This window comes from Tauraco erythrolophus, chromosome 1, assembly GCF_009769465.1.
Source record: "Tauraco erythrolophus isolate bTauEry1 chromosome 1, bTauEry1.pri, whole genome shotgun sequence".
Lineage (NCBI taxonomy): Eukaryota > Metazoa > Chordata > Aves > Musophagiformes > Musophagidae > Tauraco > Tauraco erythrolophus.
The window spans coordinates 12,316,610-12,388,698 of record NC_141465.1 but is presented as its reverse complement, the minus strand read 5'-3'; the positions used below and the strand labels follow the sequence as shown (position 1 = coordinate 12,388,698).

The 72,089-nt window shown below is 39.3% G+C and overlaps 1 protein-coding gene across 1 annotated transcript; it reads left to right on the top strand.

The window, feature by feature from the left end:
• The first annotated feature begins 30,347 nt into the window (after positions 1-30,347).
• GUCA1C (guanylate cyclase activator 1C) lies at positions 30,348-68,284 on the top strand. Its single transcript, XM_086626980.1, has 4 exons — positions 30,348-30,551; positions 62,119-62,268; positions 65,005-65,092; positions 68,154-68,284. Exons 1-4 carry the CDS (start codon positions 30,348-30,350, stop codon positions 68,282-68,284), a joined length of 573 nt encoding a protein of 190 aa, XP_086483106.1.
• The last annotated feature ends 3,805 nt before the right edge of the window (positions 68,285-72,089 follow it).

Genomic DNA, 72,089 nt, shown 5'->3' with positions numbered 1-72,089 from the left:
CAAGGCTAATGTACACCCAGTGCCTTTCTCTGAGCAGTGTATGCTTCCTAGAGCTAACAGCTAAAATTAGAAATGTCTGTTTTGTCATTTGATGTTAACAGGAATGATACAGAGAGGAGGATCTATTGTATAAAACAAAGCCTTTCTTATAGTCACTCTGGAGAACAACTCTGTATGAGAACAGTGCTGTACTTTAAATCATTAAAGATAACTTCTTACCAGGCAATGCAAGATGATGGCACATAATGTTCCTCTCTTGCTGCTTCTTTCTCATGTATTGATTGGTCCTATACTGTAAGTGTGATAGACCAGGGTGCTTTACCCTCTGTTCATCTGAGCACTTTGAAGAAACTACTACATTTGTCAAACGACAAAAAGAATCACCTTAGAGAGTCAATTGAGAGACATCAAAAACAACTGGAAATCTGCAGTCCCAGGTGAGCTGTTACTTGAAGATTATCCAGCTTTCGAGTCATCTGTGGTTTCTCTTTAAAAAGTTCTGCTGTACTCAGTCTGGATTTGAGAACTAAATACTGAGCGGTTTTGGGTTTGTTTGTTTCCCCTTCCCTCCCTACCTCCTAGGAAGAATAGATAAAAAACTAGCATGGTTAAAGGGATTGTGGGCTACATGGTACTTGTCCTGCGGCAGCTATAGGGTTACCATTGCCTCGTTAAAGATTGATTGTTTTAATCTGCTTTATAAAAAATCATAAAAAACCCAAACCATCAAAAATATCTAAATTGGTCTATTTTTGAAATAAAATATTCTGACTGTAAAAGCATTAAAAGAATCATGCTGCATTTAAGGTATGAGTGTTTTTTCAAGTTTCCCTTGACTCAGAGTTTTTCAGACAAGTATTAGGATTGTGGAATCAGCTGCTGTAACCTCTTATCCAAATGCAGTGTAGAAGCTAGTAACACCTGAAATAATTTAATATTTTTTGCTAAACATCAGGTTTACTGGGAATGAAAAAGAGAGCGATCAGTTTGAAAGATGTAGGCCTTCCTTCTCCTATACCTGGAATATAGAAATCGGTGTTTCCTCTGAAGTAGTAATACGTTTAGGAAATTGTAGGTTGTTAGGAATAGGATATACCAGTAGTTTACAGGCAAGTTGTTTGCTAACAGCTCTTAAGCAATTACCTTCCTTAGTCCACGGAAACAGTTTTCAGAAGGAGTGTAAATGCAAGTGAAGGCTTTTGGGATCTTGAGCCTATGCCAGCATTTGGTTTCCAAGGAGAAATCCTGCATCAAGAATTGTTGCATTAGATCAAGGGTCAGGGGGTAAATAAACATCTGCTGCTCGCAGGAATTTGCATCACAAAACTGTATGCTATAGCGCTTCTTCAGATGACAAAGTGCTTGTTCTCATAAACAAACTTCTAATAGTGTGAACAAGGACATCTGCTTGTTTCTGCCATATTTAAGGAACAGAAAATTACTGTTTGGTCAAGTTAGCACTTCGTGATACATAATATCATTCTTTTCATCCTGATTTCCAATTCTGTCTTGTCTTGAAGGAAAAAGAAATCATAAGACTTTCCCTAAATATATTTAATGTCTAATTACTGTCTTAATTGAAATTTTCCTTATCAACTAGATTTACAGTAGTAGCATAGTTCTAAAAATTACTTAGCATGTTCATTTTTAGACTACCTCCTTCCATCTTCCTGTCACATCATGATCTTTATCAAATTATTCTACTGTTTTCCAAGAAAGGGCTTGATAGAGTTATTATTAATGATCAGAGATGAAGACATAGTGCCTCGCGTGTTGTAATTCCAACCCTTTGCTGCGTAGTGATAAAAGGACAGGAAATTGTTTCATGGGTTTTTTTTGCCATTATGTCACCACAAGTGTATATTCAGCTGATTTCTGTAATTTCCATAAAATCGGATCTCATATGGCCACTGCACTGCTCACTCACAGGCTGTGCAGCATCGCAGCCTGCCGACCCTTCCGCCCCATCCCCAGCAGCTGGAGCACTCTGCGGTGTTTGGGTTCGTGCCATGGGACCACCTGCTCTTCAGCTGTACAGGGCTACACCTCCATGAGTATGGGTCTCTGGCGTCCCAGCATGCTCTGGGACACAAGGCCATCTTTGGAGTTTCCTTCTGAAAGTGGAGCCTCTTCCACCTAAGAGTTTCCAGAGTGGTAAGCACTCTTTTTTCAAGAGCCCTATTCCGTTGCTGGAGCTCCATTGTCCTTTACCTCTTTGGCCATGCGGTAGTTGAATTTTGCACAGGATTTCTACAAGGTTTGCTTTCTTTCCAGATCTTTGATGAAGTGGGAATTAAACAGTGCGCCATCCTGCCTTGGCTCTCTCACTGTTTGCAGGTGTTCTGCAGGATATGGTTTGATGTCTTCTCACACTCATTTTCTTTCCCAACTCCACTCACTCCATTCTATATCACTGCAGAACATCAGGCTTTTCTTCTACATCATGGACTCTCCTCTCTATCTTGCTGTTAATTGCATCTTTGGCTGATCCTGATTCTTCAAAATCTCCCTTCTTCCCTGTCCTCAGTCTCACAGCCAATGTACTTGGAACCTCTGTAGTGACATCTGTTTATCTGTTGCTTCATTGGATTTTCCATTCAAGTCATTACATTCCAGGGAAGTTAGTTTAGTTTGGGGTTTCCACCACTGCACTCTGGGCAATATCTGTTTGGTTTATTAAGGATTTCTGACGACAGTTTATATAAGAATCAGATGCTTACACACATCTCAAGTCTTGCAAAAGCCATCAGACAGAAGCATGGTCACAGAAGGATGGTCAGTAGCTGTGTGGATTTTTTTTCATCTGTTCTTATTAGCAAAACTGGAATCACTTCAACTACAGGAAAGCACATCAATACCACTTCTTGTGATGTTCTTTGCAAGGTTGGTAATACTCTTATTTTTTTTTTCCTTCAGCTTATCTAGTATTTTTGATTTGCTTTCCTTTGTTCTCTAGAGATTTACAAACAAGTTCCTTAATATCAAACATCACATTTTCTTTTCATATGTCTTTCTTTCTAGAACAAATTATGTTTCCCTACATAGTTGATAAATGGATCAAATATTACCACTAAATTAAGTTACAAGTTCTTCGTTATTTAGCATTTCTCCTTTAGTTTGCCAAACACAAGCCTCTTCTGTTCTTGCTACAATTTTCTTAAAATTTCTTCTGGGAATGTTGCTTCTTAGCAAGTTAACCACTCAGATTACTCTTGTCTTCATCTAGTTCTGTTTTCTGAAGATTTTCTATTCCAGTATTGGTTATGCTTGTTTATCTTCTGTAAATCTTCTTTATCTTGGTATTTAATTGCCTGAAAGCATAACCTCTGTGTTCTATTTAGCTTAATGCTTGCAGTTCAAATCCTGCTTCATTTATGCTAAGTTGTTTGTTCTCACAAAAGGAATATGAGACAAGGATTTAGTAAAGTTAAGAGTTGAGAAGATATAGAATATATTCATTCACTTAGTGTTCATAAATGGGGCGAAGATTTCGTAAGTCACCATGCACCAGCTATCATAGAAATGCTGAAATTTTACTCTGAAATTTAATTTAATACACTTGTGTTACTGCCTTATGGACTATTTGTTTCTTATAATGTATCTCATCTATCTAGACTCTTGGCTTTTCATCTGTGGGCAATCTAACTAGCTCCTAGAACTGCCCCTGCAGAGGGCAGAAATAGTGTAGGCATTGGAGTCATCTCTGCCAAACTGAAAAGCTTCCAGCTATGCAGCTTTTCTTTTTGTTCTTCAGAGAGCTTTTTTATCCCATATTCTATTGTACCTTCTGTTTCTTTGATTGAAATCCCTTGCCAAATGCTTTTGAAAAATCTAAATATAACTACATCCTCTGAATTTGCCTTTATCTTAGTGGTAATACCGTCAAAGGACTCTTGCAGGTAAGATAAATGTTTTTCCACTGTCCAAATGAATATGGAATAACATTTCAGTTATGCATGGATCCTACAGAATTTTGAAAAATGCATGCATTTTATTGTGGCAGCTTTATACCACTTCTTTATATTGCAGTCTTTTCAAGTAAAGCATCATTACTATCACCAGAGTCTGTTTTTTCAAAATTTTCACTCAAACTACAGAATCTTTTCAGGATTTTCAGGTGAAGAGGGTTAAGCTCTTTTTGGATGCTTCTTGAACTTGTCACCTATCAAAGAGTAATAAAGGAAGTCCTAAAGTGTGTGTGATAGCACAATGCAGAAAAGGGATGCATAATACATACTTTTCAAAATGCAGTACAAACCTTTATTCTTTTTTTTAAAAAAAAAAAAAAAAAAGAAAGAAAGAATAGTCATTGTTAAACATTAAGTGACAGTAACACTTTTTCCAGGAAGTATAAATGCTTACATATTTCTGAAAATTTGTATTTGTTTTCATGCATAAACATACTTCAGCTATTTATAGAAAATGTATGAAAATTTCATGTGAAAAAATTCATCTAAAACTAGCTGAAAGCTATTACAGAAATATTACATGTGGCTTGCCTAATCCTATTCTCACTCAGCATTTTCATATAGCACTTCTGGGAACAGAATAGGTGGTGAGGTGGGCCCTTGGGCTGAACCAGGTCACAAACTTACGTGTAGTATTTCGGCCTTACATTTATGAAATTGATACATCCATTTATTCCATCAGGAAGGTCTAAACATAATTTTATACTGAGTGACCACTCTTATAAAGCCCGCATTCCTTGAATATTATGTAAATAATTTCCTTGAATATTATGTAAATAATATCTACACATAACATGTTTTATATGTATTGAAAATGTATAGCTCTTAAAGAATCACAAGGTGACCTATAATTTAGATGCTGAACTAATTTTGTCTATGATAATTTATTATGCAAACTGATCATATTAAAACATATTACTATTCCCATTTTGAATATTTTTTTAAAAAAATAAATTTGCATTCTGCTCATCTTGAAGTCTTCTGAAGAGTCTACTTAACACCTAACCTCAAAACCTTTATAAAGTAAAAAATGAAGGGTCATTTCATATTCTCATTTCTTGAGTTTCCTAGAAACAGAAAATACAGAGTTCAGGTGTTTGGTAATACCCATTAATGTTATGCTGATTGTCAACAAGTAGTAGAAATTATATGCCTCAAGTCTGTATGGTTGTCCTGCATGACAGTGGGGGGAGCTGATATGATGTCTCTTGAACATGCCCAGGATGCATCATCTCCGAAGGAGCAGGTGTCCATAGCTGAAGTGACCTTTCTTTTCCACAGGCTGGTAAGGGTAGTTAGAAGTCATTTCGAAAGGGGATTTGCAGCTTGTTTCTGTAGTTGTTTCTTTGTTCCGCCACATCAGGGGGCATACTGAATCTGAGCATTAACTTAAAATGTCAGTTGCTAACCTTTTGAACAGTCATTCAGCGAGCCTTTACCATTTAGTGACAGGCATATATAATTAAGTGCCTAAATTTCATGCACCTTTTTCCTAGAGGCCTTGTTATGAGGACCACAAACAGTTCTTTTTTCTGGAGGCAGCAGAGCTGCAGGTACAAATCTATTTCATTATTTGGTTTCGTGCTTTCTGACAAACATGAAACAGCACCAGAGTAAGAACGAAAATAGTCCATGCACACAGTCAACTTCTGGCTTTACATCATGCAAAACAGAAACTTGCCCCTAGGAAAAAGTCACGTTTCATCTTACAGAGACAGTCTACCTGATTGGAAACCCATGGAGTGTTAGCAGGGAACTAGAAAAGGTCAAACTTTACACTTATTCATGAGTTACACTGTAAAATCAAACATGGACAATTCTTAAATGGACTAACCAAAGCAGGAGAAGGGCAGGTTGTAATACAGCTGGCATCTTCCTTTCTCTAAGCAATGAGTGAATGGTCAAAAAAGAGTGCACCAAAGCTACTTTTCCATGAGGGATCAGTTCTGCCGTTTCTGTGCCTAGATGATGTAGGAAAAAAGGTCACATGCAAAAAGCAGGCTCTAAAAGGTGCTGTACTTCAGGACAGAGACTTCCATCCCCAAAGAAAACTAGATCATGTCAACAGCAGATGTACTCTCTTTCCTTTTCGAACCATGGGGAGCATCTTCGTGCTCCTCAGGGGCAGTGTTGCAATCCCTCATTTCCCTCCTTATGTTAGCTCTGCGTTTGCAGAGTGTGTATTTTGTAACCAAGCAATTTCAAATGTACTTTCAGAAACATTAAAGATTGTGCAAATACCATCAAAAATGATTCACCAGACCCAATCTGAAGTAAAATATTTATCTTTTCTTTGCCAGCCCTGTTACTTTTGTGTGAAGGTCAACACATATGTCCAGTAGGGAGCGTGTGTGTAGATGAGAATCACTCAAGTGTCCACGCAGCAGCCTCAGCTCCCTCCTATGCTGCCATTTGTATGAATTGTGGCTTTACATGGTTGTCTGTGGAGTCTCTATTGACTAGCTGATGTGCCAGCATGGTAGCAACCAGTTTCTTCATTAAAGCTCTGCAGACTAAATACAAAGAGATTAAGGGAAGACATACCTCAAAAAGAGGTTTCTTATATAGCAGAGGCTGATGTGAGGGGACATCATGTACTGGATCTTGCTTACTTTAGACATGTTACGGAATAAGATGTTTGAGAAAGGAATTGTTCTTGATATTTTTAAAAGAGTTCTTGCCCAACAAAACCTGGCCTTAAAATGCTGTTGGAGTGTATATAGTAAATGATTTTGTGTTTCCCTTTCCAACTGATAAATAATCACATCAGAAACCTAACTTCAGGTTTGAGGAGGTTTTTAAATAAGGAAGGAATCAAAGACTTTTCTCATTTGTGTGCACAGGCCACAGTGTCACTGAAACAGAAATTTTCCCCTTGTCATTTGACAGCCAGAAGCATGTGGAAGAGGGGACATGGTAAAAAAAAATATTCTCTTAAATACCAGACAGGGAAGGCTCAAAAAATGAGGCCTAAGGTGCAAGGCAGCTACAGAAAGTTATGTACACCCTAAGTGGCATTTGATGGTACAGGAAGAATTAACACATTTCATGTTAAGCTGATTTGGCTAGGTTTTAATGCATAAATGATAGCATCACTTAGCATTACAATGGGTACTAGCTTCCCTGGAACAATCTCCAAGTCTGCCAGCAATAGGTATGCACTCCTTCTGCTGTTGCTACACACCTATTTTCATGTATCTCTCCATTTGTTTGACTCACATCTACTGCACACCAGAACACAAATGTATGGCTGGCTCTTGCTGGTGATTTTTTCACGGTGGTGATTCAGGGAACCTTTAACATTTTTCTCTCAAGCCTACAGAAGTTGGTGTGCCAATTGAAAAGTTACTCTCCTAAGACCTTTACCCTGCGTGGGTTTTTTAGAATTGTAAATATGCTGATTAAATTTTACCGTGTCTCATTTCTCAGTGAAAAGTTTCCTTGTAATTACAGAGACTAATTACAAGTTTTAACACCTTCATTTTGAAACCAGTGCAGCAGTTCAGACCAAGACGATGTTTTTCAATGTCCTTAACACTAGCTGTGTGAAATACTGGCTTCAAGGAGCACGTGTTTGGTATATACAGTATAAGTATAGTTAGCAAGTGCTTTGGAAAAGGACGTTCGCTTGCCGAACCACAAATATTTCCACTCATCTTTTAGCTCATGAATGATGATGAAGCTCATCTTCTATGTTGGTAATTTTACTACAGTGACTGGATCGACTCATGATTAATGCTTCTTGAATTTGGCAATAGCCTCTTACACTGCGATATTGCAGGTCATGCCTTTGACAAGAGGACTAATTACATTGCTCCTGTGAAGGTTTGTTTATATTTATGTTTTTTCATTAGAATAGCTCCCAAGCCATTTTTCAGGCAGTTAGCTCTCAGTACTTTGCTACGTTTTTTTTATTCAGAACAAAAAAGTAACTTTTCTTGGATCAGATTGTTCTCACATTCCCTCAAGCGTCAAAAAGACAGAACTACTTTTATTTCAGATGGCTGAAAATTCCATCCCCGTATACATCTGCAAAGACTAAGGTGGGGTGGCAGGGAGGAATGAACTAAATGAATGGCTTTGCCTTTCATAGAGACCAGGCCTCTAGCACTACAGATTTCATTCCCAAAAGAAAGGGATCAGAATGTTAATGTATATACAGTTGAGAAAACAACATTGTGGTGTTATAGCTCCTATAATTCAACTTGCCCAACATTTCTGCACTGTGCTGGAAGAAATAGAATGTCAGAGAGCAGTAAATAAAGTTGTATGTTAATATAGTCTAAATTATAAGGCATATCATGAGTAATGCTTGTAGTTAAACTGGCTGGGATAAAAACTCATTGGTGCTGTCAGTCTTCATGCTTCAGGATGTACATTGATCACTCAAAAAGGTCGGGGGAAAAAATTTGTCCCCTGGTAGCCCATTCTTCCTCCTTTCACTGCAAGTTTGTGGAGTATGAGTGTATTGAATGTTTGCATCCTGGTTTATTTGCTTTTCCCTGTTATTGACTCCTGCTAAAGATTACATGAAATATTGGTTTAACCTGATAAAATAATTCCTGGTCATATCTGCAGCAAGCAGTGGTGAGGAATTATGTGGCCATGTGTGAACTGATGAGTATTTTGTTTGTTTCTGATTTCCTGAAAAAGAAGCGTGTCAGATCTCAGTCTTTGGAAGATTAACCTGTCATTTAGCTAAGTGCTATCAGCAAGACAAAGGGTTGTCAGCCAATAAGCTGTTAATTGAAAACCTATTTTTTTTCTATGAGTCAATCAGAGAAAGGTAAAAGCATCCAGTTTCACTCACATTTTTCTACAAAAACTGCAAGCAGGATGTGCACAAGAAAATTGTGTCACTTTCTTGAAAATTTGGCCCTAGATATTTAATTTTTCAGGTATCCCTTCCCAATCTAAGGGAAAACACCTGTTCTGTGAACCCTGGATGTTGTCACAATTGATGTGAAAGACAGTGATCCAGAAATTATCTGTATGAGGAATTTCTTTGAAGCACCAAAGCTGTTGTATGAGAATAAATCATATCAAAATTAAACAAAGGGGTGATCCTAAACCTGCTGCTGCTTAAAAAAAAAAAAAAAACAAACCATGTTTAGAACTGGTGTCTTACAATATTGTACTATCATTGAGGATTGAAAGCACTTGTGTATAAATATGAATTTATCAAGTTTCTTGTAAACCATGATAAAAGACCTTGCTGTGGCAGGAAAAGTGACATGGATGAGGTCTAGCATGGATGGACTTTCAATGTCTTAAAGCCAGTAATACTCTTAACACTGTGACTGAGCACTCTAAATCTCTGGCTCGGGATATCATTTGCCTTAATTACTTGTGGATTATCTGTCTTAAAGTGCTGGCTTGTTCTTGAAAACATAATGCTGATGATGCAGTGAAAATTAACATACAAACCTGCTAGACAAGTTCAATTAATACTATAATCAACCTAGAATAGTATCAAACCCTCTAAATAGTAGATTTATCTTTCCCTCTCCCTCTCTGAAAGAAAGAAAAAATAAAGAAAACCCACTGATATAATAGGTGAAGACATGTATTATGTATTAACTTTGAGAAATAGAAATATGATAGCTAAAAGTTAATTTGCAAAATTATAAAGAAACATAGAAAAGTAATTTCCTGAAAATAGTGTGAATTGAACGCGCCAGGGTCAAGAGGGTAAAGCATAAGCAGAAGATAAGTCAGGCCAAGCTTAGAAGATATTAGTAGGTTATTTTCATTAATTGGTTGTAGCACTTCACTGCAGCACAGAATGGGCCTTTTAGAGTACAAAAAGTGTAAAAGAAATTCCTAATGCCATTTTTCATTGAACAAAAGAAATCTGCACCAATTTGTGACACCTTTGGTGGAGAAAGACAGAGACTTTCAAATGAAGGAGCGGTTTCTGTAATAGCAGTGTGGATGGATAGCAGGCTTGCATTAGGAATTAACAGTCAATTTGAGAGCAGAATATTCCTGAGCTGATTGAAAGCAAAATAGTTTCTTTCCATTAAACTAAATGTCAGTAAAGTTTGGAGTGCTTATAGCGCACAACTGTTTCTCATAAGGGATATGAAATCTGGCACTGAGCAAGGCACTAAAGGTGTGTGTCATTTGTTATCAGACATTGGAATTCATCTATTTTGAGGTGATATCACAGGAAGCTGTTTGGGTTGCAGTCTTTATGGTCAAGATAAACCACAGTTGTGTTGCTTTCACTTCTAGTGTGTTCCATGTTTTTCCTGAAAATAAATACCTGTCTATATGCAAATAAGGTCATTTTTAAGAGGCAGGATGTGTGATAGAACTGTAATATAAGTTAGTATCATCTAGCTTGAGTTTACAGGTCTTTCCAAGTCATGTTACAAATGAAATTGCCTGCTAGCAGTTTCTTCTGTGTAATCGAGGATCTGTGCTGCTGATGTGCAAACAAAAGTTGAGTCCATACACAATACTTAATGCTGCCAAGTCAATTATATCTTGTGAGGGCGCTTTTTTGTGTTATACTGAAATTTTTATTTTATTGATCAAGAATTTGCCATGATACAACTTCTACCCAGTCTGTATCATTTGATCCTAATCTGTTTCTAATTCCTGCTTAGATACTATTCTGTTTGTCCTGTAAATGATGAACAGCTATAAACTCCTTACAAGTGGTTATGCTTGAAACATTAATTTTGCAAAATTACTGCATAATTCTTTCCAGGTATGCTACCCACTACAATGCTTATCTTTTCTGATTCCTTGTGAGTTTCTTTTAGCCCTTATACCACTGTCTCAATTTCTTTAAAACATATGTACATTTATCTTACACTATGACTTGCCTAAGCCACGACTACATGATCACAGCTGACAATCTAGTCTCATATTGTTGGTGAACAATTAGGTCAGCTGATCACTAAACTATGTACCTTTGATTGCTTTTTGAATATGCTGTTCTGTGCTAGAAAATTAACATAAGATTTAATTGTCTTGTGTTCCTTTAGTAGCTTCTGGTACCCTAAAGCTGGTAGTTTTCAATTTGCTTTTTTTCATCTTAACCCCACTTTCTTTGCTTAGCTATCTGCTCACAGTCTTTCTCTCATTTTTGTGTTTCAAACCATGCAAACTCTGGCATTTTGGCAGAATAAAAGAAGATAGTAATTTTCATTACTACTAGGCTCAGGCTCTTTGTTTGTGAAAACTGGCCTGGGTCGTCTTAAGTTGCTGGATCTCTGGCAATTTTACACGCACTGAAGATCAGCCATTTAATCTCTCAGATGGAATAATGTTAAGTTAAGTTTGATGAATAGTTTGCAGAACACATATTATGCGTGTTTCAGAGCTAGGTGAAATGTCTGCTCTTCATGCATTATGCCATGCCTTACCTCATTTTTATGTGTTCAGATAGGTAGTTCATTATTTTTAACACTTCTCATCATGCCTCAATGGTGACAATAATAGCTCCAGTATTACTTTCTATTTGTAGGAATCTGATGGTAAGAACTAGAGTAAGTTACATCTGTCTTGATCCTGTCTTTCCTTGGAAAGCATGATGTCGCTTCCTTTCCTCATCTCTTTAATCATCTGTTGGGCCTTTTTGTTGTTAGCTATGACAACATTCAGAGAAATGGCGTAGCTAAGGCCTGTCTAAACTGTCTTGAGAACTTACTGCGGCCACAAGAGATAAACCAGAGCACTTAGCTTTGTTTTCTTTTCTTACATCATCTTTAATTCTGGGGCAGTTTGGGTGTGGTTTTTTTCCTTTAAGCTAGAAGCTTGCCTATCTCCTTTTGTGAGCTAATAATTCTTGACTTTCCGTGACTTCTATATGGGACAGCTAGACCTGTGATTAATTTTTGTGGCTAGTCTGATTTGATCATAGTTGATGATCAGCTTGCTTTTACCACAAAGAAAGTTACAGTACTTTACACGGACACTTCATAAAACCGTCTTTCCAGGGCATCTGTACTGATAAGTGACAGTGCACATGGATGGAAGATAATCAATGCCAATTACTCTGTAAAAAAGCCTCTACTATTCTCAGACAGTAACTCCGATCACCTCTATAATAAAGGCCTGCTACTAGCTCCGTTACAAATCCCTATTCTTCTGAAATTTATAACAGTTCTCAAAGTACACTCTAAGATAAAGCTTGGTATAATAAACCTAATATCCAAGAGCAAGTGTGAAATTACTCACTTTTCAGTAGGCAATAAACCAAGGTAGTTGAAGCAGTTATGTGCTATATATAAATGACAGGAAATTGTAGGCTAGTACCAATCTATACCTCTGGCCAAACAGGGGATGCTGTTTCTGTCTCTGGTAGCCTGCATCAAGCTCAGCGCTTTCCCTGCAGAACCAGTCTTGCTTCTGCTTCTTCCTTTTGGACTTTGCACATAGCAGGGCAGAATGAGCGAAGAGGCTGACCTGCTGCTGCCTGTGGCTGTGAGGTGGGAGGTTTGAGCTCTTTCACTCAGCTTTTCACAGCAGCTGTTAATGGGGTTCTTCCACTAGCATCAGCTCAACCACTTCTCTCCAAGGTCTGCATATCTGCTTATGATGTTATTTAGTCACTGTCAGGGTACAGACATAGTTAAGATAATTAAGTCAGTCAAAGAGCTTGCAAAAAGCTTAATCTTTTTCACCAACTCTAATAAAATGCTTTGTATGTGAACACATGCTTCTCTATTCTGTATTGTGGCCAGCAACCAGCCACTTGCTCACACCCCCATCCACCTCCATCCCCAGGAGATGAAGGAGAGAATGGGAAAAGCAAAAGTGAGAAAAAATTGTGGTTCGAGATGAAGACAGTTTCATAATCTGTTTCATAATAATGATGAGCTGGCGTCTGAAAATGTATTGGATTGAAGTAGGAAACAACTAGCAAGGAAATATTTATAGCTCGGCTCTGCCATTTTGAACATATTAACATCAGTGGACTTATTTCTGATAAAAATAAAAGCAAAGGTAAAGTTAAATTGCACCTGATGAACCAAGAGCATCTGACTCTTGTTAGCTATATTCATGTTTTTATTAAAAGTTAGGTAGATAACGCATAGAAATTGTGACTTTATTGTAAGTGACGTTTTATAAACTTTGCTTCAAGATGAGACTGAAGACTTACTTCGGCATAAGGAAAGTTAAGAATAGGCTTTATTGATGACAGGGGGGAAAAGATTTCCTGCTCTGAGCTTTAATTTGCATTGTGAGATTTTATTGCTTTTGAGTGATTTTTAACAAAACTATTTATAGGGTGTGTAGTGATAGGACAAGGGGCAATGGATTTAAACTGAAGGAGGGGAGATTTAGATTAGATATAAGGAAGAAATTTTTTACATTGAGGGTGGTTAGGCACTGGAACAGGTTGCCCAGAGAAGTTGTAGATGCCCCATCCCTGGAAGTGTTCAAGGCCAGGTTGGATGAGGCTTTGGGCAACCTGGTGTAGTGGAGGGTTTCCCTGCCCATGGCAGGGGGGTTGGAACTAGATGATCTTTAAGGTCCCTTCCAACCCTAACCATTCTATGATTCTATGATTCTATGATTCTATATAACAGGACTAAAACCTTATTTTGCTAGTATGTCAGGTGGAACTGCAACTAAGCAATCTGAATGCCATCTGCCTGTTATAGATTATTTACCTAAAAGAAAAGTCATCCTGAAGAGCCTCTTGTTCTGCTTGCCCTCAATACAGAGCAATATGACTCTTCTGTGTAAGCTCTTTCAAAGAAATGATTGCTAAAATTTTTTAAATAATAAGTATATACATCCTAACTAAAGGTAGTCATGTTTAAAAATTCTTTAGATACCATTTTCAAATAATTCAGTTGATGTTCTTGGCCAAGTCTGTAGATTTATTTGAGAGCAGTGAAAATGTTATGAGGTACAAACATATATTTATTTGATGGGGAAGAAAAGGGAAGTAGCTTAAACCAGACAGGCAAGAAGGGTAACCATGCTATTTGGAATAGCTGCAGCTAATGATACAAAACATAATGCGATGTATAACTGTCCTGGTTGCAGCTGAGACAGAGTTAGTTTTCTTTTTAGGAGCTGGAATACTGCTTTTTGAATTTAGTATGAGATTTGTTATGAGAAGAATGTTGATAGTGCACTGATGTTTATAGCTGGTGCTGAGGCATGAAGGACCTTTCAGCTTCCCATTTTTTGCTAATGTACAGGATCACGGCAGGCTGGCAGGGAGCATGGTAGGGACAAAGGACCCACAGCTCCTAACTTATGATTTGAGCTTAAACTTGGGATTGAGGTCCACATTGGCCAATTCCATATCATGTAACATCATGCCCAGTATATAGATAGGCATTGGCCAGGAAGCCTGGGGTCTTGATTCTTATGTCCTATCTTTCTCTTACTCTCTTTTTGGACCTCTCACTCTTCTGGGATTGTGGTTTCAAGACTTCTCTCTTTTGGGATCGCTTGCTGGGACAGGACAGGTGGTCGTCACTGTGCATCACTTGTTTGTAGATATTATTATCATTTTACATATTATCACATTAATTTTTCTTATTATTAATTTAAATTTTATTTTATTTCAATTATTAAATTGTTCTTATCTCAACCCATGAGTCTCCTTCCCTGTTGCCCTTTAGTTCTCTTCCCCATTCCCTGGGGCTGGGGGGAGGGTGAGAGAGCAGCTGCATGGTGTTTAGTTGCTGGCTGGGTTAAACCATGACAATAACGTAGACTGTTCTATATGAAAGAGTGAGTGAAAAACTGGGGCTAATGATCCTCCCAGGTTTCAGTGATGAGATTTTTCCCAGAGAGTTATGTCTGATGTCTTGTATTTATGCTTTATTTTTGATGACTGCATAACCATTAAACCTATTTCATTGATCTTATACACTGAACCAACTGCCAAAAATGTCCTGATTTCCAAAAACATTTCAGACTGGAGGCTTTTTTCAGTCAGCAGATACACCAGTAAATTGGGACCATCTTCAGTATGATATTTAATTTACAAAATATAGAGTATTAGTATTAACTGAGGATTACATGACCAGGAGTATCCTCCTAAGACAATTTCCCTCCTCCTCATCCCGAACTCAACCATGCCGCATAACTCTGCTCATAAACAGATTAAGATCCATCTTTTGGTGCAGCAGATGATCATCAGCCTCCCCTTTTACCAAAGTAACACAAGCTGTTCTCTTTGCTATCAAGCTTTTCCTATATTTGAGCTTGATCTTAATTGAGTCTTATGTATGAAATTTTGGCTTCCATACCCGTTGAAATGATCTTCTTACTCTTTTAAAGATTTAAACCATAATTCCAGTCAATTTTGAGAAACTAATAATAATTTTACATGTGACATTTTTCTGTAAATAAATGCCTCTTGATGTAAATTATACCTATAGCATTCTTGTTTACTCTTGTCATTCTTCATTTTCTGGTAATTTATTTGGTAAATATAGGGTTAATACAATAAATCTGACTTTCTTGATGAAAACACAGCTTCAATTATTTTCAGAAAGGCGACTTTAAAAGCAGTGGTTAAACAGCTATTCCCTAAACTGCCAAAAAACAGAAGGAGTTCTTCTAAGACCCTGCTGTTTAGCCAGTATATTAAAGTCAAGGACGTGTCCAAGGTTTCAGATCCCTTAATCATGCTAGCTTAGCTTCAGTTGTACATTTTTAGCATGTAGTTAGACCAATGTAATTGCTACTTTACGCAGCTGTGAGAAAATATATGTACCACTGTAGCTGCTTAGCTCCAGTGTGCCAAACACAACACGTAGTCTTGCAAGGCTTGGAGCAACATCTGCTCTCATAAATTTGCTGTAATAAGACTCCCTAGGCTGAGGTTGTTGGATGCCTGACCCTAGTCTTGTCAGGATGGTTAAATGCAATGTAGCATTCAGCCAACTGTCTTGGCTTTGTTGGATGAATGAGTTTAAAGGCATGTAAAGTGTTGCCGTGCAGAGGTAAGATAAATGGAAAAGGCATTTCAGTTACACTATTGCAGGTATTAAAATCATGCTGTATCAGAATAAGGTAGTATCTGGACAAATATTTTTTCTGCAGTACCTCAAACGTTTATCTTTATGTGGTATCTTGGACTGCTGCTGTGTGCAGTATCAATTTCTGCATTTTACAGTATATATCAAAACTGGGAATTGTTGCTTTGAATGTTCTCATATGCTTCTCTTAAAAGTCAGTGAAAGGAAGCCCACTCAATAAAGCTGTATTTTTAGCAGATTTTTCAACGTAATTTGATTTTTGTGGAGAAGGCAACAGTCAGAATATTGGCTAGTCAATGCTAAAATACTGGATATTTTGATGTAAAATATTCAACATTTTTTAAAAATTCAAAATACATAACACTAGCTGTTTCTTAAAATATTTAGTCTGTTTTCCATCTTCCTTATTTCTTTGAAAAGTACCTATTCACCTGATACTTTTTAAATTTTGCATGTTTAAGCTAATTAAGTTCTAATGTTTCACTCCACCAGCCACTTCTTATTTGCTCTTTAGTAAAATTTACAACTCTGATTCACTTGTCTTCCTAGTATAAAAGTACCTGTCTCCCGTTAGATGAAAGAATACATTGAAGGATGGCTTCTGTTCATCCTTGTCTGATATTATTGAACTCCAGCTGGCAAAACAGTTGATTTAATAAATATTTTCCTGGCTTACACTGTGCATATCTGCATACTGCACTCTACCCTACACAGCCAGGCTGTCAAGGAGACCATGCTTTTCCAAGCGATGTATACTCTTGCTCCCAGAGCAAAAGCAGACGTTTAATACCTGAGCTGCTTTCACTCCACTTCTTCCAAACTCTTCCAGCCCTTTTGCTTCCTGAGAGGCATTAGTGCCGCCATAATTTGGAAGGGCTCAGACCTACTTGACACTATTTGCAAGCTTTTCTGTCAGCCCTTTGCTTTAACTTTGTTCTTACAACTCTAAATGCCCTTTTTCTGCTCTCTGGCTGAAGAGGCTGGGGCAGCCATCCCTTACTCCCTGTTTTCAGGATCAAGTGGACTTTAGGATTGTGCTGCAAGGTTGGAGAAAACTAGCGTTGCCCAGTCCAGAGCCCTTGGGCCAGTGCCCTCAGCCCAGTGGAGGCTTCACCTGCTTCCCCAACCTTGACTCAAAAATAAGGATGGTGTGGTCTCCCTGATTTCAAGTTTTAGTTTGACACTTAGTGTGGCAGCTTTAACATGTTAACTGTTAAGAAGGCAACAGGAAGGGTACCTCTGATTTTCTTTAAGTTTGTTCTGTTCTCTGCTTATTTAGTGTACTGAAGAAGTCCGCACCATTAGATGGGAAGTTGATGCAGTAGCAGCATTCATGGGATCTTCCCTGTGCATGTGAAGGAAGACACTGCAAGTGCCAACCTGTCATTTAAAGTAAGCTTTTCTATGGCAAATACCTGAGCAATCCCACTGTGCTCATCTTGAGTGCAGGCAGATTTGAATTAAATCTGAGTCTGTGCTTCAGAGTCTTATGCAGAAATACAAACAAAATTTTAGCACTGTACAAAACACCCAGGACATAATACACATGTGATCAAGCTTTCACCAGTCGAGGACATGTGTCCTGCAGTTTTACTCTAAGCAGAAATTTTCAGGTGCACCTAGATCACCTGGAGCGTGCTCTTGTAACACTATGCTTGGTTTTGAAGACTTGGCTCCTCTGTGTTGCTTGTTCATGTTGGGGCAATGCTATTCAGCTGCATGAGCAGCGATTTTTATAACAAAGGGAACTGAGAGATTCCTCCCTTTGCAAGCTGAATTCCCGTTTTACAGTGTTACATAACTCTAATCCTGGTTTCAGCACTTCAGCAGGATGAAAGTGGCAGGTATTTGGCTCTTTTCCTGTCACATCACCATAGTGTAATGGTGGATTTAGCAGGGTGAAACGAGGATTTTCATCTCTTACTACCTCTTATGTCTCTTTCTGAAGCCAATAATAGCCATGCTCCCTGCGGGTGTTCAGGGCTGTTTTTCAGGGAGTGAAAGACTGTTCCTTCTTCTGGACAGTGAATTGAATTAAAAGTGAAGCTGCAAGTAGTTTGTCCTTGGATGAGGAAGGAAATCTTTAGTTTAGTGCTGAACTAGGTGATCAGGAAATTGCACAAATTGACTGCGTGAATTTTTGGCAGATGCTGTGTTTCTACTAGATTTGGAGGAGGAATGGGAGTTCAAGAGTATAACTTTGAAACATTGCGCTTAGAATTGAAACTAGAAGCACTGTGGCAACAGTGCTATCTAAACTCTCTTTGCAACTCTCTCTCACTTTTCACTGCATTTTTAATTTGGCTTGTCGTGCACTATGTGTTTCACGTAGGGAGTAAAATACCAAACTGATTCACTATCAGATTTGGCTCTGAGACTGCCTGTTCTGTAGTAAAAAGCAAAGTGTTATGTCAGGTTCTGAAGACAGACGCAAAAAGAGTTTTTGATATTTTCAGACAATTTATCTCCTGAAACAAAAAGGAGAGATGTACTGAGCAAATGACAGAATAAGGGACATCTTCCATACTCCTGCTACATTGATCATTAAAACTAAGAAGCTCTGGGTCACGTATAAAGAGCCCCTAGTCCCGTAGTAGGCTATTGCTCTCTAAGACCCTTTTACCTTAAACAACCACTAGATAAAGTATAGTTTAGTAGATTCTTCTTAAACTAAAGAAAAAAATGTAAGTAGAAACTAAGAATAAATAGACAAAACTTAACCAGGCTTCTTATTTAAAGATTATCAACTTGTGAAGTAAAATAGTAGAGATGTGAAGAAGCTTTAAAGATATTTGTTAGCAAAATGATGACATTTCTCTTTCAGTGAATATAGTTGCTGTAGTCAGCTATATCATTAAGATTGTTAATATAATTGCTCCAAGTCATTTCCTGAGAGGAGAAAAATAACTCCTGAATTGGAAGAAATGTTGAAATCACTCAAAAATCTTTTAATAACTTTGACAGAGGAAAAACTGCTGTGTTTTGTATTGTTATTCTTTGATTCCGATCTACTGAATCAAAGTTGTAAAAGAGCACGAGCACCCTGCAGTTGAACTGTCAGATTTTAGTTTGTGCATTAAACAGTCTCTTCAAATTTATAAGTGCAATATAGCAGCCTTATCATTATTATGTGCCTGAAACTGAGTAGATGTCCAGTAAAATTGCCAGAAGTACCAATGGTTCTCTAAGATGACCTTTCTGCCAATAAAGAGAAATGTATTAAACCCTGCATGTCAACGCTGTTCTGTGGAAAAGCACGACTAAAGTACTTAAGGCCAGAAGTTCTGGCATCTGAAATGCCACCAGTGTCAACCTTTACAGTCAGACTTTTTGCAGGTAAAATTGAGCTTGTAAGAAGCTGGCGTCCCTCACTCTCTAAGTGCATGTATAGGGTAGTACAGTTTCCAGGTGTGTTAAGCCTCTGTCTGTGATTTGGGTTGCACTTTGTTTATTGAAATGACATCCAGGATTGATTTGCATCCATCTTAAGGCATTCAGTAATTCAGGCAGGGTTATTAGGCAATGTAGATTAGGCAACATGAATATTCTGCCTGAAAGAAGGTCCTCCTTCATCCTCTTGCTGTGTTGCTACTCTTACTCTCCTTGCCAAACTCACAACCACTGCGCACACAGTGACACGAGAAAATACACTGTACGTTGTTCAGTGGAAGCTGTTGCATTCCTGCAGCAGAAGGCAGCTCTTCTGCACCTCTTGCAAGGACAGAGTGAGTGGAGTGGGAAGGAGCCTCATGCCTGAGATGCCAAGTGACTAAGTCAGGTGTCAGATCTGCATGTGCTTTTTCTGACCCCACCACGGTTTCATTGAAGCTCTGAGACAACTCTTTCTGTGCTGCAGCTTCTTGTCTGAAATACAAGGAAGTGTTTTGTAAAATGTGGACTTTTTCCATCATTGCTGTAAAATTCAAATAAAAAAAGCTTTCTGTTCTTCTGCTGGCACTGTGTGGAAGATACATTGAAGGCATTGGATAGCACAGACACATAGTGAAGACACATTGGATAGCACAAATAGTTGGCCTGCAGTCCAGTTCTTTAATTTTAAACACAGCAAATTACACACTATGGCTGCCAGATGGTTTAATGTCATCTTATACAGCTGGTTGAAAAAACGGAATTAATTTTCATAAAATTGAGAAGTTTTCTGCTACTTAATGGTGTACTAAATTGGAAACTGTTGACGAAGTAAATTTTCTGCTAGTTCTTCTACTGGAATGGCATGCGCTGAACTCTTGTAAGCACACTTGGTGTGTATGATTTTAATCTTTCTCCATAAACGCTCTGACTGAGCTACAAGAAGTTAAAGCCTTGCAGTGTTTAAAAGCGTAGTCTCATTTGCTGCAAACAGTTTGTTTCCCTCCACTGCACAGAGGGAGAGCTTCACTACAAGCCATGGCTCTTAGTAAAGATACCCTGACTGAGTGACCAGAACGTGACTTTCTTGGCCTTGGTGCTTTAGAAATCTTCATCACTGATGTGTATTTGCCTTTATTGTCATTGAACTTGGAGTTCTACTGTAGTTTTTTGCCAGATGTAAGCTATCCAGAGAGCAGCCTGCCTGCATGCCCATAGGGGATCTTTACATCTATGTTTACAGTATGGGAACCTACAGCTGCCTGATTGTATTTGCTCAGAATTAGAGTATATATCTCTAATATATATAAATTATATATATATATGTATAAAGCACATATATATATCTCTTCCACTATAAAAGGTCCACACTGGCATAATTAAAAAAAAAAAAAAATGCTTTCTGAGCAGGTGGAACGTCCTGCTCTCTTAAGTACTTCTGACATACAGAAGCAGCCAGAGTTCCTATTTCACTGGAAACCGCAGTGACACCGACTGACACGTAGATATGTGAAGACGTCACAGAGTTGGTATCAAGGCAGCATTGATATAGTCTTCCCAATTAGCTTTGTAATCGAAGTGATTGGCCTTTCCTGTTCTCCAGTGTTCGTCCCCACCCTCAGCTGCAGTGAAATTTTGGCTGAAGTGATGCACAGGGTGCAGGCGTCCATGTGCTGGCAGCTGGGGGGCTGCAGGGGTGGCTTCTGTGAGGAGCAGCTGGGGCTGCCCAGCAGCTGGGGGGCTGCCCCGTGCTGAAGACAGCTGGCTCCAACAGCCCTGCAGCCCCTGGAGGAGACCATGCTGGAGCAGGTGGACATGCCCTGAAGGAGCTGCAGCCCTTGGAGAGCCTACGCTAAGCGGGTTTATCCTGACGGACTGCAGCCCATGGGAAGAAGCCACCCTGGAGAAGGGGAAAAGAGTGCGGTGGAAGGAGAGGCAGAGAGGAGCTGTTACGGACTTACCACAGCCTCCATTCCCCATCCCCTGTGTTGCTCAGGGGGAGGAGGTAGAGGAGTTAAGAATGAAGCTGCAGCTTACTCTGCCCCTGTTAATAAGCTGCTTTCCTCTGGCTTTTGCATATTGCTAATTCAGTTTAGAAACGGAACAGCTTCCAGGTGAAAGGCAAAGATCAGACATTTTCATGCAGAGTTGGAATTGCTTCCTCGTCAAAGACCCAAGAAGCATAGAGATTTGTTTTCAGGGATCTTTTTATATTTTGTCCTATGCTGTCCTGCAGTATCAGGAAAGTTTACTATCTGTACATGTTTACAGGGGGCTTGTATTACTGGAAGATGCCACCAGTTGGCTGCCCAAAGTCCACATTCACGTTCTCTGAGGTTTGTTGCAGCCACAAACTTCAGTTTTTCAAACTTTTTCAGGAATTCATCTACAAAATTAAACAGTCAGTTATGGTTCTTCTGGTGAGCTTCATTTTAAATCAAGGGATTTGAAACCTATGTTATTATCAGAGGGAAGGTTAATCAGTAGTCCTGACTTTTTTTTTTTTCCTCCAGTACTGCAGACTTATTATTTTTAAATACTCCAGTGTCACCCATAAAGCATAGGAGGATAACTCAGCTGTGAAAATATCATTTACCAGCTGACGGTAAAGAATTAGTTTGCTCTTCTCGGGCTTTCATACCCTCCTGAACTTGACTGGTGTTCCCTCCTTTCTCTATTTGCTTTTGTTCAGCTGTTGGTTTATTAACAAGCTTCTCTTGACTCCTTTTAGATACGCATATAATATTCACTTCTTGAATGTAAGTACTAATTATTTTTCCTTCTAAATAAGAGCAGCTAGAGATTCCTCCTGAACAATTAAAGTCAGAATTGTGCTACATCCAGGTAAAAAGTATTATATAAATTCATTTCTATTCCAAGATTATGTGCTACCAGACAGGTGTAATTATTCTTTGTGGATGCTGCTACTTTCCAAAGAAAAGAGCATTCTTTTACTTATACTCTTGAATTTATTAACAGAAGTACATTTATTAGTCTAGAGAATATTCTTAAATTATGTGGAATAGACAAAAAGTTTAAGCCTAATTCAGAAAACCTGAGCTCAGCTTTAGCTTTCAGTTATTGTCACACAATACTGTGGCAGTCAAGTCTATCAAGGGATTAATACAGAAATAATTTAGTTCACTTAAACATTTTCTTGTGAAATTTTTTTGGATTTATGAATACATTATTTTCTAACAGTCTGGAAAATTTGGTCTCAAACTTATTAGTGCAAAACCAGGTTCACTATCTTTAAGTAAATCTTAAGTTTTAGAGGAACCATTCTAGGAGGTGTATCTTGTATCTTAGACAAATCAGATCAGTGCGGAGATTTTTAGGAATTGTGAGAGAATCAAGATTAGTCCGTTAAAGCTCAGTTTTCCAGGCTCATGCAAATAGCACTTGCTGTCAAAAGTAGTTCGTCTATTTTACTGTGATTTGTTTTTTAAGGATGAGGACTGGTTTAGAAAGTAAATTAACATGGAGTACTTAGAATGCTTTTTCCCTTTTGTATCTGATCTAGAAAAGAATTTGGTAAAATCTTCATGCTTGCTGTTGCATGTTGAACATGTGATTTTTAAGGCACGAGAATTTTTTTCCTGTCTTCTAATAACTTTCTGAGACTTTCTACCACCTCAATGGATATTGGTTCTTTCAACAGAACAGAAGTTTGAAATAGATTACAGACTTTCTTAAAATGCAAACTCATGTAATTGGAAGATTGGCTGAGGTCTCTGTTTCCACCTAAGTGTAATGACTGAGAGGAACCTACTTGGTTTCACAAATCAAATGTGTAACCTTCACTTCTTAAACTAGAAAGCACTTTTCTTTTCATGAAATTAAACCTTCAAACAGCTTTGGGACCCAAATCAATTTTGGGTCTTTCCAAATTTTTATTGCAAGTGTGAATTCAGTTTTTCGTAGTTTAGAGTTCAAGTAGTTTACTCTTAACAGTGAATACCGATATTATGATCTATTACATGATGATGAAAATACTTTAAAAATGAAAAAAAGAAATCTGTAATACATCAGCAAAATTGTCTGGAAACAGTGATCTTTACTTTCTAAACTCTACCAGATTTCCTGTGCCTTTATTTTAATTGTATGTGCTGATTAAGCACATGCATTCCTCTTCTAAAAGCACCAAACTTCCTACTCACAGAGTGCAACTTCTTAGTGAAGAATATGTATTTTTGTCAGTTTTTCAGACTGAAACATAGAGAAGTACTCTTTGTCAATAGTCAGTGAAAAAAAAAAAAAACTGAAGTAAATGTTATACCTACTGATATTTTTCCATATCTTAAAATGTGTTAAGAATTACAGCAGTCAGGAACTATCTTTGAGATTGCTGTGGTGGTGTGAGACAATTTTGCAGCACAGCCAGCGCTGCATAGCACAGTGGTGATGAAATTCCTCTTGAGGAATATAAAGTATAAAAGGTTGAAAGATTTTCCCACATCTTTCTTTTAAATTAAATTCCATGCTGGTTTTATTTTTGTATGTTGCCTCTCAGGAAGTAATACCAAATGCTGATGGTAAGATAAAAAGATGGCCATTTCCTTTTTGTTTTCTTTGTCCTATCCTATTAACAGATCTGGCTTTCAACTATTTGAGGTCCTTCTGACAGAAAAAGAGGAGGGAGAAAAGAACTGGCATTGTGGCTGGCAACAGGCTGGCAAAGGTTTAGATAAAACATTTTTTTGGATATGCTATAAAGTAAGTTACTGCAATCACTTGAGTCCACTCTGCATCGGTTACTGTTGACCAGATACGAACCACGGAGGTACCTTACAGGCCACTGTTTGCATGTCCCCTGTTATGGGTTATTAACCACGAGGAGTTATTAGCTAGTGATTCTCTACATGCAGATGAATATTTATAGTAGTTCTCAGTAGAAATATATTTTCAAGGGAGTGCTGGGTTGCCTTTATCCAGGATATAAACCAAAACAGTCTCTTTGGATTTGAAAGACTGTTTTGTTCCATTAAAAAAAAAAAGAGAGAGAGAGAGAAAAAAAATTCCGTCCCTCACTTGCTGCATCTACAAAGCAGAGTATGCTAGGAAACTGCAGCAAAGCTGTGAGTTGCAAACACAGCTGTTCGAAGAAAACTTAGTAGCCTTAGGAGAAAGATGGCAAAATTACTAAAGTGCATGCAGAGGGTAAATTACATTTAATTTGACAAGTCTTTCTATTTATTGAACAAAAGAAGAAAAATGTAGCCTGTCCTGGGCTTCTACAGTTAGCTGCATGTCCATCTATAAGCATAGATGTGTAAAGATAGCATAGTTGTTCACCTATGGATTATTTGCAGCCTGGGAGACATGCCCTGGTCCACTGGAGCTGACTCTGCTCCCATTTCCCAGCGAGTCCCTCTGCGCGCAGGTGCTCGGAGGGAATGGTGTGATGCTTTGTGTGCCGTGAATTCCTGTGCCCGTTCACATAGCACTAATCTCGCTCCTTAGATAATCCTAGACTCTACCCCCGCAAGGACTGACAGATTAGGTGCAATTACGGCTGTCAGATCAAATTATGATTTATTTATTAAGTGGAAGATTTCTTTTCAAGGCTAGTGGTGCTAAGCATGTTATGTATGTTCTTCAACTTCAGTTTGTATAATCACTTTACAAATATTAATTGTTAAATTGTTTCATTAATACCTTTTGCTGAATTTTATAATATTTAATATCTTTCTGAAGGAAGAATAACTTTTATTTGTCCTATCTCTCTTTTTCCTCTTGGAGGGAGGGGGGAGGGAATGGTTGACTTTTGGCAGTTTTTTTTCAAGATAAAGTAGTGTCTGTGTTGTCCCAGAAAGAAAATGATGTCACCTCAATACTTTCATAAAGGACTTTCATAGCGTTAGACTATTACTTAAGTTACCTTGCCAACAATTTAGAAACAACTGACAAAACTAATTTTCAGAGGCATATATTAAGGTTTAGGGGAGCCACTGCAAATTAATTAATAATAATAATAATAATAATAATAAAAACAATAGAAGAGAAAGAATCATAGGCTAACTGCCACCTAATCATCTCCCCAGTGTAGACTGTCACAACTCTTTCTGATTTTCATTCTCTTATTAGCTGATATCAGTAGAACCTTTTTTTGTCCCTGTATGCATCATGACTTCGGTAGCAGACAGATTTCTGCATATGTATTTTTTTGTCACTTAAGAATTCAGATATAGGACATAACACAATAATAAGCCACTAATTTACAGGTTTATTACTTGGTGTTGAGTTGCATATTTTCTCAGGCACACTGAGAAGCCTACAGGCAAATTAAAACAGAAAGGGTCCTAATAAGGAAGCACTAAGCCTGTGTGAAAAGATGATGGGAAGATGCAAGCAGAAACTGTATGGAAAAAATAATTTACATCAATGCTTTTACGGTAAATGTGCAAATTACAAATAAACTGGGTTTGCCTCCATTGTACCCAAACATCCATCTAAGACAGGACCTTCAAAATAGCATCATTTTTTCCAAAATGTTTGCTCTTCATTAATTCAGTCTGATCACCAGCCGGATAAAGATAAGCCAATTAAACTCTCTTTGGATCATGTCTGGTGTATAAAAATAGCCATACTTCACTAGTCAGGTTAAAAGTACTTCTGGTCCTCTTTTCTGTCTCCAGCACTAGCCAGGAGCATATGCCCAGGGAACGAGTACTCCTCGGTCACCCTCTCTGCTTCTGGCAGCTGTGGCCACTCAATCAAATAACAAGTTCAATAAACAGGTTTAATGTGCTTTTCCTCCGTGAAATTGTCTAATTGCTTTTTGAACTCATATTTACTTTTAGCCTCCGTACCACCTTCTGGTAATCAGTTCCACAGTATAATTACACAAACGTTCTTTTTTCTTTTTTAAAGAAATCTGAGTGATCCTTTCTCAAATTATTTTGCAGGAATATTTCAAAGAATTCCAGAAAGGCTGTCGTGAGATTAAAGGAAAATAAGACTTTTCAGTTCAGTGACCTGCGATTTTATGGCCACAGTTATGATCATTGCCTGTCACCGCAGCAAAGGGATCAGATAAAAATTCTAAATGGCACTCTCTTCCTACATCCTTGAAGTCCTAGCATCTTATTCCTGTGGATTGCAGAGCCTGATGGTGTTAATATATAACACTGAGAGAGACTTAGTGAGAATTTCACTATGGGGAAAAAGCTGGGGTGAGTTTAGTCCCTTGAAGCTTCTCCATCAAATAGCTGTTGATTTCTCTGTCCTGATGATGTTGTCCTCATTCTCTGCGTTTTTTATGTTTCAAGTGCTTCCTTAACGTTTTCCCCTATATTTCATAGCATCATGCCTAGAAATCTTGAAACGTCCTAGACAGAGTTTATCAGAGCCTCAAGGGCCTTTATTTCATAAGCTGTGTCAGTAGCCTTGAGTCACTTCCATTACATGTGAAGGTCTAAGTGCCGGTGCCATCTGGTACAGCGCCGAGAGGTGCTGTGAGCCAGGTGACCTGGCTTTTTTTCCCAATCATGTTCAGAGGAAACTAAGCACGTGGTATATATTCGATACAGGCACTACTTGGGCAGTGAGTTTCTGTGTACGACTCTTGATGCTGGATTTAAGTCTTTAGAATTAACTTCTGGATTTCACTCGGATGTGTAAGTTCAGCTGCTTCTTTCCAGGCCTCATGCTTCTTTTATGCCAGAATTTTCTTTTTTTCCCCCATGTTTTCTTGAAGTGCCTTACATTCCTAAAGTCCTGTCAGTCTCTCTGCTGTTTCTTTTCCTCTTCTAGCTGCTTTTCCTCCCTTTTATATTACGTTGCCTGCAGACCTACAATGCCCATTCTTCACTACTGCTGCATTCTCCATCATTCTCCTTCTGGATTTTGCTTGTAGGGTCATACATGTGAAGAAATATAACTAACCTGGATGTGCAGATACAGTAAGCCAGAGAAAACTGTGCTTTAACTAGAGAAGTATGTTTTCCTCAGAGTGAAAGCGAGGACAGTATTAAACTGCTAAAAAGAACAGTGTTGCCAGCATGGCCTTTCTAATCTGCATGTACTTCATCACTGTAATCCCTCCGTAAAGCTGTCCTAACAGGAACGTGGCCTATAAGAACTCTTTTAAAAGCAATATCTTCTCCTACTTGCACTTAATTCCAGCTTCCATGTTTCCATTTTATTCTGGGCTATTGCACTGCTTCTTCAAGTCTTCTGGTTGTTCTCTCTTATTTATTTTTTAATTATGACCTTTGCTGACAAACATCTCGTATTTGTTCATATGCTTATTCTGTCAAATGCTGCGGTATACAATTAAGTTTTTTCCAGATTCCTGAAGTAGATAATTTAGAACAGCTTCATGATTATCTTGAAGAGTTACTTAAATAAAATATAGATTCCTGTGGCATTTTAACCTTGTCTTCTGTAAGGACAAACACAACAGAGTTAGGAGATTCTTCCATGCCATATGAAAGAGATATGCATGTTTTCATGGACTGAGATGGCTTAGTCTTTGATACTTACATTTACGCTGTCACATTGTTCAGAAGCGCATTTGAAAAAGAAAATTGTACAAAATTGACTGTAGACTCCTGTATTTACAAAAAAAATAGTTTATGGTTTCTGAAACCTATGGTTGAAATATTTGATTTTTTTTTTTCCTTTTGAATATTGCTGTTATTTTGGGGAAAAAAATGGAAGACTGAGTAACATTTGAGTTTTAAAAGACTTCCTCTTCTTCTTGAACAAGAACTTTGGTAGATATACATTTAGAAAATTCTGTATCAGCATTTCCAATTCATAGCTATTGAAAATTTAGATTCGATGAACAAAGATAAAAGACTGAAGATTGCTACTTCAAGCAATCTTCCTTTTGCTTGCTGTTCTTGGTTATTACAAGTACAGCATGCTTTGCCTGCTGTTGATACTTTGAAGTGGAGTATTTCCAAATACCACTTCACATGTTCAAGATTTATTTTGGTTTTATTCGGTATTTTGTATAGGTAATCTCTGCTGCTTCTCAGTGTTGAAGGCCTTGATCCTATAACAGACAGCATGTTAGCAGACAGCTATTGTTGCTCTGGGAAGACTGTTGAAAGAGGTGCAAGGAAAGACTAAAGATTAGAAAAATCACATTTCAATGATAACTACAGTGTATGTTGAAGTTCTCCAGGCATCCAGGTGCGCTTTTTTACCCCATCTCTTCCTCCTCAGCAGCATTGCCCTGACGGGCTGCAGACTCTGGTTTATGCAATGTCATTATAAATATGTGCTGAAAGCCTGTAGTCATAGCCCAGATTCTTCCAGCCATTATCTTTGCAATGAAGGCTTGTACATATTTCTGATAAATATTTTGTAATTCCAATTTTACATGATTAGTGTCTCCCAGCTCTTTTTTTGCCTAAAGAATTCAATCATAGAATCATAGAATGGTTAGGGCTGGAAGGGACCTTCAAAGGTCATCTAGTCCAACCCCCCTGCAAGGAACAGGGACATCTCCAACTAGATTCAAGTATTCAAGTATTTTGGATGACTACGTGAACCTGTATGCTGTGACACAAAGCCTACCCTAAACCTTCCGCTGCAGGGGCAGCTTGCCTGGGTTCTCTTACACCACCCTCCCTGTGCACACCCAACAGATGCACCACCACTCATCCCTTGTGTCACCTGAAAGCTGGTTTTCACGACATGTCCGACAGTACCATTCAGTTTCTTTGCAGTTTTGAGGTTAAGTTTGTCTCTCGTGGATGTTGATATGGCTTTTGCAGCTGAATCAGCCTGAACCTTGGCTCAGAGGAAAATTCAGCTCGTGCAGCTGTACAGCGCTCCAGGGGCAGCTGGACTGCATTCTGATCTCCAGGGTGAAGTAGAAACGCTGCTCAAGTAATGCTCGCTTTTCCCTCTTGAGAGACACCACCAATGTACCATTGGTGAGACACCACCTTTACAGTAGGCTTAAGTGTAACAAGTGTATTTTTACATTTCAACAGTTTAGTCTTTAACTGCTCTGTGCCATAGTATATACTGTAAGGCTTAAATACTGTAAAACTGTAAACTGCTATGTACCACTGTACAGCCCAGACATTATGATATTGCACTACAAGTTTCCACAAACAATTTAAATCACCAGAGAAATAATCCTGCACCCCCTCTACTGCTAGTCACCCTTTTGCATCCCTGCTTAATCTGCTCTTTTGTACAACCCTACGTTTTGTGAGACCAGACAATGCAAAACTGGAAAAAAAAAAAAAAAAGTTGTCTAAAGCTAACTATATTTATTAGTATTTAATTTTATTGCAAGCTTTTGCCTGGATCTGTTCAGACGGTTGTTCCCAAGTGCAACCACAAACATTCCTGCCAGCCTGAGGGAAGGGAAAGCAGAAAGCATGGGATTGAATGAGCAGCGGCAGTGAGGCAGCAGTTTTTAGAACAACATTGGCTTATGCAAGACTCAGATGCTTGTAGAACTACTGTCTAAAGACAAGGCCAAGGTTTTTTGTGCTTAGCGTATAGCTGCTTTCAGGGTTTTTTTGGGTTATCCAAGTGAAATCATGCTGCAGTTTTGGCTGATAAGGTAAGATTTGGACCATGATAGATACAGAAGAAAAATGAAAAGTCATTTGCTACAAGGCAGCTGCACTGCTGTGGTATCCAAGGTATCCAAGTATTGAAATAAGGCTGAAGATTTAGTTACAACCTTGTGAATTATTAAAACTAAGGTTTAGAAACTGCTCTCAAAGTCCCTGCATGTTTCTTATTCAATATTCATCCAGTTTACATGGCTTTAGCAGCACAGATGCCAACGCAAGATGGGAATCAGCATAATTGGTCCTCATGCCCTGCTGAGGCTCTGCAAACTGACTGTGCACAAAGACTGTAATCAGCTGATAAAACCATGGTGCACTAAACCTGGGCGCCGGTAATCTTGCTAGGGTGCTATATTTACTTAGTCTATATCGGTAGTGATCTGTAAGAGGTTTAAAGTAGCTCTCAGAGGCACAATTGGTGTTTGAATGATCGTTGCTGGGAAGCAAGAATGAACATTTGGATGAATAAATACTGAAAAAGGTTACTTGGTATGTTTGATGCTATGGGTGCTGCTGGATCAGCAGATGACATTAATGCTATGGAAATTCATCATTGGTACACAAAATTTATGAAGGAGTGTCCATCTGGACAGCTTTGTCTGCATGAATTTAAACACGTCCTGGATCTACACGGACTTACGCCAGAAGCTAACAGCTATGTTGAACAAGTATTTCACACATTTGACATGAATAAGGTAAGAATTCATTCTGAACTTGCTGGCTTGCTTATGGCTGTATCATTTGATGCATTCAGCAACGTGTCTTGGAGGGCTGGCAGTGCCAACTATTCAGAGGTAATGGAAGTGATTCACAGGTGATTCAACAGTAAACTACAGGCAAATAAACAGGAGTGGCAGGCAGACAATTTTGAATGCTGTTCCCAGTACCTTTTGCTGTTTTGAAAATTTGTACAGTTATTCTAATACATGCTGAATATCTTCTCATCCTCCAAACACGGATTTTTATTGTTGTTTTCAGTGTGTGTTAATAATTGGAAGTTTTATTTATGTAACTCTACTTGAAAAATCTTTTTTAAAGCAGTAAGTGTTTGTCTGGGTCAATAGGTATTAATGCTTTAAGAATATGCAACATAGGCACAATACGATTCCTTCTGTCAGTGAGTAAAATATTTCTGGATTCATTCTGAGCACCTTCTATGGCTTAGTTTGGTATTAGTCAATCCCCCTTTTCCGAAGACACATCTGTCTAGTTTTGATCCATCATCCCAGTTTTACTGCTTAACATCCTAGGTCGCCCCGAAGGCATCCAGCAGCTGTTAGTTGCATTACTGTCTCACGCTCTTCCAACTCGGTGTTGATACAGGTTCCTTCTAGTCATGAGACCCATCCAGAAGACCATGCATTGCTATTTTCCTCTTAAGCCAAAATAACACTTTCTATCAAATGCTACAAGGGAAGTGGAGAGTCATCTGTAATTTCTGCAAAAGTGTTTGTCCTTAACTGAAATAAGGTTTAGGCCAAATTGTCAATACTACGCAATCAAAGTCTGCTTCCAGCTAATAAAACAGATGGGCCCATCAATAGTTAAAAAGCTTTTTTTTTTTTTAAAAAAAGTCCGCATTAGTGTTCTGTACCCACTCCCCATTCCATTGATCTCAATGAATTCAGAGACGTATTGAAAACTGTGTTATTACATTATATGAATGACTTTAAGTGGCAGGTTAAAACTAGTCCAAATTGTAGTCAGAACTACTCCAGGCAGTTTCAGTTCCCATAAATGACCTTTTCTGTTCTTTGTTATGAAATGAATTACATTTGTTTCAGAAAATGCTGAGAGTATGAGGTACCTTGTATGTTTTTACATCCAACCTTCAATTTCTTGTATGGTGCCCAGTAGACTAAGAATTCCATAGTCAGCACCTTTGCTACACCCAGTTTTCTTGTTACGCTTATTTCCACACATACCCCAACCCTCAATTCAGCTTGCTTTTTTGGTGTTACGCAATTCTTTCTTATATAATCTTCAAGTACTGCTCCTACAAAATCAGACTCATCACATGCTCTTTTCTTCCCCCCTGTCCGTTACCAGATGGTTAGATATAATGGAATTTGACTAAGTAGAATCACCTAACTCAATAAATGTGCTAATTACAGTTGGTGAGCAAACTTAAAGTCTATCAATATCAAATCTGACTGGCAGAAATTGTCAGCTTACTATGTTCTTTTCAATTAATAAATTGATGCATTATGTTTCCCAGTAAAGCTGCATCAGTGCTGACTTTCTTGAGTAACGCGCATGGACAATGTTCAAGCTCATCTAAGAGCTTTTTCAGTTTAGCTTTGATGTGTACTGCAAAAAGCCCTTGACATCTCACTGCTATTGACAAATATTTGGAAAATTTTCCAAAATTTATTTTAGATAAATACTTTTAAAGCAACTACTGACTTGAGGATGTTACAGAAAATCAAGCCCGTATCTTGTTTTAGTTACTTCTCAGAAAACTGGAACATGAAATGAGCACTTCTTGAAAATCAGTCTTCTGTCAAGATGATACAATACCAGTGCAGGACCAACCACAGGCATAGGGAAACTGAGTATTTGCCATGGGATGAGAGTGTGGAGAGGAAAGAAAAAAGTACCCTTCAAATAGTTTTGTGCCAAGAAATGTCTAGGAGAACTTGCCACTACTATTAGTATTGATCTATATATTTGAAAATATCTGTTGTACTCAGCAAATAGTGCATCCAGTACAGGCAGAGGGTGCAGAATAAATTAGAGACAAACTTTCATAGTACGGTTGTTCTTTACCACCTTACTTCATTCAGCTGTCTCTACTATTTGTAGTCCTTGTAATACCGAGTGTAATTAAAACGAACAGTTTTCTTCACTTGTTTATATTACTTATAGTATTGAGAATGTGCATATAGATCCTGGCGTTTCCTTTTTATATACATGTGAAGAATACTTTTCCATATCTAGTTTATTTAGAGCACCTTTCTGTAAGGAGAAAAATATTTTGCAAAAGTAGCTAGTCATTCTGTATTAAGATAAGCCTTATGTGAACCTGAGACCTGTCTAAATAGGGAAAGAGCTTTAAACCAAAAAAGGTGGGGAGCTTTTTGGGGTCTTGGGTTGGGTTTGGGTTTTTTTTGGGGAGGGGGGGAGGGGGTTGGTGTTGTCTTTTGGTTGGTTGGTTTTTTACAAGTTACTAATTACGGGGCCTCCCTCCCAGTACAAATAGCTTAGCACCCAAGGAGTAGCCTGCTCGAGTTATCAAATGAATACTAAGACTTAAACTTGTCAGATTATACACACATGGGAGTTTAACTGTTACATAGCCCTGTCCATCAGTCTCTGATCCCCTTCTCTTGTTTCCCCATAATCAATTGGCATATTTCAATTAAAGTTCAGAGAGTAAGCATTTCAACTAATTAATTACTAAAGTTTTCATAAAAATTGGCAACTGGGTAGCAGAGAAACATCCAGAATGAATGCCCTACTCATGCAGAATTCAGCTTTTATTCATTGTTTAAAGCAACAGCTGGCTGGCAAAATAATCAGCCACTTGTTTCCTTTTGCCTATTGAGGATACAGGGTGGAGCTGGGGTACCAGGGTGTGGAGATTTAGGGGACAAAAGACTGAATCTGTACAAATCTGGGCTTTTGTTTTGCTGTTCCCAGAAGAGCTTGTTTAATTAATGTTCCATGTTAAAGAGAAAAAGATGTTTCAATGTTTTATCCGTTTGGAAGTCTTCCCCCATTTTAACGAAATTAAACAACGACTTGGCCTTTAGGGCTTCATAAAATCCACTATAAAAACTGCTTATGCTAGGCTTACAACTTCATTATTTAATAATTAGCTCCTGCTAAAGATCTGATATTCATTTCCAGTTCTGCAAGATGTTGTAACAATCCTCCATGAGCTACTGTAATCTGAGGCATAGATTTTATTGCAGATTTTCTTAATTGAGCGGTTGCAGCAATAGACCCAGGAAAAGTTATTTAGAAGGCAGGACTGGAATTGCACATTTGGAATTGTCATACACCTGAAATTGTATAGTCTGTATCCTTTTGCAGCTGGAAATAATATTATTTAATATTATTAAGAACGTGGCATCTACTCCCAGATCAAAGGCTGGCAAGTTTTTCTCCTTGTCTAATCTATTTGTACAATTTAGTGGCTGGAAAGGCTTAAACACTTAGAGAAATGAATCAAATGAACCTAGAATGTTTTACCTGAATGTTTTACTTTTTCCTTTTTAAGAATAGAAAAAATAATCTATTTTTGATGAAATAGCAACAGTGTATTTTTTTAATGAAATGGCAACAGTATAAGTACAAGATTCAGGTACAACATATAGCTTCTAGATAAACTGTAGCTCAGTTTTCTTTCCTCCTGCCTTCAATAAAATCTTGTGAGAGTCTCTGAAAACCTCTCAAGGACTCTTTGAGGACCTCTCAAGCCACATGCTAGGGTTTCATAAGCTTCCCCTTTGGGCTTCACACCACGTCTGTTTAGTTTGATATGATGTGTACGTTTATCTGTTGTAGCGTATGTTTCCTGTGAAGTCATTCTGTGGGGCTTCAGGCTGGCTTAGGGAACCAATTTACACGAGAGGAAGAACGAGCTGTCGGCACACCAGTTTGCCAAGAGTAACACATATGGGATTTTTACGGCTTGGCACCGGCTTTCTCAGTAACAGTATCCTCATACTGTTCTTGATCATTCTAACTATATCTACACTTCTCTAACAAGAGCATGACTTATGTGTAGTACAATCAAAACGCATTTGTCTTCTGGATTCTGGTTTTAATACGGATATCCAGCTCAAGATTCCTTTCCACGTTTAGCAGCGCTGAAGGATCTTATTTCAAGATGACTCAGCTCTTCACAGGTTAGATGAACAGTCTCTCTCTGCCCTCCCTTATGCTTCAGTGGAATAACAACCTACTTGATTTGGTCAGTGGAAACTATTTAACTCTTTCTTAACAGAATAAACAGATATTTTTTTTTCTGAAATAAACTACAATAAATCAAGGTTCTGAAGTGTCATAACATCCTGAGCCCTGCAATTTTGAAGGTGAAAATTGCAGGGCTAGTTTTCTTTTCTTTTCTTTTCTTTTTTTCTGAAGTATATATGTTATTTTCCTTCTGTTAGAGGATCAGATTTTATCTACTGACATGATGGTAAAAATCACTGCCAGATCTTTGATGTTACAGGATGAGGAAAATAATTTGGGATCTAATCTCTCGTAGCACGCATTTGGCATTTAAGAAGTGAGATTTCAAGCAAACAGCAGAATTTGGTTTGCTTCAAGCTTCTCCCTGAACCTAAAATTGCTGAAAGTACCTCTATCAGCTTCCAGTTTCTATGATACTGAAAGTGCCGTGCTTTAAATATTCAAATTTCTATCACTGTATTATCTGAAAACCCACCACTGAGACTGTGTGAACACAACGCGTGTGTTAAGTGGATTATGCAAATGAAGCAATATGATTACTTTTCAGTGCCTCTCCACGCTCTTACTGGTTCAGAATTATATGAATAAGGACATGTTCCTAGTTCTTTTTACCTTAAGATTATATGAAAAGTATTTATTACATGCTTGGTTTAGAGGGGATGTTAAGTCAAACTCGAAGTATGTACTTTTAATTGGAGGGTCATGAAGAGTCTGTCTTCAGTGAAAAAGTCCTCTTCCTGAATTTCACTGGCTCTGATTTATATCCTTTCTTCAGGTTCTAATCTGTGAATTTCACCAGTTTTTCTGTTTAAATAACCTGATGTTTCCTTTGAGATATTATCAGAACATTTGTTTTCAATGCTAATGTTATGATACTGTGTGGTCTGTTTACATATTATCTTCCTTCAGCAGGAGGAACACTTACTGGCAGACACCAGAGTCATCACACACATCATTAGTATTTTGCAGGATTTATGATTCTCCCTGTTTTTCAAGGGGATGAACACAAAGCCCTCCAAACAAAGCACAGCAACACCATTTCACAATTTGGGAAAGTCATCTTAGCCAGCGCATTTTTAGTGCAAAGCATTGTAAGTTTAGCAAGAGTACCAAGGCTGCAAACCTGATATAGGATCTTGCATAAAATGAGCACAAATTTCATGTTTTGTCTTCAAGAAATCTCCTCCAGCAGCAGGTTGAGCCCTGGTGTTCTGATTTGGACAGGGAGAGAGTTTGTTTTCTCAAGAGTGGCTTTTGTGGGACGAGGTTTTGGATTTGTGCTGAAGAGAGTGATGGGAACACAGGGATGCTTTCCTGCCCGCTGAGCAGTGCTTCCAGAGTCAAGGCCTCTTCTGCTTCTCCCACCGCCCCGCCAGCCAGGAGGCTGAGGGTGCACAAGAAGTTGGGAGGGGACACAGCTGGGACAACTGACCCCAGCCCACCCAAAGGGATATCTCAGACCAGATGCCATCGTGCTCGGCATCTAAAGCTGGGGGAAAAGAAGGAAGGGGGCACGTTGGGAGCGATGGCGTTTGCCTTCCCAACTCCCCATTACATGTGATAGAGCCCTGCTTTTCTGGAGGCAGCTGAACGTCTGTCTGCCGATGGGAAGTGGAGAAAGAATTCCTTCTTTTACTTTCCTTGTGTGTGCGGCTTTTACTTTACCTATTGAACTGTCTTTATCTCAACCCATGAGGTTTCTTGCTTTTACTCTTCTAATTTCCTCTCTCATATCCCACCGGGTGGGGAGAAAGTGAGTGGCTGTGTGATGCTTAGTTGCCAGCTGGGGTTAAGCCACATCTGGGAACACACTGAGGTATTGAGATAGCTCTGGCCAGAGGGACCACCTATTGACAAGCCTGTGTGCATTCGAGCAGGTCACAAAGTGAGATGCGATGGACTTTCTATTTTTGCCTAATCCAGATCTGTGAGGATCTTTAAGAGGTTTAGGGTACTTTTTCAGCTTCTGGTTTGTTGGTGAATACTAGCTGGAGGTGAGCCAGGGAACGCAGGAGCACTGCGCAACAGCAAACAGTGCGGCGTGGATGGAGAGGAAGGGCAGATGGTGCTATGGGTGCCGGGGAATCAGCTGATGATTTTGCTGCAATAGGAAACAGTCAATGGTACCAGAAATTTATGAACCATTGCCCCTCAGGGCAACTTACTCTCCATGAGTTTAAGACAATACTGGGTTTATGTGATATGAACCCTCAGGCAAATGAGTATGTTTAACAGGTGTTTCACATCTTTGACATGAAGCAGGTAAGACATTTTCTTGAACTATTTTAATCGTGAAATATACGTGCTAGTATGAACATTAGAGGACTTTGGCCTAGTGATATTGAACAAGAACTGTCAGGTAAACCAGGAATTGGAGGTTTTCTCATTAATTTTGAACAGCTGTGCAGCATTACTTAAACTGAGAAAACTGGATTTGTTGCACATTTTTCAATGACATTTAGGTTGTTTAATCGAAGAGCTCTTCAAAAATCTGCTAAACAAGTTTGATTCCTGGTAGGTGGGTCTGGATGAGAGCCTAACAACTCTCGTGTTCCCCCCTTTGACTACTGGAAGGTCATGTGAATATTTGTGTCTTCACTCTCCTCTTAAAAAATATTTTTCCCCACCATTTCCAAAACAAAGTCTCTACAGATCTATTGAGCTGAATTTTTGGACAGTTATAAGAAACTTAATTTCTTTTTTCTTTATTTTATTACCATCGATTTTATTATCATCATTTTTATTCTGAGTAATATAGATAGTTTAACTTTCCTACCCAACCCTTAAAAAAACAACTTTTAAAGCTGAGCAATGGAAGGAAGGTAGACTTGAATAGACTTGAAGGTAGGTACTAGCTTTCCAGGATGGGGAAGAAATAAGTGAAATGTCAAACAAACAAACAAAAAAATCATATTAACAAACTTAAGGCACATGTATAAAGAGACAGAAATAAATGTTCAAAGAGCAGGAGGAGGAAATAGTGTTTCATCCCTTCTTCGTACGTGAATTGAAACCCTTGTGGAACTGAAATGCAAGCTGGAGAGAAAAAGTGTTGAAAGGCAGTTGAAATCTTAGCAAGAGATTCATTTTCCATCAGAAACAGAGCTCGGACAGAAACAGCTTATGGGAATAAACGTGGTCGTTTGCTCCACTGCAGTAAGACGGAGAAGAGGCTGGAAATGGGAGCCACAAGATGCAGCCCCTCGGGGTGTCTCTCCACAGGGTTTGCCTCTCCCACTGATCCAGGAAAGCAGTTGGAGAGGGATTACTAGACAGAAGTGTTGCCGTGCTCTTTAGCAAGCAGCAAGCTCTTGCCTCGCTCACCGGAGCCACTAGGAGATGCAAGATGCTCAGCGTCTGGTCGGTTTGGGAAAGACTTCAGACAACAAGAATGAGAACATCTCCCATCAAAACAACGGTGCCTAATTAGGGAAGACAGCCTCTCCTTTTAATTAAATGTTTACTAATGTCGCTCTCTATTGGCTCAGTTTTCCCTCTTCCGAAATGCTTAACTCAGTGGATTTTATTTTTAAAAAAAAAAAAAAATAGAAGAAAAAGGGATGCTTTAATATACAAAGTTCTTCCAAATAGCTGTGCTGCGTAGGCAGATAAAAACAGGAAGCTGGGATTTAGAGTTGTTTAAGGACCTATATGTAATATTATTAACTGGAAAAATCCAAGTTGCCTAAGCTGAAAACCTTCATGAAAGCAGCCTGTGGCATCAAACTGTCATTGATGTGGGGGATAATTCAGAGATATTACCCTTAACAGAAAGATTTTGGGGACTTTTGAAACAATAATTTATTAACTTAAGTTTCTTTTTACAAATTTAAACTAATGGTAGCTACAGATGGTTGAAAACCAAGTATTTAAAAAATGTTCAAAATTAAGTGGATTCCCCCCCTTCCTCCCCAGATTATCAGCATGCAAAAGTTCAGAGGTTTCTTCTTTTACTTCTCTCAGTTGGAGTCACGACATTTCATTGCCCTCTCAGATTTTCCCTGGATGAGAGGACTTTTTCCCTTCATTTCTAATAAGATCACTTGAAAGTAACAGTTTAACAGTCATTCCACTGCCTCTCTGTACTTAATCGGAGGTTGTTGGTCCCACTTGCAGTTCCCTGATGTCCTCAAGGTCAGGCACATCCCAAGCTCTTGCCACTCCTGAGTTCAGGAAAATCAGTGAATTTGCAATAGCTACAAAAAGAAAGTATTCCTGACTTATCCTCCTGACAAAGAAGGATGCATCTCTTTGGAGATTATGAAAATAACATAACCCTTATGAAAATAACAACTTCATGAGCAGGTGCCCATTGTGTTACGTCTTTAACTCTAGATGGAAAACAAAGTCAGTATCTCGGAGCACTTCCCATAAGCATTAAAATGAAAACAACTGCACTGCAAATGGTTCTGCAAGAAGTATAAGACCTGTTATTTCATTATGCATGGTCTGCTGGTTATTTAGAGATCCCGGTGCACTGTAGCATGTGTGGCTAACAACACCCACAAAATCACATCTGTAAGTGTAAGTTTAATGGCAAATAAAAGCCTAGGCTAGACTGCGCGCAACTAAGGTAAGCACAATTGCTTATCTCATCGCCAGGACATGTATCATTGTGCCACATTCATAATCTCCACGTCAGGAATAATGAAGCAGTAGTACAAAAAAGACTCAGACATAATAAGTTTCTATAGATATGTTTTTAAATGGTCACTGCCTTCTGTTTCTGTTTTAAATCCATACACAAACCCAAGGAGTTAATTGCTTGTAGAAACATAATAGCAGGCATACAAGGAACGTGATTCTTAGTGAATAAAGTTGTGCCAGTGCTTGATCAGTGTTTTCAATGAGAGAACAATAAGTGATTGCACATATATTGCCATATGCTTTGCTGTATATGCTGTGGTTAAAATGCCATAGGATAGAATTTCTATTTCCTCACCCCATGCTTGAGTTAGCGGGAATTTGGTGAGTCGTCTCCTCTCAGGCAGAGAGACTGGAGGTTGTGTCCTCCTAGAAATTTGCCTTATTGAGGCAAAATCTTTCTGATTTATGAAGGAGAAGAAAACAATTCTTAAAAGCAAGCTACCGTTCTGATGAAGATACAGGAGGAGGAAAGCAGAATTTGAAAGTTAAACACTCATTTAAATACTTAGAGAAGTGCAGGGTGGGCTATAGAGAGAAGATAGGACTTTCAAACTTCCACAGGGTAGATTTTCTGACCAGGACAGGCCATTCCAGCTCTTCCTGGAGGATAATCTTTTTCTACAATTTTGTAACTTGTGAAGATGACTCTCTTTCATTTGGGCAGCATAGGTGGCCCCTCTGAAAACACCTCAGCCAGGTCTGCTTGAGCTGGAAGGCAGGTTGCATCTGCCTTAAGAAACATAAATGCACTTCAAAACTGGCTGAAGATGAGAAGTAGCCATGTGCATGTGGAGAGCTGGCAGTGATGTGGAGATGGCAGGACAAGGAGAAGGACACTATGCTTTTAACTCAGCTGGCTAGGCAGGGATGTGGGAACACCTGCAATGATGCTTTCTGTGGTCCTGCCCAGGTAGCTCTGCAGCTGAAATGAGTGGTGGCAGACGTCTGCACACCCTCAGCACCAGTAGGACCCAACATCTGATGGCAGTGGACTGCAGAGAAGAATGGGAATAGAAGAAGAGAGAGACGGGGCAAATTCCAGAAGCACAAGTTGAGTCACACAGGAGAGAGAAATGGCATTTTTCAGAGCAAATAGCAGATAGAAATTGCTGAGGAAGGAAAAAGGGAATGGGGCTAGAGTGAGCCGGAGTGAATTAAAAAATATAGAAGAAAAGATAAAAAGTTAATTGGCAAAGATGACACAACTTTTAGATAAAAAAAATGTGTAGATGAGCTTTTTATTCACATGCATTTAAAACTTGGCATTTGCCACTTCAAGTGCTAGCAGTTGTCTTTTTTGTCTCACACTTCAAACAGGTAGCATTCAGTTGAATCTATCAGAGTGGAAAGATGTGTGACCTCCTTGTTTCACAACGCAGGGATTTAGTATCTCCTGCCTACAGCCGAGTTACTGCCGCTTTCATAATACCCAAGAGAAAGAGAATGTCATCTTTATTATTTTACTTTTCTGCCATTTTTTTATATCGAGGTAGTTTCTGATCACCCTGCTATGAAGCAGTGGTTCTGTTGGTTGGTTGTTTTTTTTTTAAAAAAAAAAGAAAAAAAAAAAAGCAACTGCTATTTCTGTCCAAAGACTACCTCCTTTTTTTTCCACTTTTAAAGAAACCTAGATGACATCATCCCTTCCAAAACGGATGAGATTTAATACCATTTTCAGAGTAGGACTAATGAAAACGATTTTTTTCTCATGTTTCCCTACAGAGACGGTTTTGCTTTACTTGCAGTGTGCATTTTCTGTGTGCCCATGTTCTTGCAGTGTACCAACAGTCTGCCCTTGAACCAGCAATCTTCTTTATTATAGGACTGTCATTTTCAGTACAAGTACATAGTCCCACTGTTGCCTGTTTGTATTTTCTTAATTCCCAGAATATTGTACAGACACCAGAAAGCTTCTGGGCATCTCTAATGTAGATCTCAATAGATACTGTAATTTTATGTTCATCTTTCAGCATCAGCTCAGGTTGCTACAGATAGCTCATTTGGAACTGCTTCACTGGGCTACCTATATACAAACCAGCCTCTATACCCATCGTTTCAGAGTTCTTCGAAATGGCTTTGCTATATTAATTTCATCAGTTCAGCTCTACATTGTTATGAATTTTTCTACTTTTATTTGTAAAAGCAGAAATGTTCGGTTGCCGTCGGCTTCAGGAACAGGTGATTTCTGTGGAACTTCTACTATCTCAGCACACGCTTTGTCTGTGAGTTTAAGTGCTGTCAAACTATGCAGCAGGTTGTAAATTTTAGCCTTTTTTATGCTCTGTAAAGCTCATCTTCCTTTTTTTTGCCAGATGTAATATCAGCTATTATATAGTATTCCAGTCCCCCACTAGGAGTGAGGGATGCTGTGAGGCTGAAGTATAAATCAGACCACTTTTTCCCCAGGCTTTTTGGCTGTCTTTTGCAGGTATTTTAGTTATTGTTATTAAACTAAAGGGACCCTGAAAACAGGTACTGAATTAAAGTTGGAATTATTTTAAAGTAACATTCTCCTGTAAGTTTTTTACCAGAATGTATGAAATCTGACAAAAATCTTCAAGTCAGTGCAGGATCTCTCTCATGTGCCTCAGTCACCATGGGTACGCTTCCCCAGGACTTGCTATTTGGAAGCAAGTAGCAGTAGTGTGGTTTTCAGGAGGACAAAATAGGAGGGAGGGGAGAGGGATGAATAGATGTGAGCAACTCCCCAGTTCCCTATGCCTGAGTAGGATCCTGTGGACAGCGTTTGCACAAGGTCATGTGAAGAGATGCGAGAGAGCTGTCATTTTCCCAGTCAAAGAGATAAAAGAGGAAGGATGACTAGCCCTGGGAGAGTTACTGATGGACAGCTCTTACCTGATCATATCATGTAGGGTTTGCAGCCTGCTTAAGGCATGTTCTTGGTGCCCTGTCTTTCTTTGGTGTTTGACACAATGACAGGTCATTGCTTTAAGAGCAGGGCGTGATGGCTGAAGAAGAAAATTCAGGATTTTTGTCAGACTGTGCATACCAAAGGTTTGTCTGCTTATTTCCTTTCACCTCCCTTGTCCTTGCCCCCACTGCTCCACCAGGCACTCACCTGCAGATGAGGTGTCTGCACGAGATGTGTCCCTGCTCTCCCTCAGTCACTGGGATGACACAGCAGCTCTAGGGCTCAGACGTGGTCTCTGAGGGAAATGCAACACACCAACCACCCAGTTTGCTGTATGTGCTTTGCCTACTGAACCAGTTTTGGCTAAACTGAGGGTAATGTCTGTATCTTCCTATTTAATCTTCAAAAGTTCATGGGCACTTGAGGATTGGTTCAAGCTTTCTTACTCGTGTGCCACGTTTGGAAGTATATGATGTTAAACCTAATGATGTCCTGTGGAGAGAGCTGTAGCATAGCCTGTTAAGAGCATGGGAGCCCTTCTCAAAAATTGACTTGATCCTGTAAGATATTAATTGCTCTCAGGCTTAAGTTGGGCTGGAGGGAGGTTGCTGTTTTTCACAAGGCACTCAGCACCTCACAGGACTGTGCTTTTTTACTCCACCATGTGATTATAATTGAAAAGGATAAGTGAGTGGGAGTGTCTTGTTCCTACATCTCCAACATCCTGTAGTTTTACACCGGTATTTATAGTTCCAAATTTGTCCATGCTACAGTAATGCTCCTGAGCCGCTCATCTCCTTGTATAGAAGCTAATCAGTACAGAAGTATTACTGATACCTAACCCCTTCTCTGACCTTACAAAGGAAGAAGGAATTCAGCTCCTGAAAGCTGTAAAATAAAAAGCAGGACTACAGCACTGACCAACAGCAAGGAAACTTGCATTTAATTCACTTATCAGACCAAGCTGATTCTTGTTAAAGAAGTTACTGTAAAAGATTCCTCTTCCACTCAGGTTCTGTCACGAGGCTGCTGACCAAAACTGTGTGTTTGGTCTGGGGACTCATGGTGAGAGAGAGGAACCAGGGTGCAACTGCATGCAAATACAAGATACCACACAGCATGTTCATGATAAGAAGTGCCTCAAGGAGGAGTCCAAAGGGCTCTGTCTTTAGAAAGGCTTAATCCACCTACAATGGAGAGAATGTAATAACGGGCATGTCTGTTTGTACTCTCAACCTTTTCCTTCCTTATTTACAGCGTAAATTGTAGCTATTCCTTACAGTCAATCCAGGATTAGACTTTTACGTGTTGATAATGGTTTGCATACAATTCAAAGTCAAGCACTTTGAGGATCTCCTCATTTTTCTTTTTCTAATACGCATGTTTGTAGGCAGTGGGAGAGTCTAGATTTTCATTAACTATAATTTGAGCGTGACTCCCTACTTCTACTTTAGCCATGTTCTGAAATCCCATCTGGTTTAGAACTGGGCATTAAAGGTAATCTCACATGAGTACAGATAGTCACTAAATAAAAATAGAAACTTACGCTGTAAGAGGTTTACCGTGGCCATTTAAATGCAGTATTTGTATGAGTTCTGGTCATGAGCAAGACTCTGAACCTCAGGGATATAAATGTGAATAGGAAAAAAGAGACACTTTCTGCGTAGTAACATGGGCGCCAAAGAATCATTACCAGGTGATGGCCCTATCCCAGAGATGCACCATTATTACAGCAAATTTATGAGAGAATGCCCATCTGGGCAACTTAGTCTGCATGAATTCAAGCACCTCCTGGGTCTGCAAGGGCTGGATCCACAGGGAGATATATACATTAAACGAGTGTTCGATATCTTTGACCTGAACCAGGTAAACTTTCTTTTCTTTATTTCTTTAATCTCATACTGTTGCTTTGTTTGTGAGTTGTAGCCTGCAGGCTCTTCTTTGTGCTCTGCTCACAAAACTGCTGCTGTGGACAGGATTGCCCTTATGGTGCACTAGAGGTGAAGAAGTGGGACTGTGCTTTGAGGGCTTCGAGTAGGACTGTTGTTAGTACTTTCCAGGGGCACTTAAAAAATGTCAAGAAACAATTCTGAAAATGAGACATAATTTGCAGTTCACTGGTTATTCTTCCATCCTTTGCTTGTCCTGCATGTGTATGTAAGCATATGAAAAGATTGGTATGCTCAAAAACGAAGTTAATATGTTTTTACAGCAATGTTAGGCAGAGAGGAAAATATGGTCTTCACTTAACCAATGATGAAGGGCAGCGTAGATAAAGAGATTTGTCCAGAAAACTGTATTGAACCTGTGTCAGAGAGGAAAATGTAACTCGGATGAGATCATAGAGTGCCAAAATCACAAGACCAAACAGACTGCCAAATGAAGAGGTGAAGCAGCTTCTCCAGGCTAGATTTCTCATTTGCCAACCCTGCTACTGCAATAACTGCTTGTGATTGTAATCAGCTCTCCATAATGTAGCTGGCTGCCAGACAGACAATATGCATTTTCCTTAGGTGTGCAGACGAGGCCAAAGCCATGGCCACCTGGTACTTGTGTGTAGCATCTTCCACTGGGTGTAGAAGACCTGGTGGTTGTGGAGGGAGAGGGCAAAAGATATCAGAGAATCTAACAACTGACAGACTGGCACACAACTGTGGGTTGTTTTCTAGGTCTATCTCGAGCGCTGCCTCATGATTGTAAGGTCCTGGAACTGTCTACCTTGAGCTCTCCACTAATTGCAATGTTGGAGTGTCTCAGAATTCTGGTTGTCAGCACATGGTCTGCAGAATTGTGAGACCTTCAGATTCTGGATTAATGTAAAAGTGGGGAGAGCGGAATAAAAGCAGGTTCAGGAAGAGCATTTGCTCACCTTTAGTTGCTGTGGCAGTGGCCACACACACTTAAAACAAAATGGGAAGCCCCTTCTAATTGTTGCTTCTCTGACTGGCGTTTCAGAGTTGTGTCACCCGGCTCTGCAGGCCGTCATCACTCTCATACATAAAGCCGTCAAGTTGCCAGATAGCAAACCAACTTTTACCATAAGAAGCAGAGGGTAGATGCTTGGGGGGGACTCAATACATGTGTTTTAAACATAGAGGGACAGTATGTATAATGTAGAGGACAAAGAGGCAGGAGGAGCTGCACCAAGATTGTCAGATGGAGAACATGTTATCTTTTCAGCATGGCTTTCAGGATCACCATCCTGAAAGATCTCACCTGCTTCATCTGTGTGACCGAGCTTCCTCTTTTACCAAGGACTTTTTTGCTGCATCTTTTTGAACTGTACCTTATCATTGTCTTCATCCTCATCTTCCTCAGATGAACCAAGATCTAGCAAGGCTAAAGGATGGGAAAACAGGGTAATGGCCAGGAATTCAGTCTCACAGAAAAATTGCTTCATCACCTACCATATTGCTAACCATCCCACCTTTCACAAACACATCCTTGGGGGACAGCAGGGTATGGCTGTATAGCCAACACGAGAGAAAACATTTCACCCTACTGTCTTCTCCAATGTCTATTTTATAATGCTCAGTCACAGATACCAGACCAATGAGGGATAACCTGCTTGATTACAGCAAATTGGGTGGTTGGGAACAGAATTCCCTCCATCAGAGAGGGCTGTGCATGTCCAGCACCAGCACCTCACTATCTGCAAACAGGGACTGGGCCACTCAAGTTGAGCAAATCTATGCATTTGTCAGCCTTCACGGCTAAGGTCTTTTTCAAACTATCACATGCACAGCCATTGACACAAATTATGATCCTTGAACGCCTCTTGGAGAGTATTAGCACAGCACCTCTTCCAGCTCCTATAGATATCCTTTTTTTTCCTCAAGTGTTTCATACCTGGGTTTGCTGAAAGTTTCAGCTCTCTGTGTAAGGTGGAGTTGAGCTGTGGTTACAGGAAGGAGATCCCAACCTGTAGATTACCTTCCAAGCTAAAAGAAAAATGAGGAATAAAAAAACCCAGAAAAAACAAAGTAAAAGAATGGGTATTAAACAATACAGCACCTGGGAATCAAGCTACAGTGCAGCAAAGCTCAGAAATCTATGCTGATCACTAGCCCGTGAGCATTTGTAGAGAGAGGTATGTCAGTTATTGAGCGGATCAAGCCTGTTAGGGAAGGATGCAAGGCAAACAACACTAAAACTGGCATGTTTGAGACCAGCAGAGATTTTTAGTCTGAATAAAAATCGAAAGGAACAATTTAAGATGTAATATTTATGTCCTGAGCTCATGACAATCTTTCAGAGCTTTACAGATTTGTTGTATTCTAAACTCTACTCAGTATAATGATTGCATTTCTGTTACTGTACAGCCTCAATTATTTTGTTTCTTTTTCTAACATTGTTAACAGCACTGTCTTTTTATAAGTTTAATTCTATTTTCTTCTTTTATTACCAAAACTAATGACCACTATTTTTAAGCTGTACTTTCAGAAAAAACAAACATCAGTCAAACACTTTTCAAGTACATGGCTAACATGCTTTTTATGTGGTTAATCTGGGAATAAAGTGGCAACAGACCAGCCTCTCGGGGCAGGAGAAAGGAACGTTGTATGCTATTGATGAGGTAAAATAAGAGGGTCTCCTTATTCCATACGCTCACTTTTTGTCCTATACCCTTTCTACAGCTTTTTCTCCTCCCCAGGGTTTTTGGCAGAAATGTAGGCTTTGATCTTGAAAAGTGCTTTTAGTTAAGTACAGATGTGTGAAGAGTGGTCAGTGGATGGCTGACTTGGAGTATCACACTGTGGGCTCTGAAATGGCAGCTATGATTGTGCAAATAAGTGGTCATTATCCTTCCATGACGTTATGTAGAACATTTAGGCACCGTGCAATATTAAACAGATTATAACCTTTCATCCAAGCCACAGAAGTTAATGGATGCAAGTGGTTGCACACACACAAATTCAGAAATAATTTGGTCATTTGAGTTTTTGCTTACATTGAGTTTCCTTCAGTACTATAGCAACTTCTCAGATTTGTAGACCAAAATTGTATTTCCTTTGCTATTGTATTCTTGTCTAGTTGTTGCTTTCTAATAAAGGGGCTATGATGCCAGTGAGTGGTGAAGTATACAAAACTTCTTGGTAGAAATTATTTCCTTTCTCTTAATAGTACCCTTTAGACAGAAATGCTGTTTAGCTAGACAGCTAGCAAACTTGAACCTTCTCTCATGCTTCCCCCAGCTGACTTTTATAGGTATATGACCTGATTTTTTCCTTATCTAACTTTTTGTGGCCAGACAATACCATGGTTTAATAGTGGGGCTTTTACAGTTTAAAATTGTTATGACTTATATTGATGCTCTTTATATAAAATCGTATAGTCTGGGGACTAGTTAACAGCTGACCTAAATCTAAAGAAACTCATTCTGGAAAATTTAAAGTCATTTAGTAAGGTCTTCTACTCTCTAGAATATATTTTTCTCACATAGACTTCCGTTTTCTTACAAATAGGAATCTTCTCAGAAAGGTGTGCTAAAGTGTTAGGCCTGAGATTAATCTACAATTCCAAATATAGCAGCCTAATACTTCTTGAGTTAATTTGGGGTCATCCATGCTTGGAGGTATTGTATCCTAGAAAAAGATGATAAAACTCTCTTAAAAGGTACATAGACTTGCTCTTCTGTGTTTCGTGTATGCCCAGTTTAAAACCTCCAGCAGGTAAGGTGTGGAATATTAACCTCACAGGATGCCAGTGGGACTTGGCAGGGGGGTGGTGGTGATGGTAAATACAGTTGTGAGTTGCATTTCATGTCCTGTTAGCCTTGTTGCTTCCAGCTGAATTTTGTTCCAGAAATCCTTCTCCTACTTAGGATTTCCATTTAAAAAAAAAACAAACAAACTTGCCAGTAAACTGCAAACAGTTAAAAAGGAATTACAGCAGCGTGGTAGTTTTTTTTGACCATTTGTGATAGATTGAAAGCCTAGTCAAAGCTTGTTTCACTCAAGTCATCCATACAAATACCAACAGGACTTCAGCTGCAAGCCAAACTTTATCATTCCCTGGCTTTCTTCAGGTTGGAGAAATAGAGTAGTTCAGCTCCCCACTCATGGAAATGACTACGGTCAATGGAGGTGCAACAGGGAGGGGTACATCTTCACAGCACAATTCAATGTCACGTAGAGATTGAGGTTACCTGTGGTCTTGGCTGCAGGCAGACCATGTACGGTCCGGGTATGGCACTAACTTGCTGTGCCAAAGAGGCAGTGCTACCGTGGCCGTATGGCTTCTTGGACTTGGTTATCTTGCATGTTTATATGTGGTAGAGCATAGCACTATACAGGTATTCACGCCTCTGGCTCAAGAGAGTGCATCCGTTCAATGTGTAAAAGCTGTTTCCTGTCAGTGCCTGTTTCTACTGGAGTTTAGTGACATAGGCTACGTCCTAAAAGCTTTTTTCTCAGGAACGAGCTAAGATCACCTCCAGACCCTACTGGACTCAGGGGGTACGTTAGTCACTAGGGATGAGGACAAGGCTGAGGTCCTTAATGCCTTCTTTGCCTCAGTCTTTAATAATAAGGTCAGTAGTTCCCAGGTGAGCTGGCCTTCGGTGTCTGAGTGCAGGGAGGGAGAGCAAATCGAAGCTCCTGTAATCCAAGAGGAACGGGTCAAGGATCTGCTCCTTCGGCTGGATGCCCACAAGTCTATGGGGCCTGATGGTATCCACCCGAGAGTCCTGAGAGAGCTGGCGGATGTCATTGCCAAACCCCTGTCCATTATCTTAGGGCAGTCTTGGCTCACTGGGGAAGTTCCGCTGGACTGGAGGCTGGCGGACGTTACCCCCATTTACAAAAAAGGGCGGAAGGAGGATCCGGGGAACTACAGGCCTGTCAGTCTGACCTTGGTGACGGGCAAAGTCACGGAACAGGTTATCTTGAGTGCTATTAATGAGCACATACAGGTTAACCGGGTGATCAGGCCCAGTCAACATGGGTTTATGAAAGGCAGGTCTTGCCAATCAAACCTGATCACCTTCTATGACGGGGTGACCCGCCTGGTTGACGAGGGAAGGGCTGTGGATGTAGTTTTCCTTGATCTCAGTAAAGCCTTTGATACAGTCTCTCATAATGTTCTGGTTGAGAAACTGATAACTGCTGGCCTGGATAGGCACACCCTCCTTTGGGTTAAAAACTGGCTGGGAAGTGATCCTGCCCCTGTACTCGGCACTGGTGAGGCCGCACCTGGAATATTGTGTCCAGTTTTGGGCCCCTCGCTTTAAGAGAGATATTGAGCTCCTGGAGCAAGTCCAAAGAAGGGCGACTAAACTGGTCAAGGGGCTGGAAAATAAAACTTATGAGGAGCGGCTGAGGGATTTGGGGCTGTTTAGCCTGGAGAAGAGGAGGCTGAGGGGAGACCTGATTACAGCCTACAAATACTTGAGAAGGGATGGTGGGGAGGTGGGGGAAGGGCTCTTTACATTAGTGTTGGGTGATAGAACAAGAGGAAATGGGTATAAGCTTAGTCAGGGGAGATTCAGGTTGGATGTTAGGAAGTATTTCTTCTCTGAAAGGGTTGTCAGCCACTGGAATAGGCTGCTCAGGGAGGTGGTTGAGTCCCCATCCCTGGATGTGTTTAAGAATAGGGTGGATGATCTACTTGAGGATATGGTTTAATGGGGATTAGGGATGGTTGGACTCGATGATCTCTAAGGTCTTTTCCAACCTAGAAATCTATGAAATCTATGAAATCTATGAAATAAACGCTAACCATTGGTGGTGTGTCTCTTGCGCAGACACCAGCTGTTTCATAATTAAATGACCTTACACATCAAGTATGCAGACGTCTTTAATTTTTCCATGTTTCTTAAAAACAAGGGTTCTATATCAACATTTTTCACCCCTTCCTTGTCCTCTCTGGGATGCTTTGCTAATAATTAAACAAACAAGCAAATAAATAAATTAATATGCTAGTGAAGTTTGAAAGTTGCCCTTCATTACTCTTAGCTCCAGTGAAAAATAAAGGTGCTGAACATTTGGAACTGTAATTGGAAAGTTACCTTTCCTTGAGATTATCATGAGGAGTGCAGGAGGTAGCATTTAAGCAAACGTTTTCTTCATGACTCATACATTAATACTCGTATGCATTATTTATACAATGGCATTGGCAGTGTAATGAACTGCGGGTTTATCTTTTGCCACAGCTTTCCAACGAAAGCCTTCAAAAATAATGTTTTTATTAAAATACAAGTGCAACAGAGTTTGTTTTTTAAAAGATTCCCTTTATTAGGTCATTTTAGGGAAAAATGATCTCAGTGTTCCTCACTCTTAAGCTATTTGTAATACAAAAATGAAAAAGCTGCAACCACATACAAGTGAGCTGAATTTCTCCTGCTTTTTTTATTCTCTCTGCATCTCAGTCCACGCATAACTGTCACACAGTCCTAGTTCATGCAGCCTACTGATGAATTATAGAGAGGAAACAGTTTATCTAAAATACTTCAGTAGTTGCCAAGTATGCTGATGTATATTTGGTTTTCTGTGAGAATATGTATCATATTTCAGAGAGATTATAACCTTCAAAATGAGGTTACACCAACGTTAGAGGAGAGAGCATATCTAGAAAAATAATGTCTGGTGTATCCATAATATATTGGAAGTGTTAGTTGCTCTTAAGCAGAACTAAGGAAACATTCTATAGTCAGCATTGCTACTATTTAATGCTTATTCTAAAAAATCTTCTTTCTTTAAATCAGAAACACAGATCATTGTCATCCCCTTCCCCTGGCTTGCAGATAGGAATTGCCACCACTAAAAATAAAAATTGAACACTGTAAGGATTGATTGATTGATTGATTTATTGGATTCTTATGACCTGGGAAGGATAAAATTTGCATAGCTATTTAATATGTGAAGCAATGTACCGAAAATGAGATGCTGCTATGGTAGTTCTCTTATCACTTACTTTGGCATTAATTGAAACTAGCTACAGGAATAAGTGTCTGTTGCTTTGTAAGAAAATCGGATTTTAAAAGGTAGGATATGCTGAGAAGAGTAAAGAAGATTAATAGGTATGTGGCACTGAAGGAAAATTATGCAAGTTCAAGGATTTTCCGTTAACGTTTTATAAAGCATTGCATAGTCCTCAGCAGGGAATAGTATTTTCTGCTACACTTCTTATGCAGAGATAAAGTTGGTAGATGCAGAAAAATGGACACTCCACAGCAAAGAGTTTAAGAAATCTTTAGATGAGGAGACACCAACTGATGTCAATATTTAGTCATTTTTCTAGTTCGTGCTTTTTTCATTTAAAATTTAAAGTAGTTCTGTGATAAATTAGAGTTCATCTGACATCATTATGCAGATTGGAACTACAAAAAAGATTTTAAAAGGAATCTGTTTTAAAATCTAAAGAAGAAAGTTAAAACAGGCTGTTTTATGTAGAACAGATAATAAGAAATGCAAAAATGTGTTACTTCAATAGAACCTTGTTGTGAGTCGAAATGACTCCATATCAATGTAAACTAAATTTCAAGCTACATTTTTTTTTCCTGAAGAAGAGTTTCCTTTCACTTCTTGTACTTTGCTGACAAGTGTTGGGAGGCAGACCACCATTCCTTTTTTCCTCCTTCTAGCTCCTTCCCCACTGTCCTGCTGTGTCTTTATAGTTCCAATTTTCAGGAAGACTTTTCATCATCTGATTCCACATTCTGGCTCTAAATAGATGTTATCCTCTCTGGTTATAGAGGCATGAATGGGATTAGCCAAGTATATCTTCTCACATATTGTAGTAGAGGAAATGTGAATCATTTGGCCATGGAATTCTCTACGAAAGTGGTGGTTGCACCTCATATTCCAAGAAAAGCATGCAAATGTTCACAGAAAGATGTAATATTTTTCAGAGATGTTTTGATGATTAATGTAACTCATTCTTCATTTGACTTTCAGTTGTTTTCTCCCTCCACTTTTTCCCTCTTCTTGAGAATCATGAGAGACAGAGGAATATTATTTTCATTGATATGAGGCAATTCATTGGTAAAGATTCTACTGAAGACATTATTTTGTTAAAGGTTGACATGGCCCAACTATGCAATGGTCACCTAGCACTATGCGATAGCTGCCTTCCATGTTCTTAATGAAGACATGAAGAGCTCTTAAAAGATGAAATAAATGGCTGCTAACTAACAATATTTCAAACACTACCTGAGCTCTTAAAAGATGAAATAAATGGCTGCTAACTAACAATATTTCAAACACTACCTGGAACCTAAATATTAACTGTTTCCACCTCTCGTGGAATTAATTATAATGGCTCAGGACATCTTTACTAAGTCTCCTTTGCTAGAAAATTTGATCTTCAGTTGGTCTTCCTTTCTCAGATTGTCTTGCTCTGGTGTGTCCTTAGGACCAGGAATAGTTGCTGTGATATGAATTGTCAGGCTGCCTAAGGAACTGCCTAGACTGTTCGCTGCATCTTTATGTGTTTGTAAGCATTACCAAAGTTGACACAATAGAATTGGGTGCAATGGTTAATAGTTATCCAAAGCAGAGTGAGAGAGGATGATAATTGTAGAAATACTGTCCCAAACCTTCCTGAACAACTTTCCTCGTTTGTATCCCAAGTCTTCAAATAGTTGTGAAAACATAAGTTCAGACGCACGCGTAGTTTTAGGGGTGTCTTCAGGCTGAAATGACTCTCTGGACAATACACTTTTCTTAGCTTACTCTAACCGGCCAGCTTAACCAAGGCAGTAAGGCAGCAGCAGTAACATCTGCATTATACACTACACTACACAGCCAAGAGCCGTATAAGCTAGTATTGTGGTTGGCAAGACATGCTACATTTTATGCTATTCCTTTTCCATGATTCTTGTGGATAACACTACCACTTTGCCCAGAGAATTCTAACTCTTGGTTTTTCTGGTTTTGAATCCTTTTTCACTTTCACAATCACCTCTAATTAGTCTCCACAACAAGAAATAATTAGAAAACTTTTTTTTTTTTTCACGACGGTCAAGACTATCACATTGTAGAGTCAGGAATAAAAGTCTGTGTGTCAAAAAATTAATCAGCTTCTAAACCAAGGGCTAGAAGAAAATACGAATCAAGATGCCTCTTGTCCAGAAAGAATTCTTCTGGCAGAAGAAGAAAAAAAAATAACCTACGTACACCTCTGCCTGAAATATTCAGGCTTTTTGGAGTTGACGCGTATATGTACAAATCCTTTCCCCACAATTCTTGGGAAATGTTGCTTCAGACACAATTCAACAAAAGCAACAAAAACAACAAAGCCAAACCGTTTGCTTCTCCTTAATCTAGAGTAACGTTGCATAAAATTGTATCGAATGTAAAGTAACTAGCCTGACTACGGTAAAGGAAGAGGAGGTTAAATTATGCTCTCCTGTGTTCAAGGCAGTGTGCTTATATCATTTTTGTCAGCATACTTAAGTGCCTTTGAAAGGTACTCTACCAATATAAAAAATTCTATCAAATAGAAGCCAAGTTCTACAAATATTTCACCTGGTTCGTGAAATGCTACTCTATTTATAGGCCATCTTAAACAATGTCTTTGTTCTACTTCTTAACTACCTCCAAAATTTTTTTACATCAAATTTTATGCTTTGATTCCAAAAAGGAATCTATTACTTTGTAAGGACTTCTCACAATTATTGGTGCAATTTCACAATCTTAATTTTGTTTTCTAGTGGTTTGGCACAGGACTTACTGCTGTGATAGTACTAACTTAAGCTATAATAATGCATCATTACCAGCTAAAAGCCTACATTAACATTATCATTAAAATCATCACTTGCTTAATGTCAGTACAGTCGAATTCTTGACTATAGGATTTGATGGTACGAGTTATGATCTAAAAGTTTTAGACCAGAGGTAATTCCTCAGAAGTGGCACAGCACCATCAAGCGTGGAAGGCTGATTCTTTACATGGGATATCAAAATGAGGTCTGTCTCAGTTTTCTACTATAGCATTGTAGAATTCATTGACTTTTCTTCACATTTCAGAAGGGGTAATCTGAATGTCCAAGAAATTTGCTCTTTAAAAACAAAATTGCAAAATATTAATGTAGGTAAGTGCTATTAAGTAATACTCCAGTTGAATTTTCCTTGCATCGCAGTCCTGATGTTTAGCTGGATTGGATTAAGCTATGGGACAGGGCAGCAGTGTCCCCACCTCACTGAATAGCCCCTTCCTTGCCATTTGTGCACAGCGCGTCCAGGCTCGCTGCGTTTGCAGTAGAGATTTCCAGCACTTGGGCAGTAGGTCCACCACACTGTAGAGCATGCTCAGATCCAAGACACGGTTTGTGCATGGTGCAAGGCCAGATGTGCCACATCCACCAACATTTTGGCAGCTGGCTATCAGGAGTCCCCTTTCACACCAGGACCCAGCACCTGAGAGCCGCAGGGTAAAACAGCCCAGCCCATAGGTTCTGTATGAAGCTGTAATGCCAACTATGTTGCACAAGAGACCTAGAAAAAATGAACCACTGTATTGGATACAGAGAAATCAGTGGCAAAATTACTGACAATAAAAATTAAGCACTTAGAGGTTTGATCAAGTGATTCTTTGGCTTAATGCTTTTTCCTTGTTTTTTTTTCTGTAATGGGGATTAAATTTGTATCACATACATTTTTACTGAATGTCCCACGGAAACAAATCATAGATATGGCAAGACTCAGTGTGAGTCAGTATAGAAAGGGAGGAATATGGAAGAATGATGAAGTTCAATCTTATTTAAAAATAATCTTCATTGTCTACGCAGTCTCCCATTTGGTTATGCTACCCGAGTTCCTACATCCCCTGTTTTTAAAACAGAAGAAAGGGTTTAGAGTTTTTTCCTCTGCAGTTACTCAGTGACCAATATTACACATCAAACTGAAGCAATGACACTTTTCTAACAACATACGTAGAGTTTCTTTGAAAATTCCATTTACGTGTAAACAAATCAGCACGCACCCTGCAGCTTTCACTGAGCTCAAAAAGCGCTTGGAGCATATTGCTACCATGACTAGCTACCACTGTAATTTTGTAATGTTACATGAATAGGCAATGAAGATTAACTTTGTACAATTAATCATAATTACTTTTAAATACTACTTGTTAAATGATGATGTAGATAAAGGAGAAAGTAATTTTAATGAGAAACAGTTCAAGAATCTGCTTCTTTTATTTAAAGAAATTTTAAGTAAAAGTGCAACTGTCTTTTTTTTCTATTTATTTCCTTGTTAGTTATGAACAGAGTAGTTAGAGGCTACTCTAGGTATACATTTTCTTCTTTTTCCTCTTTATCATTTAAGTGTTGGTTTGGAACATCCAAAACTATGCAATCATGATTCACACATTTGTTGGTGACAATGATGTTGGTGAACCATGCTTTGGAAAGAATAATTGCAGAAAAATTGCAGCAGAAATTGGATAATCTGTTTTAACTAACTTGGCCACAAACTCATGTAGTGACGATACATTGGTAACTGCTTTCTTGTGGCAAAACATGATTTATAATCTATAATTTTTTACAGAAATAAAAAATGCCTACTAGGTAAAGAAGGTAAAGAGTATTAACTTTGCTTTCCTGGGGTCCTTTACCTGATAATACTGAGTAATTTAGGGAATGATAGTATATGTGTTTAACTTTTGGGAGCGTTCTTGCATACATCCCTTGAGATATTGATTCTTAAAAACATCATCTAGGAGCAGCTGGAATAATCTGCCAAATAGAGCTTCTTTGCCACTAGAAGATGTGTATGTCTTCGAAGTTCTTTTCCGGGAGGTTCCTCCTGCTACATTCTTGGGTTTGGCAAACAAGCAGAATTTGCTGGAATAGTCAGCAAGAGATTTGCTGGAAAATGCATTATGTGGTCATGGCTGCATTTTTTAGTTTTCTCTCTCTTGCTTACTGCTTTGTTTTAAGTTGGGAAAGATGCTCCTAAAAGCACAAGCAGATGCTCAAAATTAGGGGTGCAGAAAGCTGAACCCCATCATCCAGGAGATGGTAGTCTCTGGTAATCTTGAAGGAAAATTGTGAGTGATGGCAGACAGTTGGGGGGTAGTTGTTAATTTTAAAGAAATAAAATTGTTTGTCATCTTGACATTTTGGATTTCACCAGATTTTACCAGGGTAGCCTGCAAGCCTGAGAGCCAGGACACACAGCTGGCTCTGCGTTTCCAACTCCTCTAACACAAAGATCCTGGTATTTTCTAAGTCCCCAGATCTCACAGGTCCTCTTTGTCTGGGCAAAGCAGAACCTTGTGTAACAGTCCGGTCAATACGGCCTCATCTCTTTATATAACAGTGAGCATGCAACTATCACAAAACCACTTAATGATCCACAGCTCCTAATTCCCTGCTTTGTTCTTCATCCTTATCTAATAGTCTTTGCTTGCCAAGAGTCCCCCCCACCACGCCCCCACCCTCATGAGAAATGCCAGCTTTGTTTACTTAGGAAACTGGTGACTCTGACCATAGCCTGTGGGGGATCTAGAGCTCCCTCCGAGCCCCAAACTCCAATCTCAGACCTTAGGGACGTGTCAAAGTAATGGAGTCACAAGTAGCTCCGTACTTCTCCAATAATGCCTGTGCAACCTCAGAGGAACAGCTGAAAATCTTCAGAAACAAAAAGAAAGCAAGGAAATGAGGGGAGATGAAATGGAGGGAAATGAATACTCCTTTAGGTTTCTGAAGGCAGAGAAAGCAGTGCTATATTTGAAATGGGAGCTAGAGAGAAAGAAAGAAGGCCACAGGATTAGCTATAAATTTCACAGTTATTCTGAGCTGTTGTAATCTGTTGTTTGATCTGTGCCTCCTCCTTCTGCCTTACGAGGTTTAAGTAGTATTCTGAAAGACAGGGGGCGGGAGGGAAGGTGGCTTAATGTCCTAAGCCCTAGGTTTGAAATACCTGGACCGTCTATATTTGCACACTTGTTAATCCCGATAAAGCCTGTTGAGCTCTTCTCCCGGTGCCAGGCTGAGTTTAGAGATTGGTCAGGAGCAAATTTGAAAACAAGACACAGCTGACTGCGTACAGGCTCTTGGTAGAGTCCTCAGTGCTCCGAGCAAGACGATGAGTCCACTCACCGTAGGGTTTTGTGGGGACAGAAATGTGCCCATGCGTAGCCGTGGTGTGCCGTGGTAGATAGCTGGCTCGCTGTCCCACTGGCACTGCATCAACTCGGTTGGGAAATGACGTTTGGGCAAGGGCTAAGCAGCCAAAACGCCGAGTTCCCATCACTCTGGCCGAACCTCAAGTTACCGCACCGCGTGTTCACAGCTGACAAGTCAATTATTTTTAATCTGTATTCAAATAGTTGGAAGCCGTGAGAGTTTTTTAAGGACCTGTGAAGATTAGCAACGCTATTCTGGGAACCGAAGGATAATGCCCTCCTACGGCTCCGGGGCTGGGGTATTAATTGCTGTTGTGTAACGCTGCGGTCCCTCGCTGCCGGCTTCGCCCTCATGGGCCATACGTCTCTCTCCTCACCAAACAAAAGTGAGCAGCCTCCAGCAACTGCACAGAGGCTGGCATTCCGAAGAAAAACATCTCATCTAAAGATGAAATTAAACTGCTTTCTCTTCAGGAGATCCAGTAACTAAGGGACATCTGAAATGGGGCGGGGCAGTCAGGGCCGGTGGTGCCCTCAGGGCCATGAGGATGAGTTTTATACCATCAGCAAGTTCTCCTTCCAGTTTTGGAGCCTTCTTTTGTTTCTGTTTTCTGAATCAAACTGTTCTGAGTGGCTTAAAACATTGCTCATCAGTGAAAGCAGAACAAGTTACAAAAACGCAGCATCAAAGGGCGCAAACACACGCACAGCAACATGTCCTTAAGCTTCCAGTTCATCTGGTGAAGCCATTAAGAGACTAAAAAGAGAGTATATATTTTTTGAAGTATACTATGCTAAGCAGAAAGTCCAGAAGGCTTGGGGGCATGTAAAAGAAGTTCTGAACTCTTTTTTTGGTGTCTCTCCAGCCCACTCCTCCAAACCACATTAGGAGATTTCTGCCCCCCACTATTTTACACCGTATGCAGAGGGGGTACCCTGTGCACGTACCCCCGCTGGCTCTGCACATATGGGCAGGGAAGGCAGCAGGATTTCACCCTCCTTCCAGATGCCCGCGGTGTCCCTGTCTAATCATGCTGCAGCCGAGGAAGGTATGGCCAGCGCCACACAAACATGGAAAACAAGCCTTCACACAGAAGAAATGCATCCATCATCTAAATCTGTCCCATACCCTAAGCTGCCAAATAAGCAGGTTTCACCAGCATTAATTCCATTTCATAAAAATATCAGAAATTTGCCTTTTGGAATAACAGAGTAAAGCACCAGAAGTAAATTATTTATGTCTTTCACCACTGGTAATCAGCTCTGCTTATTATGTTGTTGGGGTTTTTCTCCACTTATTTTATTATTGTTTATTTTATTATTTTTACGATAGCCCTTTTTTTTTGTGAATTATTCACTTCCTAATATGAGCAACAGATACTTTCCTGTGTGCACTGCACGGAGTGAAGTTTTACAGAGCTGTGAGCCATGTAAGGACCTACCTAGATACTTGTATTGTGGACGGTTATACAGCAGCAGATGGGTAAATCAGCACAGCAGTATTCTTTTAATAACATCATAACACATTTATTGTATTATTTATTGTACTCACAGAAACCACAGGATGATCTTCATAGGTTACTGTTATGATTTTTTTTATTATTTAATGTACTATTCTGAGGCTTTTGGATGCCACTGTAAAAAGCACACTATTTCTCTTCATCTGAAAAAGCTCTGTATATATATGTAACAAGATCACTATAGCCTTCTGCGTCACACAAATGTTTTCTTTTCTACCTACAATGTGTATTTTTTGGGGTAGAAAGGAAAAACAGTACAATTCTCATCAATGCTTTTGTGCAATGTTTCTGGTTCCACATCATTTAGATAAACATGTCTGCCTTCTCGGTATTTCTGTTCCTGGTCCACTGGCTGCTGAGGTCAACATGTCACCAGTAGTCTTTGCATGTCTACAGAATGCAAAGACCAGATACAGGCTGGGGCTTTCCTGGCAGCTACAATTTTTCTCAGGTGTTTTTCAGAGGTGGGAATTTCTTGACCTGAGCCTCCGGTGCCTTCCCGCTTGGGGCAAATGATGCATCATAGAATCACAGAATCATAGAATCCTAAAATGGTTAGGGTTGGAAGGGACCTCAAAGATCATCTAGTTCCAACCCCCCTGCCATGGGCAGGGAAATCCTCCACTACACCAGGTTGCCCAAAGCCTCATCCAACCTGGCCTTGAACACCTCCAGGGATGGGGCATCCACAACTTCTCTGGGCAACCTGTTCCAGTACCTCACCACCCTCAATGTAAAGAATTTCTTTCTTATATCTAACCTAAATCTGCCCTCTTTTAGTTTAAATCCATTGCCCCTTGTCCTATCACTACACGCCCTTGTCAAAAGTCCCTCTCCAGCTTTCCTGTAGGCCCCCTTTAGGTACTGGAAAGCTGCTATAAGATCACCCCAGAGTCTTCTCTTCTCCAGGCTGAACAGTCCCAACTCTCTCAGCCTGTCTTCATATGAGAGGTGCTCCAGCCCTCGGATCATCTTCGTGGCCCTCCTCTGGACTCGTTCCAGTAGCTCCATGTCCTTCTTGTGTTGGGGACTCCAGAGCTGAACACAGTATTCCAGGTGGGGTCTCACGAGAGCTGAGTAGAGGGGCAGAATCACTTCCCTCAACCTGCTGGCCACGCTTCTTTTGATACAGCCCAGGATACGGTTGGCTTTCTGGGCTGCCAGCGCACATTGCCGGCTCATGTTGAGCTTCTCATCCACCAGCACTCCCAAGTCCTTTTCCTCAGGGCTGCTCTCAATCCATTCTCCGCCCAGCCTGTACTTGTGCTTGGGATTGCCCCGACCCACGTGCAGGACCTTGCACTTGGCCTTGTTGAACTTCATGAGGTTCTCACAGATCAGATCAGAATTACATACCTGAACACATTAAGCTGATTATTATGTTTTCCAAACTTCTGATATTTTGTCAGAGCAACAACAGTGACACCAAGACGTAGGAAGAAAACAAAATTCTGTTTTCCAAACTCCAAAGTGAAATGTAAGGGAGAAAGAAGAAAATTAATCTCATCAGGGACATCCAGCAAGCCTAAAATTAATCCGTAGTTTCAACAAGTAGTATGAAATGCAATAAAAAACCAGCAATGTGAAATGCATCTAACCACATTCTTAATAGATCTGTCAAATCAGATGATGGAAATGTAATCAGCAAAATAAACGCTGCCCTCCAGTAAAATACTTGATGAGATCCTTTTTGAAATAATACTTGCAAAACTGAAATTCAAGCTGGTGTGCCAAAAAGAAGCATAAAGTTTGTGCTATGTGATGTGACATTTTTTTGGTAAAGCATCTGCTTTTAATACTGGGCCTAATCTGGTTTGAAAACTACATGCACTTACTGCCAAATTTCATTTCATCCCGAACAGTGGCTGAATGGTGTCTTTGCCTTTGCTGGGTTTGCTGTGATTGCAGTTAGAGTAAATCACACACAGTAAAGCAACCACCGCAGAACCTGCACCAAGAGCCTGTGAAGCAACGGTCAGTCAGCGCAAGTGATGCACACACCATTTCTGCACCCACCATTTCTGCATGTACATTGAATCCAGTGTGTTTGAAACATTGGATTTACCTCTTAGGTGCCACTGCCAAACAGCCTTGCACAGAAACCAAAACAGGCACAACAAGTCTGGCAATGAGTCACACCACACCTTTCCAGGACTTCTTTTCCTTTAGTCTAATCTCAAGGGCAGATTGATGCCTGCTGGTTGCAAAACCTCAACTGGCAAGACGTCTGTTGATGTATGACAATAAAAGTAAGTAACATGCTAAACCTACCAGATACTCATCCAACCTTCTCTTCTCAATCACAGGCCATCTGAAACTGATAGTCTTTCCAAGGTTTTCCAAGCAATTGGACTCTGACCAATGTAAAGATCAGAAGATTAAATTTACCAGCTGTTAATTCTTTCTATATGCACATGAGAAACAGTTGGAGCAAGTACTCTCCAAATTCAGCAACTGTTTCTTCCATCCTCACCACATTTTTACAGAAACAGAGGAACTGTCACAGCGGCTTAGACCACCCGACCACGGAGGCCTGTCCTTGACAGGTTTCCATCACTAGGAAGTGGAAAATACAGAATTAAATCAATCTGAAATGCTCTTTCCCTACAAATATCCCCCAATCCTCACTATTTAGAAACAAATTATGACTTGAAGGCTTTATATCCCATGCAAAATGTATTAGTCAGAGAGACCTGATGTTATTATGGAAAAACCACAGTGTCTGGAGTTCATCCTAGGTCATTGTTTACCATGTACAGCACTTACTACATGATCTCTCAGATGAATAACACCTGGAGCAGCTCTGTTGCACTGGAAATCATCCGTAGTTCTGCAGTATCCATATGAACATAAGCAACTCCGTTGTAGACATCTCATTTGAACCAAACCAGATATCCCAGACTTCTCTTTTTCACATGTGGAAGTCTACCACAAAACTGCTTCTCTTCTCAAAAAACGTCAATTACAATTGTTGAGAACAGATTTTCCCCCCCACTCCTACTGCCCCCAGTTTTCAAAGGAGAACAAACTTGTCTGTGCTAACGCCCCTTCCTGTCGTGCTTCCAGTTAAGCGCATCCTTTTGGAACCCCACAGGAGATTTCTATGTGAAGGTGCTTTACAAATCAGTGTGGATTATAGCAAATTCGATGACCTGTTTCCGTGAAATTGCCAGAATGAACAGAAAAACGGTGTTGTTAAATGGGTGTTTTTTTTTCCTCTCTCTCTCTTAGGATGGATTTATAGACTTCTTGGAGTTCATAGCTGCAATAAATTTGGTTATACGAGGGAAAATTGACCAAAAATTGAAATGGTATTTTAAGCTATACGACGCTGATGGAAACGGATGTATTGACAAAAAAGAACTATTAAGCATATTCACGGTAAGCAAGTGATGACCAATAGCAAGAGCATTTGACAGAGTGCATTGCTCCTGAAACAGTGATTTCATCATGTGTTGTGAATGGATTGTCTGTACTTCACCTAATGTTTTACAGTTGTAAAACCAGAATCGCTCTGTCTAGTGACACTCCTGCCACTAGTTTCTTGCTTGTTGAAGTAAACGTATATAAGTAGTATTTTACTTTAAACCATAGTTCTACTGATATAATGCTCTACCGAAAGTAAAAAACTACAGAAACTGTAGAGACATTATCATGATAAACAATACTATAAGGCAGGGCAGAACTGAAGCAGCATAACGAATAAAGCAGCTGGTTACAAGTGTTTGAGCCAGTCTATTGTGGAAAACTGACTTCTCAAACTGAACTTGCTGCAAGAAACAATATAGATGTCATCAAAATATTCCATTTTAATTTTTCGAAAGGCTTTTAGATTTGTTTACTACAAATGCCATTACTCCTATTTTAAAATTAAATTGGGGAAATTTATTATTAAATCATGCACTGACATTTGGATACGAATATTGTGGAAAATTTTGCAGAAGGTGGATCCATTTCAAACTCATAAAACCAAAGCAGTGTAATTATTTCTTTCAAATGATTTCTGTATTTTTCAGCTTACTTTAGTGAAATTATATTTTGCACTTGAGTAGCTGCTTTAATCCAAAAGGTATTATAGGGTTCCTTGCAAATATGAATGACTTAATATTGCTCCCTAAATGTACAGGACTTGTTACAGATCAAGGTTTTGCTGGAGGGAGCATAAAATCTAAATAGGGATTTAATGTCATAATAAACAAGGAACATACTTTGCCTGGATTTTGTATTACTGCTGGTGCCTGGCTAGTCACTGTTAGAGACTTTCAAGAGCTGCTGACCAAATTAGAAGGAACTGGAGCCAGATGGAGCTACAGGGTCAAACAAATAAAGTTGAAGCATCACTTTCTAAAGAGCAGCTTTCTAAAGGTAGAAGGAGAGGCTGCATCTCCCAGATTTCTCATCATTTAAGACTAATGACATCTTTCTTTTGCAGATAGTCTCCATCATTTTTCACCCAGAGTCAATGAGGCGAGTGAGTTTTGTCTTGGGCCTTATCCAAAAAAAGAATTAAAATCCTTTTAATGTAAAATAGATTTCTTTTTCAACTTACCAGTTTAAACCCCTGTGTGTTTTCTTCTCTTTTGGAATATGAGAACTTTAACTTAAACCAAGTCATTTGACCTAGGCTAGATTAAAATCAGTGGGCTCTAAACAAAAATAAAAATACAGGTTTACAGCCATTAAGGGCCCTGCTTATACTAAGCATCAGTAAACAAGGGCTTGTCCAAAAAGATATGTCATCTCTGAGACATTGGTTTAAATTACATCATCTGCCCCTACAGCTATGCAAACTTTGGATCAGCAGATCATTATAAACCATCAAAATTCCTTCCAGACAACCATGCACTCTCTCAGTGCCTTTTAAGAGCCCAGTTATTTCATTTTATTATTTAAGGTGATTCTGTGGTAGTCAGTGATTCAAGTGCTTCAGGAACCACTGCTTTACTCTTAGCACTACAACAAATTTAACCATGGCAGGCTTATAACCTTCTTCTGAGAACTGCACCAGGGTCAGACATATAAAACACCAAAACTATCCAAAGTATCAGTTGGTAATATAAGCAAATTTATGTACCTGTTTTTTGTAAAATTCTTGCTATCTTTTTGGACTCGTTTGTGCAAAGTAAGATAAAGACAGTGACGGTAAAGAATTCCACATCAGTGCTGAACAAGTTTAACTTTCATTTTATTTAAATATAATGAGTTCTAAAAGAGTATCAGGAATACTGAAGGAAACAACTGGCACATACAGTGAATTATCTTATGCAACAGAGTTCATCTCAAGATAGTTCAGGTGTAGAAAGACTAATTCTATAGTGTGCCTATTATAGAATATATATGCATGTGTGTTTATACATATATATGTATGCATTTTCCCAGTCACTTACTAATTGTGGTATTGAGTTTGAGTCCAACTCTGTAAACATAGGCTTGCTGCTTCTGAACCACTGGCTATTAAAATGTAGTCTCTTACTTTATTAACCCAAATGATCACCATAATGTAAAAATTACTATCCCAATGAATGGGATACAATTCTGCAAAAATATCCATATATACCTTTACTCCAAATATTGGGCCCTTTTGCCACAGAAAAAGTAGAGAGGAGACTTCCAGTCCTCTTAATTTCTTTGGAGGACAAGTAAATTCTGCCAACTTCCAGGATTGCTGGTCTGACTTTATTTGTGATTACTAAGTTAAACATGTCTTAACAGAAAAATGACTTAGGCTTTCTCCTCATGTGCTTTCAGCTGTGAAAAATAATACTATCTTTAAATCACACAGACCGTAGGGCGCTCTCCAAAGACACAGAACTCTCTCGGGCCAGATAAAAATGCTGGTGTGGAATCTAAAGTGTATTGCAGAGCAGAGGTGCCACGTGGTTTCAGAAGACCTTCAGAGATATGTAAATCAGTCTGTAATCTTCAGGCTGTGTTATGTTAATTAAATTTCCAATCCTCATTACCGAAGATTTACTTGAAATAGCTATTTATTTAGCGATTTTTGAAAGGGTTGGTGAACTGAAGAGCTGCATCACAATTACTGCAGTTGGCACTGTATTGTTGTCACAACTTGATGGAAAAAAAGTCTGAAAGAACTTTCTGCACTTCTCCCTTCAGGCTATCCAGGCTATTAATGGCCACACCAACATGTCTGCTGAAGAGTTCACAAACATGATATTTCAGAAGATTGATGTGAACAACGATGGTAAGAATCTACGTTATCTTGGCACTGGCAGGGATTTTCCCCGTAAGGAAGTAGGGGATCAAGAGGGGAGTCGAACACACTACTGAAGAACTGACTGTTCTACATGAACTGAAAGCCCAAATCTGCTTTTCTTTACCCATATTACTTCAGCTTTACAGTGACGTGTAAATCAACTGACTCTTATTAAGCTGGCATGGGAATTACATGCAGTAGGGGCTAAAACATGGGGGTCTGGCACTGTTCATCCAAAATGCCAGTGCTCTGGTTACACAGCAAAACGAAAGTGTGATCAAGGTATTTTTATAGTATCTTTGTCTTGGCTTAATCTGTCTAAAATGGATAAGAAAACCAATTAAGATGCATGGTTGCACAGGCTCTAGCATGTTCTAAAGACTGGACAGCATACTGGATGTCCCTTGAAGACACATGCTGAGACACATGCTACTGTTTTTTCTCAAGATAGCTAGATTAAACCAACTGGACTCAAGTTTGGAAGCTAAAACTCTAATTCACTGCTTCAGAGTTGTTTCTAATAGAAAACCTGTAACATGAATGTCTTCCCTCATACTTATAATCATGAAGATCCTCCTTCCACTGGCAATTACGTTTTACAACAATTACTGCAATTGTTAAAAAATTAGGAATATTAGGAAAACATTGCAGAGCAAAATCAGATCCCAGACAGCAATTTTGGGCATTTTTTTGTTCATTTTTCTGGTCTTATTTGATGTGTTAAGGTCAGTTTAAAAAAAGCTGTTTGTCATATATAACCAGAGAATAAACAGTGATCTTGTGATGCATGCAAAAACCCGTACAGGACTTTCCCTCACCTGCTTGGCCCATCTTTTGGGTGAAGGCAAATTACCAAATGACTCCTGATGACATACAGTCATATTCTAGAATCTAACCCAAATTCTATGGTTATTCGTGCTTTGCCCCCTGCTTTGACCGTATGTTTACTGCAAGTAATAACTGTATCTGAGCTAGACCACCAGCTGAAAAAAATAACTTTTGTGCCTTACATTTTAGCAATGAAATGCCAGAACATGAATTATTCAGAATTATCTTCATTATACTCCCATTTTAAACTGCTTTCCATAGTTAGTTATTTTTAAATAGCTGCAAAGCAGCAGGACTAGCTCCACCTGAGGAATAGGACAAATTTTACCAAGTTTAGCTTAAACTATGCTACCTCCTTGTAGCTTCTTACTGAAGAAAAGGGCAAACTGACAAATAAGTTGCAATGTCCTTCCTCACATTAAGGTACAAGAAATAATCCCATGGTTGTAGGGAGCCATTCTTAAAACAAATCTCCTGACGGCTTTGCAATTTATTTTCATTAGCTCAAGGAAACCTAAGACCGGTCACGCTCGCAGTGCATCTGCACATGCCAGTGTAACCCCATCTCACTGGCAACTGCAGTGGTTTTTGTATGCTTGCACATTGGTATTGGTACTTTGAAATATATAGCCTGAGATCAAGATGAGGGAATTCAAAACCAGTTGACCTGCACAGGCAGGAACATGATGCAGCGTGTCCATCTGATGAGTCCAGGAACCCCATCCAACCAAAGACCTCGGTCAAATGCAATACAGAGGGAAGGAGATGAGAATTAAGAAGAGGACCTGGGACAGGAGGAGAGATTAGGGAAAGTGAGTGGATGAGTGGCAAAGCAGAAGGATGCAGACAAGCGTACAGAGACGACAAGTTCTGTCTCTGTCCCCGGGATGATCATATAAGGGCCCTGGGGTTGATGGGGAAGCCATGAACATCCTCAGGGCACTGCACACCAGCCCCTGGACAGGGTCTTACTCCTTTCACTGAAGCCTAAGAGCTAGCACTTCTGTCAAACGATGTCTTTCTACTTTAATAGTGTGTACATGAGCCTGCTCACCAGTGCGGTGAGGACCTATACGACTAAAGAGGAAGCAGCCTTTACTGCCCAGGGGTAGAAAGTGGTTTTCACATTTTTCAAATGCTGATCATTTTCGTTTTTCAACATGAGATGCAGTTTCCAAGGCTTCCATGAACAAAAAACAAACTCCAGGGAGTGCTTAAATCCGAAAATAGCCAAAAGCCATCTAGCTAAGCATTCACCAGAAGTGCACACAACTTGTATTGCAGCTCCCCTGCACCCTGGGGCTCTAAGGCATCCAGCTACCTTCCTCTTTGCCTGCCCTGTTGTCATGTCTTATTTCAGTGAGAAATCATTCATTGTTGTGATTTTAACAAGAAACTTTAAACCGTTCTCAGAGTAAAAAAATCAAGCTCTTCCTATTAAACTAAGTTCTGTTCCCCCTTTCATAGAAAAAAATATTACTGGAATAACTTCTAACCAGACAATTGTGTCCACTCCTGTGTACCATGGTAGCAGACACATGCCTAGGACGGGCCTGTGCCATTGCTGACAGGGAAGAGAGCAGGAAAAGAGGAATAATGTTAAACAATATTTCTGCTCCTCAATAAAAGAGGTTTTACAGCTGTCATGCAACTTCCAAGGTATTGCCTGATTTTGACGTGAGCCCAAAAATTCACACTCTGAATGACCATTTCATTTGCTTGGAAGAATTTATCCAATCAAACCACTTAACGGATTTTTTTTCTTTTACTACATCTTATCATGGCTCTAAATAATCCTAGTAGTCAACAAGGAGTATGCCTGGTAATCCTCAGCAAATCACACCCTAATTCTCTGTCAAAACCAGCTAAAAGATAAATTCCAGTTAGCCCAGTGAGAACAGCTAAATTCACCCTTGATACAGACTTCGTTAGTGCCCTTTTTCACACATTTCTGTCACCATAGATGCTAAGCAGTCATAGTTGTTTTAGACTTCAGTGAAAGCTGTATTTGAACTGTTTTAACAGAAAAAAAAAAAAAAGTCTGAGTTCTAGGGTCTGATGCACAGTGGGAAAACATTAGCAAGTACTCTTCCTGCATTTGCCTGTCAGCAGAGAATGGGAATCCTCCTGAGGGATTCGATCTGGCATGAACGGCCTTCTGTTGGGTTGAGAGTGATTGCTGGGTTTCTTGGTTCCTAAGGAGTATCTGACTTCCTTTTAGGGGAACTGACTTTAGAAGAGTTTATCAGCGGTGTGGAAAGAGATGAGGACCTAATGGAATTGATTACAAAAAGTTTTGACCTTTCCAACGTACTCAAAGTCATACAGAGCGGCAGAAGAAACAGCGTCTGAAGGATTCAGTGATGGATGTGGCATCTGTGTCATCATTTCAAGGAAGATAATATTTGATACGTTCAGAGAGCTTGATGTTGTCAAAGCCTGCCCAGGCAATACCGAGCAGCCTACTCCAAGAGTAACAATTTCCACCCTTGACTCCATATCTCTCCTTTCCTTTTCTTTATTCTTTCCCTCGCTAATGACTGCGGCAGCCACAGAACACAAACCTTTGCCCACATATAACAGAAAAAGCTATTTGATGCAGTACAAATAACTTATTTGGTCTCTACGAACACCATTCAGAGTCATCAATAAAACAATGAAAATATTGCAAAATGCAACCTTTCTAGAAGACATGGAGTCAATACATTTTTTCTTTTAAGTATGGGCTCTTTAACCTACTATCTAAAGTGTGGACATAAACTTCTACGTAGGACTGGGTTCTATCCAGATCAATTAAGAATGAAGCCTGGTTTTCATTAACTTAAAATTTTGTCTAATAGATACTCAAAATTGGGAGTAGGTTCTCTGGAAAACAGCTCAGTCAGCTTAATATTCCTGAGTTGTGCATCCTCATTAACAAGCTGTCTACCACTTGATGTTATTACATCTGTAAATTAAAATAATGTGATGTTTGGATGGTTTTGGCAGGGTTCAGCTACTGTTCTTTCAAATTAACCTTTTACAGAAGCACTGGAATGAAATTTTGTTATCTTTGTAGAGTAAAATTAGAAGTTCAAAGAATAGCTAAAACCAAATCATTTTGTAAGCACTCTGTTTTCCCAGAGATTTGTTTCCTTTTACTTGTACGTCCTCCCTTTCAAACAAATTCATTTTCACTGGGCTCTTTGCCATGGCTGCATGAGACAAAGGTAAGAGGTACCGTGAGTAGTTCCTGCTGATGGGACTGCTGGCTTCTGCCAAACAGACTGTTTAATGGCTGAATTCTTCCTGCCTTTCCCTGACAGGGACTACTGATGTAGGTTTCTTTGCCCTGCCCAGATACCTGGGCGAAAGCTTTTAGCAATTTAGTCTCCTTGAGACTTCTACCTTCTTTCAAGCTGAGCTGCAATTGTCTCTGAACGTGGTGGCTGTCGTGCAAGGAAGGCATTCGCAAATGGCATGATCACATATGCCTCATTTTCTTAGGAAACTAGGCTAAAAACAACTCAACCTTACTTTATAAATAACAGGATTAATTCTATAAGCTGAAACGAAACTGCATGAACTGTCTGCAAAGGGAAAATTATTGTTCTCTCTGTTTCTGCTGGGATTGATTCTCTCTCAAGTCTGCAACAAAGTTTATCAAATTACTACATTATGTAATAAGTTCTCCTTGGCTGATGGTGCCCTGCAGGCATCACACTAATATTAGTTATTGTTAGAAGCATCAGTTTTATGTAAAATAATTTGTGCATGGATCGGTGCAGGTTGAACGAAACGATTATTAAGACTTCAATATGAAAATGTGTTTCTACCAAATTCACTTCAAATCCATGTCCATTTCACAAGAAATGTGCTCCATCATCTGCAATTATTATCCCAGGTTCTGGTTCAATCAATGGAATACACTGAGAGTATGCAACATGCATCACTTGGCATTATAAACAGTTCTGACATTATAGTTCTGACATTTGAATTTTTTATATCCTTTCCAAAAAAAGACAATGATGTATGAGATTGCTGGTGGTTCAAACTTTAAGTTCTTGTATTTATTCATCATTGACACATTAATATGTCATTGTCAGTATCAGTTTTCTCACACCCAGACTTCAAAAAATCCCTTTCCTTAGTCTAACACTTTTGCATTTAGTTCCTATGAGGGTGGTATCCTTCAGAATTGACTTTAAAATATTTAAAATAAATTGGTCCAATCTAAGTAATTTGGGTGCATGGGAACAGCTATGTTTTGGATTTTTGCTTTTGAACTAATGAAGTTATGGACTTTGAAAAATTACTACTATCTATGTACACAGACTCTTTTTTTTAATAAAGGGATTTTAAAGAGAGTATTTCTAGTTACACTTGTCTAAATTTTCTGTGTAACTGTAATTCTATGAAGTGAATACCAATGCAGGAGGAGTGTTGTGTTGTATTAAAAATATATATGTATGTAAGGAAACTCTTAGCCATTTTTTGTTAAACTAAATTTTAAAGGAGTAGCTGACATGCTCATTTTCTATACTTGAATCTGAAATCATTTAGCAGAAACCTGTGTAATTAAGAAACAAGCATCTTTGCTGTTTCATGTAAACACTCTGGCACATCATTTCCAAAAATATTTACCTACAGTAACTCCACCTGTGTTTGGGACTAGTCATAAGATTCCATCTAGTTTTTTGCAAGTTGATTAACATAAATTTCCTTTAACTACTTAAGCACCATTTGATACACAGCTGCTTGAGAAATGCATTATACCCACAATTTTCTATTGGTTGTCTTCTTCTAAAATTGTCAGCTGCTCATCGAGTGTATCAGTAAAATCAGGTGGCACATAGAAAAACTCTCAAGTGTGACTTCCCAAAGTCTTGTTCTAAACCAAGGCAGAGCCGCAACTGGTTGTGGCAGAGGTGCTTTGCAGTCATGAAGGTGTATTGTAAGTTGCCCTGGCTATCAGAATGCTTATTGCTAGTTGAATAGACAGTGGAAAAGGAAAAAGAAAGCCTCATGTTAGCTCATGTTACATACACACCTAAGCAAATACATGAGTGGTGAAGGGGCAGCGCTGAGCCGCTGATCCTGAGGGCTGCCAGAGCCCACAGGAATGCTTTTGCTTCAAAGCCCTGCATGGGAGAGAAAGAACGTTATAGCACATGCTCTCGAGAAGTGTCTTTGTCAACAAGATTGATGTAGATGCCAGCTGTGAGTGTCTGGAGAAGATGGACTGCCTATTTCATCATCGCAGGGGGGCAGGTTTTAATTAAGACAGATGTGTGCTGAGGATGGCTAATGATTTTCTCACTACATTCACCTTGGAAAGAATCGCAGGTTTCAAATTCACTCTGTGCAGCTGGGTGAGCTTTTCCAATCAACAGGGTAATTGGTAGTTTCTTTTCTAATATAAGCTCTTTTACTGTTAAGAAATCTTTATGACTTTATGTTCTTTTTATTGCGTCCAAACAGCTAAAGGTAATTAGTGTGACAGTCCCCTTTTTCAAACAATTCTTAATTGTCCTGAAAATATCTCCTTTTCCTTTCTGGTAGCTCAATATGCTAGGAAAATAAATAGGTACTTTTTCTTCTGAGAATCTGGGAATTCAAAGCCACAAGCAAATTGCCTTTTCTTGTAGATATGAAATTGCTTAAGCACGAACAGGCATGATTAAACCTAATGCCATAGTTATGCATCCCTGGCAAAGTGGGAGGATAGCTTGCTGTGGTGTGGAAAAGATTTCGTAGCCACATTTGATTTTTATTTACATTTACCTATGTAAAACTTATTTACATTTAATTTACATTTACCTAGGTAAAACTAGCTGTACCATACAGACCATAACAGCTAAATACCCAAACCTTGGGTTCCCTGTGTGCAAGGACATCTATCCATTTACTTGACATTGGCTCAAGATTTTCCACATGGAAATATTCCTAGAAGTCTTACATGATGATAGAAATTGCTGAAGATATCAGGGAGGGATTTTTAAACACCATTTAAAAAACTTCTGCTAAATATAGTAGAAAAGTCCAAAGATAGGAAACACATGTAGCTTTATACTGTACTTTTTGACCTGTCCTTGTTAGAAAGCTGAGGGAGAAAAGAGCTCAAGCATGTGACTTTAACATGGCAAAATCTAGCTGACTTGAGGTTGTAAGAGCTCTA

Bases quoted from the DNA above. Each gene is read 5' to 3' on its own strand.
- GUCA1C (XM_086626980.1), top strand. From the start codon at position 30,348: ATGTTTGATGCTATGGGTGCTGCTGGATCAGCAGATGACATTAATGCT. The intron at 30,552-62,118 runs GTAAGAATTCAT...TCTCTCTCTTAG, and splicing joins ACACATTTGACATGAATAAG to GATGGATTTATAGACTTCTT. The intron at 65,093-68,153 runs GTAAGAATCTAC...ACTTCCTTTTAG, and splicing joins GATTGATGTGAACAACGATG to GGGAACTGACTTTAGAAGAG.